At 38.1% G+C, this 65,847-nt stretch overlaps 2 protein-coding genes across 2 annotated transcripts in view; both read right to left on the minus strand.

Moving 5' to 3' along the window:
• The window catches only part of LOC145774595 (uncharacterized), a 3,167-nt gene extending 2,737 nt beyond the window's left edge, over positions 1-430 (minus strand). The window contains exon 1 of the mRNA XM_082585867.1: positions 1-430. This exon is cut by the window's left edge and continues 312 nt beyond it. Within this exon, the coding sequence (XP_082441993.1) occupies positions 1-416 (416 nt within the window). The 5' untranslated portion in view covers positions 417-430.
• A 30,471-nt stretch (positions 431-30,901) lies between these two features.
• Positions 30,902-57,684, minus strand: LOC145774332 (nectin-1-like). The gene is made up of 13 exons (XM_082585557.1): positions 57,601-57,684; positions 52,061-52,203; positions 51,164-51,344; positions 50,930-51,019; positions 50,481-50,541; positions 48,596-48,750; positions 47,938-48,201; positions 44,584-44,749; positions 44,167-44,398; positions 39,612-39,770; positions 38,773-38,871; positions 37,592-37,673; positions 30,902-35,197 (listed from the first exon to the last, which is right to left on the minus strand). Exons 1-13 carry the CDS (start codon positions 57,671-57,673, stop codon positions 35,118-35,120), a joined length of 1,785 nt encoding a protein of 594 aa, XP_082441683.1. The 5' UTR covers positions 57,674-57,684; the 3' UTR covers positions 30,902-35,117.
• Between the last annotated feature and the right edge of the window lie 8,163 nt (positions 57,685-65,847).

Genomic DNA, 65,847 nt, shown 5'->3' on the forward strand with positions numbered 1-65,847 from the left:
ATTTCCATGGCAAACGGCTTGTTTTTGCTAAACAATTCTATACAGCGGTCAAATGATTGTTCCAATTGTCCTCTGACTTTTGGATGCTTAGGATTAATAAAGATTATAAAGTCAGTAGTACCACAGCAGCTACGTGTATTAGCTAAATGGTAGGGCATGAAACTAGGTAAGGCTAGCATTTGCCTTTTCATATCTTCCAATTCTTCTTTGGATTTAACCATTACTTCTTGGGGGAATGTTGAACGGTCAAAAGGAGAAGTTAAAAGCTGATCACCCGCTATCACATTAACATGATTCTCATCAAACGTGATCTTGGCGTTCAAACCGTAGTTAAAATGTTGAGGTAAATTACTTCTGAAATCTGCCTCTAACACAAAGCCAAGTTGAACTGTCTGGCTAAACCACGTATCCACCATTTGTAAAATTAACACTTAAGCTGAAATAAGATAGAAGCAATACGAAAGTAAGTTATTGTTTTTTTTTTATGTAGGTATCGTATGTACCTATGGCCATATGGCCTGTAGGTACCTATGGCCTGCTGAACTGAAGGGGGCAGATTGTATCTTAGCTTGCTTTAGGCCCGGGGCCGTTGAGATGATGTTGGACTAGATACCAACGAGATTCGCAGGCCCAAATCAAGGCATGTCTCAGAAAAACGCACTTTATTCAAAATACGATGTGCTGGTTTCTTCAAGTTTTTAGGGCTCTTGGAAAGGTTAGCTGCGGGCTCTTAAAATCATCCCTCGCCAAAAGTGCCCCATGGATTCCCCATCAACGCTAATGTTTAAGCCTACTGTACGGTTTGCTGCACTTTTAAAACTTTTAGGTTTCTAACTTGGCATTCTGCGGCTTCAGTTTTCACATTTTCTGGTTTATAATTAAGTTCCACAATATAAAATACGAGTGATTGCGTGGTCTACTAGAATAAGCTACTATGCTACAACAATACAAAACTGCTTAAATGTGTTCCAAAAAATAGGCTACATTAGTACATTTTTAATGTAACCTACTTAGTCTACACTCTACAATACCTAATTCTAGATACCGATTCTACAGTTCTTCTCTCAGCTCACTGCTCTGACTCATCGGCCTACTGTATTATTTTGAAAACAATAGAACCAGTGAACCATAGAATGTGTCAACGTAAATCAGGCGAAACCAGAACTTAGCTTTGCAGTCCGAAAGCGACAAAAATATTTATTCAATTTTGAAGAGTGTCAGATGAAACAATAAGCAAACACATTCTTAAAAGGAAAATCCCAAACTACAGGAATTAACACTTTATCTCTTAGCATTAAGAACTTCTGATGTCAGGTAAGAGTGTGGATAAATTGCATGAAGCGGCCAATACAGAAATGCAAGAAGTTGTCAAATGGCTTGTAGCAAATAAGTTATCACTCAATGTAAACAAAACAAAATACATGGTATTTGATACTAACAGTTTACGTGCGAATAAGTGTAAGCAAATCTTAAGTATAAATGATCAACCAATTGAGAGAGTACAAAATATCAGTTTCCTTGGCCTGACTCTGAATGAAAATCTTTCATGGAAACCACACATGCAACATTTGCTGCAAAAGCTTCGAAGAAATCTTGGCATAATTACCAAGATTAGACCCTGTCTTAATTTGTCAAATTTGATCTGCTTATACCATTCTTTAATTGAAAGTAACCTGAGGTATTGCATTACGACTTGGAAATATGGCAACGAAGGCCTTATACAAAAACTTCAAAAAATCTGTGACAAATTTCATCGTATTTTCCGTCCCAACAATGATAGTTGTAGCAAGATCCCGATAACAACTGAGCAATTGTTCAAACTGGAAATTGGTGTTTTCGTGTTTAAATTTCACAACAATTTACTACCAGATTGCTTCACCAACCTTTTTAAATATGTCAAAGAGGTTCATAGCCTGTCTACAAGAAACCATGATAATGATACAATTTTGGTAAAGAGGTCACTTTCTTCAACCACAGACATAGGCTATACAACGGTTGTATATGTCCATGATAATGATTCTCTAAACATTCCATACTTCTCAAAAACGCTTACTCAACATTCAATAGAATTCACAGGTGCGAAAACATGGAACGAATTTCCTTCATCAATTAGAAAGACTGATACAAAGTCACTTTTTATTCACAAACTAAAACAACATTTAAGCAAAACGGAAACGCAATAGAAAGACAACGTAGAAAGGCTTTCTTGCATTCTTGTGAAGATTTTAGTGGAAATCCGAAATTATTTACAAAAGATTAGGCTTACCTAACAATAATATCGATTGCTTGTGCTGTACTTTTATGTTTGTAGATATTAACAGCAAACGCAATACTTTATAACCAACACGACACGTCGCAAAAGGGGATGAGAGCTTCATCAACACCATCAGGACATCATCATCTACCAGCTCATCCATTCCATCACCCACCAGGACAAGAAACAATAACTTAAACTGGATATCAAACCTCAATCGTCTTAGGCTACTGTGTGATATGCAGTCTAATAGAAAGAGCTCAACACCTGCTCTCCTGTGCCACATTGAAATGGGCTTTTGCCTGAGGATGGGTTTCTTTTATGTCCGGTTTTCTTTCTCCATCCTATTATTATTATGACTGCTCATCCACATCAATATTGGAACTGGCAAATTCAATCCACAACACTTTTCATTAGGCTGTCATTCATTACTACATGTGTGCTTCTCTGTTTTTGTTTTATTTTTTGCTATTCGTTTTTTTGGGTTTTGTGGCCGTGCTAACTACTGATATATAGCCTACTACATAATTTTTCATTCAGGCACGTTTTAAACCTTTCAAGGTTTTGCCACCTTTTCCTGTTCGTTAACGTGCTGGTAGGTTTATATCGATTTTTGTAGTTAGTATCTTTTTCGTCCCGGACGCGTTAATGACGAAAAATAAAACGATTGATTGATTGATTGTATCAACTTTAACGAAAGAGTCAGTAGCTGCACAATACAACTATAGGCTACCTTGTATCTGTAAATCTTCATCGCTTTCTTGACTAAAATCACAAGTCCAAAGTGTTTGGGAAAACTTTGTGAAACTAAAACATTAAACAAAAGCAAATGGGTTTGTTTTTCTTAGCAAACACTAATTTGACAAGCAACAAAAATGTCGCATTGGTTCATACAGCCATTCGACCAACTCTATTTTCATTCGACCTACTCTACTTGTTCATAAACAGTTAGCTTCATGGTTCGCCCACGGTACTCAAAACAACAATAAAAAACGCGTAGGACGCTATAATAACAGAGTAGCCTACAGTAGTGTGCTATTGTAGATGTGAAGCTTGGTTGACACTTTCTGTAGCTCAGTAAGTCGGATATGACGTATTGTGGCTGTTTTAAGGTGAAGTTATTGTCATATCGGCAATAACTTGTTTGAACACTGTTTGAAATGGCCTTTGTAAAATAACGGATTCATTATTTCTTTGTTTGCAAAGAAGACAACTCACAAAGTCTATGGAGTTCTTTCAGCCAAACTTAGCTTTTATAACAAAAAATCTTTCACAATGCACAATCTTAAAATAAACAACGATTTCCAAGACAATTAGGCTACCTAAACCCCAATATTTTAACAGCATGTTTGTGTTAATTTCAGGGAAAGAACCCACATCAAACATGTCCAATTGCTCAGTCACGAACGATAGCCTGCGTTTGAAAGAGGAAGTATTTCACTCGCTAGTAAAGCTGTCATTATGGTTGTGGTTCACCAATACAAAGTCTAACGAGCTAAAAAAGGCTTAGGCTAATTTATTTAGATAGTTTTCATTACACTGTGTTACTGATAAACAAACTTTAGGTACGTACCTTTGCAAAGCCTCCGTGTGGTACGCTGTGTTTAGTTAGCTAATATTGTACACGACTTTCCTAACATATTGAATGTACAGTCAATATTACGCCATTCAGCAGTCTCGTTGGCAGGCTACAGTTCACACAAAAGCAAATAAGTAAACTGGCTTTGCGAAGCAGCTGTAAGTAACTCGGGCATAACAACAGTTAGAACTTAGAAGACTGAGCAAGTGAGCATAGGTTGTTTTCTGGTAATTTTCTGCTTCATTTCAGGTTAAACTTGTAGAATTTTAATTTGCAGCAAAATAAATCTACTTTTTACTTAGAAAACAAACACAGCCTGCTGCAGCTGTCATAACTGCTGTTTCAATAAATGTTTGTCACTGTCCAGAGAAGATTTCTACTGTTAATAAACGCTTTTAGTACGTTTACCGATGTTAGGTTAGCCTGTTTAGAATAGACAGCCAAAGACTACCGTCTTTGCAAAATATATCCAGTTAGTATTCAGTGAACCTACTTTGTTCTTCCGTACCGCTGCAGTGCAGGTTCAGTTTATTTAACTATGTTTTGTTGAGCATCAACTTGAAGAGATAATATTCTTTACAAACAATAATAGCCTACTACTACCTGAACGCAATAATCATGGAATATTTAACTTGTGTGTTTTGGTTTCTTCAGGTTAGGTAGCCGTGCTTAACTATATTTATCGATGCATATACCGTAGAATTAGATCTTTTCATGCACGTCTTAAACCATTAAGGTTTTGCCACCTTTTCTTTTTGTTGGCTTGGTTGCTGTAGTTCTTTCTCGCAATATCATTTCTTCTGCATTCTGACAAAGAAAAATAAATTGAATTGAATTGGTTTCCATTTTAATTCAGAAGCCAATGAGCCAATCAAAAAACATTGGACACAAAACCTGAACATTTTATGATTCAATTTTAAATTGAAAACTGTTGACTTGGTATTGGGAATTAACAAAAAGCGTTTAAAATGAAATTAAACATTAATACAGCCACCCAGGAGGAGTTTATTGATATTCCTGGATTTGGAGAATCTGTGGCAGGGAAAATTGTGCAGTACAGAAAACAACATGGACCGTTTCAAACTTTTGACGAACTGAAAGGGATTCCTGGTATAGGAGAAAAGAAGTTGCAGAAAATCAAAAGTGAGTGCACATTGGGAAGCCAGCCTAACAAGTCGAAATATAATGTAAATCTTGTTAGTAGTGCAGAAAAGCCACGTCCGAGAAATGACATTTCTTTTTCGTCCAAAGCACATCAAATGGCTCCATATTCTAGTCCTTTAAATGTTGCTGGCGTAAAATTAAATCTAAATTCGGCCACTGTGGAAGACATTGTCAACATACCTGGATTTGGGGAGTCGGTAGCTCGGAAAATCTTGCAGCACAGAAAACAACATGGACCGTTTCAAAATTTCGGAGATCTGGAAAGCATTCCTGGTATAGGAGAAGCAAAGTTACAGGCAATCAAGAGTAAGTTCACCTTGGGAAGCCAGAAAGTGAAGCCGGAACTCGATGCAAACTCTTTCATGAGCGAAGATAAGTCGCAGATGAGAAATGTGGTGCACAAATCATTGGCTAAGACTAAAAACAATCGGTCAAACGACATTCCATCTTCGTCTAAGACACAAGTGGACACTCTTTTGTCCAATTCTAGATTCAAAGTCGAAGCTTCAGCCTCAAGGAATGTGAAACCTTCAATCCCACAAATACAAAAAGAGTCTGGTACGAATAAGCAACGCCCAAATTTAAATATTGCCACAACCAATGAGCTAAGTGATGTTCCAGGTATTTCTGAAGAGTTAGCCGGGCGAATCGTGTCATTCCGTGAAAAATACGGTGAATTTTTCTATTTTGAAGACTTGAGGTGTGTTCACAGTCTCGGTGAATCAAAGCTAGAAATACTTAAGAAGCATTTTTGTATATCTTCTGTGACGACAGTTAAGTCACGAAGTCAAATCAATGAAATCGTTAGCGAAGAAGTGAAGGCTTTGTTGCCCTACGTAAGAGATATTGTGTATCCAAACCAAATATGTCATGATATGACTACGGATGGCTTCAAAAGAATAGTGATCAGAAACAACTTAATGATTTTGCATGTTAACATAGTAAGTCTGAACAAACGCATTGATGACCTTCGCGATCTAGTATCTTCCATGAACCACTCGCCTGACGTCATTTGCCTTTCGGAAACGAGTAATCCGAAAAACCTCGAAAATGTCCAACTCCATGGATACGCATTTTATTGTAAACATTCCACACAAAAGTCAGGTGGTGTCGGTATATATGTGAAAGAAAAACACACCCATTCAGTAAGACATAATCTGCAATTTGATATCCCAAACTGTGAAAACATTTGGATCGAAGTTAAATCAACTACTCCGCCCATTATAGTGGGGGCTGTGTACAGACATCCTAGGCGCACATTCGGGGAGTTCCCGGGCAGTTTAATAAAAACTGTTCAAAAAATTAAGAAAGAAAACAAATTGTTTTACATCTTGGGTGACATCAACATAAACATGCGCGACAGCCACAAGGAAGTTGGGAATTATTGCGACTTGTTGAAAAAGAATGGGTGCAAGTTAACTATCACCATACCAACAAGGCGCCAAATTACACGCTCAGGTGACAGCAACACACTGATTGATCACATCTACACCAACAACAAAGAAAAAAGAACAGAGTCAGGTGTAGTGTTTGATTGCGAGATATCAGATCATTGTCCGATATACTGTATTCTCAAAACATAAACACGCAGCATTTTGTCAGTTTCACATTGGTTGCTAAGTTACTTAAAGCAGCGAAACTTCACGATGAAATCTGTTAATTCAAGTAAAAGTTGTAAAAGAAATGGCAACAATAAGGCAAAAAGAAGACACATGAAGGAATAAGATTGAGGATCAATTCAAACTACATTGTTAACAATGAGCTTTATTTTATAATCTCATGCATCAAAGTGATATTACAGTGTTGTTGTATTTTACTTCTTTTAAATTGTGTCTTACAGAGGTCTGCATAAAAGTTTCTTTTCCATTGTTTTATAATTACATTGTGTTTAAAAGCTTAATTAATATAAACACTGTGTACAGTGGCGTAGCCAGAAAAAACATTTGGGGGAGACCAAATATTTGATGAATTGAAGAGAACGACAAAGTGTTTGATTTAAGACATTTCCACCTGATGTGCAGTGGCGTATCTTGGTGGGTTAAGCAAGGGCAGCAATAAAGCTGGTGAGGGTTAGAGCGTGCCGAAGGCATGCGTACTCTAGGGGATTCCGGGGGCATGCTCCCCCGGAAATTTTTTGCAAAATTACACTCAAATAATGGATTATAGTGCTTTCTGGAAACACTTTCAGGGTAATATTTGTATGAAATTTATTAGCAGATAAACAGCTATTAACTTATTAAAGGTAGCTGTTACACACAAACGGGCAAAAACTGCGGCTAAAATTAGAGAACACAAAAAACTCAGCTACACAAAAACTACACAAAAACCCAACAGAATAAGCGATTCTGAAATTGCTTCCACAGATTAGTTAAAAGAAGCGTAAATCGAGTAAATTTTGCGCGATTTCATTTATTGGTGTCTTTCTGTGTGTCTAAAACAAGTCCTGGGGGGCGTTAATAGCCAGATATCTTAGAAAACAATATAAATTTATACAAATTATATTATATTTTCAACAAAGGGTTCAACTTCGGAATCCAAACTTTGAACATTTGGGGGGGGGGGGCATGGCCCTTTCGCCCTCCCTGGCTACGCCTATGACTGTGTATCCTTTCTACTGCATTGTAGCCTACAATAAATTATTATCCCTGATTATTATTAATGTAGTCCTGCGTTTTAAACGCTCAGGAGAGATTTTCCCTGAAAATGGCTAATCATTGTTTTAATTTTATGATTTTAATAAAAAATTATTCTTTGTATCATTTATTTTATGCTTCTATATCGTCAAGTCTATTTCTAATTCATATATGCACATTAACATAGATTCTATTGTAGAATTACCACTTTCAAGGTGTTGTCAAACCACTGGTGATATCGCGCTTACACGTCAATTTTATCATTAAGTTTAACGTATTGCAATTATTTTGTCTAACAACTTGCAGTTTATGTTTTGTAAATGACATTGTGATATCAATTTCACGTTTTTATTTCTTTGTTGTATTTGCTTTGTGATTTCTGTTAGACTGTAGTCCTGCGCCTATATAGCCTAACTCATGGATATAAAATTGCAAAGGCATAGGCTTGATCAGAAAAAAAGAAGCAGTAAGTGAATAACAAAATCGTTTTCATTTTAGCCTGCTTAGTTATTTTATATCGTGTATAGTTTACTAAATGCACTTTTTCAGCACTTAGATATAATAATATTTTTATCGCACAAACCAATGTTTGTTGTTCAAATTTTATGCAGCAGATTAGAGCTTATTTTTATATCACGTTATTATCATTTCCTGCATGATTGTTTTTGCATTAAAATTAAATCGTAGTCTGTATATGGATACACATGAACGTGGATGGGGTTGTGTCCCAGGAAAGTAACCTCTGAACACATTTTTGATCCAAAAAACTGCGCAAGTTATAGATGCCTTACATCTTTAAATTTCATCTTTTCTCCAATGATCACGTTAACCTAGTCTATATATTTTACAATTCAACAATAAAGTCATTATGAGCCTACTGATCATTATAATTGTTCATCAATTGTCATCACGATCTTCCTCGATTCTTCCCCTAACTACGTGAATAACATTTTTCTAATTACACAAAAATATTTTGGCAAAACTTTTTTTTGATTTTGTGAGCAAAAATGGGTTTGATTAAAGACAAAACACCAAGCAGAACATGCGTGAACAATCTTGTCAAATCTTTGACTTGTGTGGGCAGTTCTTGTGCCAGTAATGAGAAAAGCATACATGAAGGGCAGGAAATCTAAAACAAAGGAATGCGAAGGGTGTTATTACGTCGGACAGTATGAGGGCTTTAGAAGCTCCAACTGTTTTTACACATGACTACAGGCAGTGGTGGATTTCCAGAAGATTAGCTTCCGGAACGTTAGTTTTTTACTTTCCAAATGCGCTAGGTGCCGTAGAAGAGATTTAGAAATATGCCCTTATAAGACTTTGAAACAACACACTTGATGTATGGTACCGTACGTAAAATGTTGCTAAAGTAAGTCAAGTCAATTTATTTTGTTTTAACAGCGCCATATATTAACAAACAATCAGAGTAAATGTAATTGTCAAAACAATGCATTGTACAACTGTTGGTTAGATTATCATGTATCATGGTCTATAGATGATTTAGCGTTGTTCAATGCAAATATTCGTATTTTAGTGAAACAATAACACAAAAAATACAAGTTATAGCCTACAATTTTTTAAGACATTTATCGTATTCAAAACCATAAGACCTCTGGCGAATTCGGGTCTCAATTGCCGGGTTACGTCCCTGGCGCAACCAGGATCCAAAATACTTCGCTGGTGAAAACTTTCTCAGTGGAGGACCAACCATTCGTATAAAGAGTGAACTTGAAAAAGTGTATAGAGAAGCACGTCAGATGTCAGTATGAGATTTATTTGTGAAAATCTGCGTTCACACTCGCTCGATGAAATTGGAAGGGATCTTAGTGAAGTTATCAAATTGTGAACACTCTGGGATCTTCTTTTCGTAGTTATATATTCACGAAGTCCTCTCACAGCTTCGCGTTTATCTAAGCGCAATCTCTTTGCCACTTCAATGATTTCGTTTTCTCCGTGTGTCATTACTGTGTCCTCTGGCCAAGTAGTTGAATCAAGTAAGTTATTTTGCAGCTGTTAATAAATAACAAGTCTGTTGAATTCAACAAGCGATCTTGGATGGAATTTTCTAAGTGATGATAGATGCGGGGATTGATTAGCGGGCTATTTCTGCAATTGTTTACATGCTATTCCACACCTTTGAACTCTAAGTTTTCTTCAGCATCCTTGGCAATGCGATAATGTCGTCCGGGTTCGTTCCTACGTGTTTCAAATAATTTTGCAAGATTGTTAATTTTCTTATCTGCATCCCAAATAGTACATGCTCTGTTTTGCAGTTCGAGGCTTAGGCTACTTCGGATGTTTCTTGCGAGGATTCGTACGTCAAAGCCAAGTCCAACAAGAAATCCGTGGATGTTATTTTCGACAAGAGTCCTTGATATTTCGCACATTCCCGAGAATCTCTTGTGTCGCTAATAGCTCCCTTTTTGAAATGTTTGACAAGAGCTGGAAAATCATTCCAGACGGCATTAACTGTGCGAAAGCTAGAGGCTACCCAACGTGTGTTCAGTAGGCCTACCCTTCCGATTTTCAACAACTGCACTTCAACAGCCGCTGCACATTCACCCAATTCCCTGTTATTGTTAGGAGAAGCGTGGTAAAGGATATAACGCTTGTCCATAAAAAATCGAAATCGATTCACATTACTGACTGATTTTACAACATCACGAACCGATAGTTCCAATCTATGGTTTGCAAAATACCACACCACAATGCCTGGAAATTCATCACGAAGCAATTTTGCCACGCCATTTTTGCGACCTAACATCACAGCCGCGCTATCACATACAACACCAATCAAACAAAAGATAAAAATGTTGTAGACATGCCATATGATTTTAGGCAGCTCTTCAGGAATTCAAAGATGCCATTCGCAGTAAGACTAGCGAGCTCAACAAGATCTACAAATACATTCATAGGTTGGCTTCTGTCAAGACTGGTACGAAGATATATTATAAGAGTGGATGCGCGATTTAACGTGGTCGACTCATCAAGAATTATGGATATACTTTTATTGAACAGGGCAAAGCATAATAAGAGTATAAAATATTTGAGCTTCCGGAACGCCGTTCCGGACAAATCAACTTTTTGATCCAGCTTCCGGAGCGGCGCTCCGGACCATTCCGGCTGAAATCCAGCCCTGACTACAGGGCTCTACCGTTGATGGCCCGGGTCTACTTATTAAGCAGGACAAGCTTGCCATATTGGCAGTTAACAATCATACTGAAAGCCTGAAAGACCACCGGTAAATTGGCTTCGAAAACGAACGTTTTACATCTAAGACTTCGTTTAAATAACTTACTAGTAACTTTTCAACTGTATTTCCAAATAAATAGTCTATTCTTTAAGTATGCTATAAGGGAGGCCGGAGTTACTCAGAAGAAATTTTAATGAAATTTAAACCACCAAAATTCACCATTGGTTACAAAAACTTTATTTAGTGTGGCATTAGACCACTACATTGTGTAACTTTTCACAAAAGATTGACAAGAAATTTTTATCGTTTTGTCACCAATTTAATTGTTTCAGACATACATCACATGTTTCAACAAACCCCATGAGCGGGGTTTGTTGAAACATACGTCAATTGTATTTGTAGATACCGCCTACAACATTCTAATGTGTCTGTTAATCGATGTCAACAATCAAAAGTATTCAATGTCAATACATCTATTGTGGATTGGAGCTTGACAAGGGATCAGGGAAGACACGCAGCGATTTATTATTATGCAATATTCAAAAGTGTCTGTCAATCAATGTCAACAATTAAAAGTTTTTCATGTTAATCAGTCAATTGTAGATTTTAGCTTGATAAGTTAACAAAGAAAACATACTCTACAGAGATTTATTATATACAGCAATGTCAAAAGTGTTAATCAACTTATTGTGAACAATCAAACATGTTCCAACTAACACCATTTAAAATGTTTCAAATAACCCGATATGCTCTTGAAAGTGGAAACATACTGTCATGTGGCCACTAAACCAGGTAATTAAACTTTCTCTGCTTTTTATAGTGCTATGACACCTACAGTCAATTATAGCCATAAGGACTTTTACTTATTGCTCAAAGTCATTATGTTAGGAGGTATTTTCCAACAAGCTCAAATTTCAGATAGAAGCGTAAAAGTCAGAAAAACCTGTATCATTTTCACACATCAGCTCTGAACCAAATGAAATTAATTTGGCTGATGGACATCATCGTAATCAATCGCTAGGAGGCAGTAAAGCTTTATCAGTATGTTCGGGGAGTTAAACAACAGCAATGTCTCAACTAACCCGGTGTTCCGACAAACCCCGCGTTGTGCATAAGAATGAAAAGTTCAAACAAATGTCTTGCTTAAGTTCAATTACATTTTTTACAAAATTACCACGATTAATGGTTAGCCCTAGAAGAAAAATGCTAAAAAACAGTTCCCTGAAGTCCCCAGCACCAGGAAACCGCCGATGACCACTATTCTTATTTGAAGTGACAATTTTATTGAAATTCTCGACTACTAGCGCAGGCATCGTTTCAGCAAGACGCAAATCAGCTCAACTACCAGGCCGCAATCTTTTCTCGTATCTAGCCAGGCTTATGCCCGATGGTTAAACAGTTAGATTAATGGAGGGGAAAACACGGAAGCCAATCGCCCTGTCTGCTTTCAGGCACATCTTCAAATATCCTGTCAAAGACGCAGCATTGTACTTTCGCCGGTATCGAACCAACGTCCCTTCCAATGTCGCGCACATGCTAGTTCACCACTCGGCCGCGTTTTAATTAAGGAATATTCTAACACTCAATATGAACGCAAAGCCGTTCAAACCGTGTTTGCAATGTGCTTCTAATGAACTATACAAAACTTTGACTTGCGGTGGCATAACCATTTATTTCATTTCTACTTGAAAACGACTGAATAACAATTCAACAGACAACTTACTAATACCGCATTGAAAGTTGAACATTCCATGTTCCAGCTCATACAACATCGCGAACCAAAGTTATCAATGATTTGGTGTAGCAAGTAATTCAGTTGAGGGTGGGCTTCTGTAACTCTCATAAGGGTCATGACTTGGTTTCTCAGCTGGTTTGGTGGAGAGGAGTAGTTTTGGTTGATTTTCATTGCTGATTGTGGGTCTTTGTGTTGAAAAGCAAAGGTGTGTCTCTTGCTGGTGAAGCTATCACTATGGTGATGATTCACAAATACAAAGTCTAGGCCTACTGAGTTACAAACAAAAGCTTAAGTTGTTTAGTTACCATTGTTATGTGTGATTGAATACTGTACTGTGAATGTCACGCCATTCAGCAGGCCTCATCAGTTCCATTTCTAGCTAAACTAGCCACTGGTAGAGAGACTAGACAGGACAGAGAGGTTTAATTTTTGCGAAATAGCCCCTCTAACGGAGCTATGTTACTAGGCTATTCGATACAGTGGTCACAACATCACAATAAAAGCCTACGGCAAAAAGCGTAGGCAAATTCAATACAAAAAAATGGTCATAGATTTGAAAGCAAATTCAATAAAGAAAAAACGGTCATGAATTTAACATTTTCTTTGATTGAATTGAAACTAAAGTTTCAGTCATGAAACCATTATTTTTCAAATTTAAGCAGTTTTGTTTTGTTGTAGTCTATTCTAGTAGACCACGATCTACTCAATCACTCGTATTTTATATTGTGGAACAAAATTATTAAACCAAAAAATGTGAAAACTGAAGTTGCAGAATGCCAAGCAGGAACCTAAAAGATTTAAAAGTGCAGCAGCGTATCGTACAGTAGGCTTAAACATTAGCGTTGATGGGGAGTCCAGGGGATACTTTTGGTCTCGGGCGAAGGATGAATTTAAGAGCCCTTAGCTAACCTTTTCAAGAGGCCTGAAAACCTAAAGAAACCAGCACCTCGTATTTTGAATATCGTGCGTTTTTCTTCGGCGTGTCTTGATTTGGGCCTGCGAATCTCGTTGGTATCGAGTCCAACATCATCTCAACGGCCCCGGGCCTAAAGCAAGTTAAGATACTATCTACCCCGTTCAGTTCAACAGGCCATAGTCCTAAAAAAGACGTAGGCATTTCTCTCTAGAGCAGCGTACTGTTACTCATAATCATGAGAGAAATTAAAGGCTATATTTAAAGTGGCGCCACTTTGCAATCGAAGGCATGCTTCTAAGTATCTTGCCAGAAGCAGCTCCATGCTCTTGAGCGGTGTCGAACCAGGAGCCTTTAGAACGTCGAACCATGGCTCTCACCACTCGGCTTTACAGCCAACAATCCGCCCAGTTAGCTTGGAGGTAGGCTAAAGCTCCTGACTCAAGATCCCCGATCAAGCAGCACTGATTCGGCTCTAGAGCAACGCATTTCAAGACTGCTCTCCATGCAGCGGCACCTGGTGGATGGAATAGCTCACAGACAACAACATTTCAACAACTATGGAAGCTTCATTCTGCCAATCTCGGTAACCAACCCTGCGTCAGCAGTTCAAAGCTACTACCATTATGCGAAACTGCCAGGAATGACCCATCAAAGGCTTTGTCAGTCCCAGGATAAAGATTTAACACCAAACCAAAGATCAACTACACTACCGTACATAAAAAACAATGACTTACTTTGGTATTGCTTCTATCTGATGTCGGCTTAAGTGTTCATTTTACAAATGGTGGATAGGTGGTTTAGTCCGACAGCATGCATAGTCTTATTGTAATGAAGACAGTAGTTCGATTTACGATAGCAGTCAGACCTCATCAGGGAGGCAACAATAGAGCTTGACGACTGGCATTTTCTAACAAAATAAAAAAAAAGTATTTCCGTACTAATGCATCAAATGTTATTTATACTGTTGCACAAGACTTGATGTTCACGTACACTGCATTTTCTGGACAAATTGTGAATGATTCTAAATGCGTTATAGAAGGCAATACGCAAGCAATTAATGTTACGTTGATGATAATTTTCCCACAGCTGGCATGCATAGGCTACATCAGGCCCGTAGTTATACATTTTTGCTTGGGGGGGCTCAAAAGCTGTTGCGAAGTAAAAGGCTATGCACCAGTGGCGGCTCGTGACTTTTGGCCATGGGGGTGCTGTAAATGGTGATGTTAAATATGACGTCATAAAGTGACAGGAACGGACAAGCGCCGAAGGCGCGAGCCTCCTAGGAGGGTCTGAGGGCATGCACCCCCAGAAAATTTTGCACTTTTATATGCTCTAAAATGCCATTCCTGGTGTTTTCAGGACAAAAAATAAAATTTTAAGCAGTTGAAAATGTGGATTTTTAGAACTTTAAAACAAAGAGCACGAGGGATCAGTATCGAGCACGAGGGATCAGAGAGAGAAAGCGGAAAATTAATGAATGTCATCACGGAGGTTGAAGATACTTTATTTCAAGAGCTCTGTGCCCCTGAAAAGAGCGATGTTGGTGCAGTGGACCTCACTAAAAGATTTAGGCTATATATGCTAAACCATCACAGCACGCTTAGAATAGTGATACCTTTCAGAGTAAACGTTTTCAAGGCATGTTTTTGAAATACAACACACCAATACCATCCAGTGTTGCTGTGGAACGCATGTTTTCGCTTGGAAAGGACATTATGCGTCCCAAACTCAGCAGATTGTCAGACAAACATTTTAAAATTCTTATGTTTCTACAAGGAAATAACTAAAAGCTTTGAGTTTGGGGAGGCATTGCCCCCCAAGCCCCCCCCCCCCCCGCAACTACGGGCCTGGGCTACATTGAGGTACAACATGAACGGAAGAGAACATTTTTGACTTCACGGGAGCACTTAGAAATTTTTGATTTTAATTTGTTAGCAGAACAGTAGATTAATTACACTTGTCGGTTTATATCCTTGTCATCACACATTGCCGTGTCAAAAATACACCCAGCTATTTGACGCTATTTACAAATTTGATCTGGCTTCCATGCCTACAATTGGATTCAAATTTAACTTTAGAGAATTGGTTGAAAAATACATAGCAAACGACTTTTTACAGTTAAAAATGACGTTATTACAAAATGCATAATCTTCGCGTACACATAAGATATTCTGCAGACCTTGAATACTTGAAGAAATGCAACAAATATCATATGCAAACCTGAGATCATTGACACGCGTATTTCCTGTATAACAGCCCGCCTACAAACAGAGCATATTAGCACTCCTCGTTGAATTAAGTTCTTGAAGAGGATGTTGTGGTTTATCTATCAAAAGCTTTCAAAGCATGACAGAGAAACAGAGAAAAAAGGACTTCCGTGCTTTCTGTAATAAGACATAGCTTGCTTAAGCACAAAAATACACATATCTGTGCTATGCTTAGGTTTAAAGCCAAATTGATTATCATTTATTGCGAGATAGTCATTGATGTGAAAAAGTACGACATGCTCAAATAGTTCAGATATGACAGTACCAAGAGCAATTGGTCTGTAGTTTACAATGTTTCTTACATTACCAGTTTAACAATGAGAACTAATAGCATTTGGTACATATCCATGAACAAGACACATATTAAAAAATAATGAAAGATCTACACTGATGCTGGAATTTGCATACGCAATGTGCTCAGAAGATTATTTTATCACAACCAGCACAACGATTTAATAGTAATTTATGAAGCAACGACGAAACTGTGTCAGCAGAGATCAGGAATTGGCTGGTATTATGATAGCCATGTACATCACTTAGGTGTGATGCAATAAATTCTTAATTAGTGACTTTCCCAGTAGAGTTTCGTAACTGATTAAAGTGATACATCCACATGTTGGAAATGTTTTACCTCCAATGGCATCTCCAACAGAGGTAGGTAATGAGGACCTTTATGATCCAGACCGCTTAATTTTATCTCACAATCATTTAGTCGTGGAATTCGCATGAAATGCTTTGGCAATGGTATCTGCTTCATGCTGGTTTCTGTTAATTTTGCAGTTTCAGAGCAGATTTAAATATTTCACGAGTAACAACATGGCCTTGTGTATGCTACCGGTTTTAGGTTTACCACTGTCAACCCAGTAAAGGTACCGTACGCAGCTCTAGCATTTTTGTGGAAGCCCCAATAGCTCAGTTGGTTAGCGCGTGACTTATGGAACGAAGAAGCTTCTAGATCAATCGGCGCTGGTACGACTCTCCGGGTGTGCGCTTGAGCAACGCACGTTAAGGACTGCTCTCCATTCAGCGGCATCTAATGGATGGAATAATTCCTGGCAACAAGACTTCAACAATCGGAAACTTCACTCTGTCAATCTCGGTGAGCGGACCTGCGTCAGTGATTCAAAACTTCTACATGTCTACAAGTATGCGAATCTGCCAAGATTAAGCTCTGCAAGAAGCTTTCCCAGTCCGAGGATAAACATTCATTAAATCCTTAAACATTCAAGGAGGCTACGAGTATTATTGAAGCCGTAAGAAAATGGTCCCATTTTCTGATTCGAAGGCATTTTACATTAATTACAGACCAAAAATCAGTAGCTTTCATGTTTGACAGCAAGAAGCGGACCAAAGTCAAAAACAATAAAGTGCTATGTTGGCGCCTCGAACTGGCATCCTTTTCTTATACTATTCGTTACCGTCCCGGCAAAGACAATACAGCACCCGACGCTTTATCGAGAGCATTTTGCGCAACGGTACCTGCTCGAAACATTAAAACGTTTGATGGATATTCATAAAGAATTGTGTTGCCCGGGTTTAACTCGTTTGTTGCATTATGTGCGTTCGAAAAATTTGCCTTACTCGACAACTGATGTTAAAAGAATATGTGAATCATGCAATGTATGCGCTGAAGTTAAGCCACGTTTCTTTAAACCCGTCCAGAGTAATTTAATCAAAGCGACTCAGCCCATGGAGAGGCTAAACTTAGATTTTAAGGGCCCCTTACCATCATGTTCTCGTAATATATATATATTGTGTGTCATTGATGAGTATTCACGATTTCCGTTTTGTTTTCCCTGTGTTGATACGTCGTCTGGCACAGTAATCAAGTGCCTTTCTCAACTGTTTGCAATGTTCGGTACCTGTAGTTTTATTCATACTGATCGAGCCCAAAGTTTCATGTCTAGGGATGTTAAACAATTCTTGTTGGAAAGGGGTGTAGCTGTGAGCCACTCAACACCCTATCACCCGCAAGGCAATTCGCAAGTTGAACGTTACAACGGAGTAATATGGAAGGCGATACAATGTAACCTCAAGTCATTCGGCCTGCCTGTAAGCAAATGGGAAAATGTCCTTCCGAACGCCTTACACGCATTGAGATCGCTACTGTGTACATCAACAAACTCTACCCCGCATGAGCGATTCTTCAACTTCTCTAGACGGTCGTCACACGGGAAGTCCCTTCCTGATTGGTTAAGCACTCCTGGCCCAATCTTACTGAGAAAGTTTAACAGGTCTAGCAAACACGACGATCAAGTCACGAAAGTGTTCTTAACCGAAGCCAACCCATTATACGCTCGGATCAAATACAGCGACGGCCGAGAGTCTAACGTGTCTCTAAGAGACTTAGCCCCACATCCTGCTAATAATACCTCTTACGGGGATATTGTGGATTCTCCTCAATCATCGGAATATATTGTGGATTCTCCTCAATCATCGGACACAGAGGAAAAGTCATTCACACCGAGTGATAGGTTGCCTTGCAGTGGCGCTTCACCGGGAAATAATTTCGATCAAGTCGAAGAAGTTGTTCGCGACCAAGCGATCGACTGCGATCCAGCAATCAATCCGCAATCAACAACGACTGGTGACCTAACCCGATCAAGCCTTTCCAATGAAAATCCAAGAAGATCGTCTAGGTCCACCAAAGGGGTTCCTTCCGTTAGATATGGGGATCCCATTACCTTTTAGAGTGGGTAAATGTTATAATATATTGTTTTACGTTATTTCTACGTACTTTGTTTCTGTACTGGTCCTTGTTCTACTGATTACTTTGTTGGCGTGTTTTGTCCTTCTGGCGGTTCTCTATTTTGTGTTGCTTGTTGTTGTGAGCCTTCATTTTTAGTATGTTTTAAGTTGGGGTGGCCGCATTTTAAGTTGGTTAAAACTTTATCAATAAAGTCATCTTTAGTTTCATGACACAATCAATCAAGGTCTTGACAGAGGAATGTAGGAGGACCTCTACAATACGATCACATAATTTACCAATTTCCATCAAATGAGATTCCTCACAGCAGAGAGAGTTTTGATATAAGAACTAACTTACACATTAGAAATAAGTTAAAAATCATTTATATTATTTTATTTATTTATTTAAAAAACATTTATCTATTTTATGTTCTACATCGTTAGGTCTATTTCAAATTCATATATGCACATTAACATAGATTCTGTTGCAGATTTTTCATTCTTAAAATATCGTTAAACCACTGATGATATCGTACTTAGCCCACACGTTAATTTTGTCATTGTTAACTACGGACAGCGGCCAATGTTTCGATCTTATGGATCTCTTTAGCGCAGTGAAATGAAAGTAGAGAGTTGTCTTGAAGTTTCGAATGAGATGATGGTTTTCAAGAATGACTAATAAGCTCAACGAGCATTGAAATAATTTCGGGCTTTAGCAAACTATTTGCCACTGTCCGCAGTTAACAATGTCTTTTCAGACATTATTTTTAAAGAAATAAAAAAGAATCAAAAGTCGTGTAATTTTCACTTTGTGTGGATCTACATGTACATGAGAGGCTAATGATATTTTTTATTCACTTGTTGATGTATGCATATCAGTTTGTATCCTAAGTGGATGTCTTGTATCACGGGCCAGTCCTACAGAGGTTTCCTGGTACACTCCTTCATTTTCTTTAAATATTATTCAGTCAACTTTTTTTTTCTTGTGTAGAATTGCAGTCTAGGTTCAGTTTATTTCACTGTGTTTTGTTGACCATCAACTTGAAGAAAAGAGTTAATATTCTTTACAAACAATACCCGACAGCAATTATCATGAAACCTTCCGCTTCTATCATACAACATTCCATCTTCGTCTAAGACACAAGTGGACACTTAACTGTCTAATTCTAATTTCAAAATCGAAGCTTCATCAAGGATTGTAAAACTTTCAATTCGAAAAGTGAAAAAGAGTTTATTATGAATGAGTATTCCCCCCTACTACTAAATTTAAATATTGCCACAACTAATGAGCTAAGTAATGTAGGATTGTAGGTACCCTATTTCTAAAAAGATGGCAAAGCGAATCGTGTCATTCCGTGAAAAATACGGTGAATTTTCAAATTTTGAAGACGTGGGGAGTATTTACAGTATCGGTAAAAAGAAACTAAAAATATTTTTCTATATCTCTATATCATTTTTTGAATTGAAGCTAAAGTTTCAGTCATGAAACTATTATTTTTCAAATTTAAGTCGTCTTGTATTTGTATTTGGCATATGTATTAATTATTATTTATTATTGTATTTATTTATATGTATTTGGAATATTTGTATTTTGTTTTGTATTTTGCCTATGTTTCGATCTTACAGATCTCTTTAGCGCAGTGAAATGAAAGTAGAGAGTTGTCGTGAAGTTTCGGATGAGATGATGGTTTTCAAGAATGATTAATAAGCTCAACGAGAATTGCTTTAATTTCGGGATCGGCAAAACATTGGCCACTGTCAGCAGTTACCAATGTCTTGTTAGGCATTCTTTAAAAAAGTACAAAAGTCGTGTAATTTTCACCCTGTGTGGAACTACATGTAGCCTACTTGAGAGGTTGGCTACTAATATTTTTTATTCACTTGTTGATTTATGCATATCAGTTTGTATCCTCAGTGGATCCGTTTTTGTAACATCTGCCAATTCTGCAGATGTTTGCTGGCACACACCTTCATTTTCTTTAAATATTATTCAGTTAACCTTCTCTTTTCTTGTGTAGAACTGCAGTCTAGGTTCAGTTTATTTAACTATGTTTTGTTGACCATCAACCTGAGGAGAAAATGTTCTTTACAAACAATACCCGACAGCAATTATCACGAAACCTTCCGCTTCTATCATACAACATTCCATCTTCGTCTAAGACACAAGTGGACACTTAACTGTCTAATTCTTGTTTCAAAATCATCAAGGGTTGTGAAACTTTCAATTCGAAAAGTGAAAAAAAGTCTAGTATGAATGAGAATTTCCGCGTCCTCCCAAATTTAAATCTTGCCACAATTAATCAGCTAAGTAATGTTCCAGGTATTTCTGAAGAGTTGGCAAAGCGAATCGTGTCATTCCGTACAAATTACGTTGAATTTTTAAATTTTGAAGACTTGAGGTGTGTTTACAGTATCGGTAAAAAAAAACTAGAAATACTAAAGAAGCATTTTTCTATATCTCCTGCACGATCTCCTGTTGTGATCAATCAAATCGTCAACAACAAAGTGAAGGCTTTGTTGCCCTACGTAAGAGATATTGTCTATCCGAATCAACTATGTCATTATGTGAGGAGCGACAACTTTAAAAATTTAGTGATCAAAAACAACTTAATGATTTTGCATGTTAACATAGTAAGTCTGGACCAACGCATTGGTGACCTTCGCGATCTAGTATCTTCCATGAACCATCCGTCTGACGTTATTTGCATTTCGGAAACAAGTAATCCGAAAAACGTCGAAAATGTCCAACTCCATGGATACGCATTTTATTGCAAACATTCCACACAGAAGTCAGGTGGTGTAGGTATATATGTCAAACAAAAACACACTCATTCAGTGAGAGATGATCTGCAATTTGATATCCCAAATTGCGAAAACATTTGGATCGAAATTACATCAACAACTCAACCCATTATAGTGGGGGCTGTGTACAGACATCCTAGGCCAAAAGTTGAGGAGTTCCCGGTCAGTTTGATGAAAACTGTTAAAAGAATTCAAGGTGAAAAGAAATTGTTTTACATCTTGGGTGACATCAACATAAACATGCGCAACAGCAGCAACAAAGTTAGAAACTATTGCGACTTGTTGAAAAAGAATGGATGCAAGTTAGCTATCACCATACCAACAAGGCGTCAAGTTACACGCTCATGGATTAGCAAAACACTGATTGATCACATCTACACCAACAACAAAGAAAAGAGAACAAAGTCAGGTGTAGTGTTTGATTGCAAGATATCAGATCATTATCCGATATTTTGTGTTTTCAAAACATAAACACAAGTGTTAATAAACACTAAGTGTTTAAAAACCTAATTAACATAAACGCTTTGTATCTTTTATACTGCACTGCAACCGACAGTAGTTATTAATGTAGTCCTGCGTTTGAAACGCTTAGTGTAAATTAACCCTGAAAATGGCTAATCATTGTTTTAATTTTATGTTTTTAATAAAAATTATTCTTTGTATCATTTATTTTATGCTTCTATATCGTCAGAATAGCGCTATCGATAGAATAGCGCTGGGAAGAAATGCATTTGTTGGAATGAATAGCATTTGGAAGAGTAAGGATGTAAAATTAGAAACAAAAAAGAAGCTGATCAAAACTATTATATTCCCAATTGCAACTTATGGATGCGAAACATGGACAATGAACAAAACAGACAGAAGAAAGATTGACGCATTTGAATTGTGGAGCTTGAGAAGGCTACTGCGTGTTCCTTGGACAGCCAAAATAAGAAATGAGAAAATTCTCGGACAAATTAAACCGGACACATCCCTAGAAGCTAGAATCGTCATGCAGAGACTTTCATATTTTGGCCACATAATGAGAAGCAAATCAATGGAAAAAGACATCATGCTTGGTTTGGTTAGCGGAGGAAGAGGAAGGGGGCGTCCAACAACAAGATGACTTGACACAATCGTAAATGACAGTGGTATGGGAATGCATGAATTGAAGGAGGCTGCGTGGGATCGAGAGATGTGGAGAAAGATGGCATATAGAGCGACTGAGAGTCGTAAACGACTGAACGGATGAAGAAGAAGATATCGTCAAGTCTATTTCTAATTCGTACATACACGTTAACCTAGAATCCTAGATTCTGTTGTACATTTAGGCTACCACTTTCAAGCCATCGTTAAACCACTGATGATATCGCGCTTACACGTCAATGGTATCATTTAAGTTTAACGTATTGCAATTATTTTGTTTTGCCACTTATATCTTGTAAATGACATTGTGATATCAATTTCATGTCGACGTTCTTATTTTTTGTGCTGTATTTGCTTTGTGATTGCTGTTACACTGTAGTCCTGGGCCTATATAACTTAGCCTAACTCATGGATATAAGATTGAAAAACATAGGCTAGATCAGAAAAAAAAGAAGCAGTAAGTGAATAACAAAATCGTTTTTATTTTAGCCTGCTTAGTTATTTTATATCGTGTATAGTTTAATAAATGCACTTTTTCAGCACTTAGATAGGCTACAATATTTTTATCGCACTAACCAATGATTGTCGTTCAAATTCTATGCAGCAGATGAGAGCTTATTTTTATATCACGTTATCATTATTCCCTGCATGATTGTTTTGCATTAAATTTATATATGGCCCACATACGAATGTAGGAGTCTGTCTCGGAGAGTAGCCTAAATGGACTCAATTTTTAACTGCGGCACTTTTTATTTAAAAAGCTGTAAGTTAACTAATGAATGTCTTAGTATTGTATTTTCAGGCTTCCTCTTATCTCAATTATTATCCCTTTAGCCTAAATATTTTGTAATTCCACAAAAAGAGTTTATTATTATTCTGTTTATTATATTATTCATGATCGTATGTTCAAATTAGTGTAAAAAGTAATTTACGATTATTATCACAGTAGGCTACGCTTGACTTTTTTAACGATCGCGAAAAAAATTTAATTGCATGAAAACATTTTAACAAAATTTATGATTTTGATGTCACGAGTAAGTTTGATTAAATACGAAATACCGAGCCAAAACATGCAAATTTTGTGGAATCTTTTGTGTGTTTTGTGCGATAGCGCACTGCGCAGCTCTTATATCAACAATGAGAAGAGCATGCATGGAAGGGGTATCGCTTTGTTGAACTTTAAGGTCTTCTATAAACTAACTTTTTTATTTATTCAACTAATGAGAATTACAATGCGTTATTTGCTTATTAAAAATTTGTCATTTATGCTAATAGTTATAGTTGATGTAAATAGTTATAAGCATAATCTTAGATTTTAACTTGAAGATTGAGTGGGCGTACAGTAGGACATGAGCATGAAAAACCTCAAACAGATGTCTTTCTTGAGTTCAGCTAAATCTTCTATAAAATTACCACAATGAGTGCAGCTCCGGAAAAAAATGCGCTAAATCAGCATAGCTTTGAAATTTCCACCAGGAAGTAGCTAATGTCTACCATTTCGATTTCAAGCGCAATTTTGATTGAAATGCTCGTTTCACAGCGTAGCCATTTGCAGTAACAATCAGTTGCGGCAATAATCAGCTCAACTAACAAGTCTCAATGTTTTCTAGTATTCAGGCCGGACAAAATAAAGGAGCCAATCTTCATGTCCATCTTCAGGCATGCTGTTGGGCTACATGAGTTTCTTCAGAGCTAGGCTACAGAGTTCTTTCCGAACGTCATATGATGGAAATAAGAAACGAAGGCGTCCAATTGGAATATGGAAATAACAGGTGAAGAATGGGCCAGACAAAGTTGGACAAAAGGAAAATGCGGTGGAGAGTAAGAGCTAACGGGTCGGTCAATGATGATGAACGCGAAGTCTTTCAAAACTACTTGTCACGATCTTCTAACAATCTATACAGTTTATGCAGAGGTGGGCACCCGCTACTTTTAAAGTAGCGCGCTACCCGCTACCGCTACTTGGGCCAAAGTAGCGCGCGCTACCGCTACCAATTTACAAAAGTAGCGCGCTACCCGCTACTCGGGCCAAAGTAGCGCGCGCTACCGCTACTTCTTCCGCTACTTTTGTCTAAAATGACACTAGGAAACACTCAAGTCTCTAGTGACGCAAAAATGACCTTGAAAACGAATGTTATCATTCGTTTACGCTGTCATTTTAACGTCGTTATACTGTAGAAAACACATTTTAAGGGAAATTTATTGTTATGCATCTTTCAAAAACACGAGCATTTCAAAATGAGAGTCACTAAGTCCTGCCCGCTTTCGCTTAAGCACATATTTTCCAACAGAGAAAAGTCTCTCCATTGCAGCACTGGAAGGAATGAGGGTGTTGTATTTAATGAACAGATGTTTAACTCGGTATTCGAAAAGCTCAAGGACTTGTTCTTGTCCGAAAAAAAGGCGTCCACAATTGTTGCTTCCTTCTGCACCGACGTTTCACGTGATGGCGCAAACACTCCAAAAAATACATCCTCGGAGTCATGACTGGTGTTGGTGTCACTCTTCTCGGTATCAACCTGGCTTGATGTCTCCCGCAACAGTCGAGTTAGATCTGTCTTGACTTTTTCTCGTAGTGCGTCAGCATCATCCGTAGAAACGTAGTGCAGAAATTGTAGCCACGACGTCTTGAAGGAGGGATGAAGACATGATGCCATAACGCATTTCATGTTGTTGAAGCACTTGTTGAATCGTTTCTTCACCCCTTCAAAGACTTTCACTTTCAACTCCTCACAGGTCACAAGATCACTGATCTCGGTCAACTTAATTCTTTCCGCAAATTGTGATGGTTGGAAGCAAGACTCCGTAATATGCCTTGGACTTGCCCAGGAGAATGTCTTAAGCCTGGCAGATAGGCTTCATCACACAGAGATATTCGCCGAAGAAGTTGACGTCAGCTAGAAAAGACCGAAACTTTGCAACCAAGCCGATTATATAGCTGCTTGACCACGCCATTATTGCAAAAAAAGAAGCATTTTTTTCAATTTAAATTAAAAAGTAGCGGGTAGCGGGAGTGCAACTGAAAAAAAGTAGCGCCTCTCCCGCTACCGCTACTTTGGAATAAAAATAGCGCCGCTACTGCAGCCGCTACTCCAACTAAAAAGTAGCGCCGCTACCGCTACTTTTACCAAAAAAGTAGCGCCGCTAGTAGCGCCGCTACAAAAGTAGCGCGCTACTGCCCACCTCTGAGTTTATGTGCCTCTATGCATAATGTCAGTGAACACTGAATAACTTCATCTGTTTTATTTCTACTCGAAAACGACAGAATAGCAATTCAACGAGCAGCTTGCCAATACCACACTGAAAGTTGAACAACATACCAACGTTACTGATGAGTGGGACAAGAGCAGTTATATGAGTGAGCTGCGTGCAAATTATGTGCGATTTGCTGGAGAAAGAATATAACGACTAGCTAAGAAATTCCCAGAAATTAAAGCTAACATAAAGGTTTAGCCTTCATTTGAACACGAAAGGTATTGGAGAGCAACAAAAATACGATGCAAGATGAACCGAACTTGAGAGCCAGTAGCCTAATACCTTACTCCAAGCACTTTGCATATAACTGTATGGACAAAATGTTGTAACACAAATATGCACAGCAAAACAACTCTTTCGGAAGGCTCGTAAATATGTCAAAACTAATGTTTTATGCATGGAGATGTATTTTAGAAATTAACATTTTAAAACATTTCAAGGTTGAAAATAAGAAATGTATTTTCATATTACACGCCTATGGCCAGCAAGCACTGATTAGTGGCTTTAGCTCTGATGATGATGAAAAATTGTAAAAAAGCAAGCTTAGCCTGCAAGTCTCAGTTCATTCAACAATCTCAGCTAGCAAGATTTCTACTTACAATGATTTCACGTCTGGAAGTGTGAAAAGTGTTGCCAGCTGGAAATGCGGCCACAAAGTGTCTATCGCGAACTTATCGAAGTGAACAGTAAACACGGTAGAAATAAAACGCTTGTTTGGCTACTAAAGTACATGACAAACTACGCGTTATTTGAACTTTTCAGCTAAAAATCGATTATTTTACGTGTGATTACGTTAAATCAACATTAAAATAACTGACTTTGTTGCTGATTTTTGAAAGAAACCTAAAACAAGCTATCAATTCTACGTGAAAGCAAACGATCAGCATAGACGGGTAAAAATTACCGCTGTTTTTACACGCGCAGCTGTAGTGCATACTACATGCTAACTCAAACAGCAAATGAACCGTTTTTTTATTGATTTAACGTCTGCCGACGTTAAATTAACGTCTGTAAAAAACGATTAATTTGGTGTTAATTGCAGACGTTAAATTAACGTTAATTGCAGACGTTAGATCTGCAGACGTTAAATTAACGTCTGTAAAAAACGGTTGATTTGGTGTTTGGGATGAAAGATGTTTGCCATTTGTAGTCAATGCAGCCAGCAGAACATGACCACAATCCTGTCAAAGATATAGCTATAGTTCCACCAGTGAAATACGTCATTTTTACATTGATTAAAGGTTAAATCAATGCAAAACAACTGATTTCGTTATCTGGAAAGCGAAATGTCCATACAATGCTATGACTTTAACGATCACATGGAAAAACTCAATAAAAACATTCGCATACCTTCAGTGAAAAATCCATTAGCCTTCGATGATAAAATACAGCCATGAAATGGCCACCTAAAAGCTAACACTATCAAGAACGATAGAGATAACCTAAACTTGCTTTTTTCATGACGTGTATCAGTGATGACATCACGCACTCTGAAGTTAACACGTCGCTGACGTCATCTCATGAACCGAGAACGAACAATGACAAAATAATGTTGAAGATAAACAATCATTTGTTTAAAATTATTGATCTCCCAAAACCAAGTAAGGACCCAGACAGCAAAACCAGTCATTTTTACATTGATTCAACGTCTGCAGACGTTGAATCAATGTAAAAATGACGGGTTTTGTTGTCTGAGGATAGATCCTCTGGTTTGACACGATGTAATATTGCTTTTATTGCAAAATCTATACGTTTTGCATAAATTTAAGCAAAACAGACCGATTTTAGTCATTGGGATCTTCCGCACTACAAAGGAAAGATAAAGCTTTAAATAATTTAGATAAAAGGCTTGAAAGAAGCAGCCATGTTGAAAACGTCAGGTAAGAATTTGCATGCGCTCGAAAAACTCGCACCATTAAAAAACTTGATCGAGATTTGAAACATACAGAGGTCATTTCATGAAAGGATCATATATGAACATTGTATAATTATGAATAATGATGAGATACAAATCGTGATCACAGGCGATGCGGTCACACATTATAAAATGATCATAATCTTTATATGGAAACAGTGATAATAATTTATTCAAACTGACACAAGAAACAGTTGAATAATGGTTATCACATTTTTCAAAAATAACGTCTAAAATACGTTGTATCGACGTAAAGACATAGTTCAAAGCAAGCAAACAATTGAATATACATATAAGATAGCAAATTCTGACTCAAAAAGTCCGTATGGTTTAAAAATTACGATTAAAAAAACATAATATGATTAAGATGATCCTCGCGATAGTTACAAATCTTATTTGATAAAAACGCAACGTCGAGCATACCCAGCTTGCACAATCCGTTTTTTTTTTGCATGATTCAATGTCTGCAGACATTGAAACAAATGCATAAAGAATCGATTTTGCAAGCTGGGGTATAAAGCCAAAAACATGGAGCGCACCACATGAAAAGATAGAAAAAGTATTTATAAAACCGATATTTACACAAATTCGACGTCATGCAACATTGTTTCAGCTGCAGAACTGGCTCAGCCAGTCGAAAGAAAAATAGGAAATACCAATGTTGTATAATTTAACTTATTTTACATTGATGCAAAGTTACCCACGGTTGATATATAAAGTTTTGCATTGTTTTGCAATCTAACGATGTTGAATATTCAAAACTGAGAGGTTATGTTTCATTTCAATGAAATCTCGACGCCTTTTTTCCGCCATGCTGCAGCTATCTGCAACACCAACATTTCCGAAGTTGGAAATAATGAATGGAAAAAAGTCGCGAGACCAGTTCAAGTCACGGTCCTTCCCAATATCAGTGTTCCACCAGGAGCATGACTAACTTGAAAGGAATGGGTGAAGCTCAATCGCTTGCGAACTGGGGTGGGCCGTTTCAATAGCAACATGTTCCAATGGGGCCTCGTCGACTCACCATTTTGTGCATGTGGCTCAGATTTTCAAACTGCACACCACATTATCTATCATTGTCCTGTATATCGACCCCAGGACAGATATGTGTACCTCACAAAGCTCGATGAACACACAATCCCTTGGCTGCTGCGCCTAGATATAACAACGTGACCTGCGGCGGCCTCAAGCGCGATTTTGCAGATTTCAATGAAAACAATCAGAAAAATACGGAAACCAAAACATTTTAATTTTTCAGGGCAGCTAGGCTAGTGGGAAACTGACGAACCTCCTCAGACATCAAATCAGTAATTTTTTACATTGATTTAACGTCTGCAGACGTTGCATCAATGTAAAAAAACGACTGATTTGCTGTGTGGATTTAGCAATGCTTGTTGACAGGCGACCATCATCTTTACAAACAATTCAAAGAACAGCAAGCTATTCTACATTTGTGTTTTTTTATAAGAAAATGAAACTAACCATGTAAAAAAGGCATTTTTGCTAGCTGGGTTATCCAGAGCAGCTAATTGGTTAAAAATTAGTACCCCAATGAAAGCAAATGATCTATAACAAAAGTCGCTTTCCTTGAAAATGTATTAAACATCAAGCAATCTAAAGCAGCGGTGGGAGTCACTCTAGTTTGCAACCGGTTGGCCAATTAACCCTTTGGCTAAAAGTAGCCACATCTGGCAACCCTGCGTGCGGTGATTATATTAGCTCAGGGCTTCCCGATTGGGGGTGCTCGCACCCCCTGGGGGTGCGAGTAGCTGTTGCTAGGGGTGCGAGAATCCACCGAGGTAGAAGAGCTACACCGTATATAGAGATGGATTTTGTTTAACTAGGGAGGTGGTGATTATCTCTCAGAGCATTCTATGTTGGCCTATGCCCTATACAGCACAATGCACAACAAGAAAATACCACCCGACAAGTTGCTGATAACAAAAAGGCTGTGATCCGAACGTCACGTGATTGGTGGCGGATAATGCGATAATATTGTGTGAGCAATTTGCTTATTCTTTGCAATTGTTGCTCATTGTTGGCAATTTCTTATCGTACACATTGGGAAAGACCGCGTTTTAAGCGAGAACGAAGTTTTTCACGTTGTAAACTGTGGATTGACTTACGAAAAGGAAAGTGTCAGCTACTAGTCGAACAGATAAAAGATCTTAATTAACGCCATTGGGTTCTCAGTTTGTGTTATTTCTTTATTTATTCGCTTTTGCATTTTGTGTGATTGCGTTGTTGAAGGCTGCCCTTTTTCCTATTCGTTCACCATATAAAGACCGGTGAGCTGCTTTTCTGCGTTGTTTTCGTACGTATTTTGAATTTTCTTCTCAGAACCACTCCGCTTTAAAACAGGGGGTGCGAGATTGGCTTTATCAATCCCATGGGGTGTGGGGTAATAAACGAATCGGGAAGCCCTGTTAGCTTCACAGCTCTGAAATTTCCTTCAAGAAATAGCTAATGTCTACCATTCCGATGTCAAGTGCAATTTTGATTGAAATGCTCGATTCACAGCGTAGCCATTTGCGGCAACAGGACGTAATCAGCTCAACCAACAAGTCTCAATGTTTTCTAGTATTCAGGCCCGATAATTAAATATTTCCGTAAATGGAAAAGCATGGAAGCCAATCTTCGTGTCCACCTTAAAGCATTCTGTTGGGCTAGATGTCCTGTCAAAGACGCAGCCGCGTGTTTTCAACAAGAGTGGAACTGAGTCCCTTGCGAACGTCATGCTAGTTCATTATTCAGCGCGTTGGATAAAGGATATTTTTACGCATGATAAATGAATGATGGTAGATGGGAATAGCAAACGGGACGTCCAAGAAGAATATGGAAAGAACAGGTGAAGAATGAGGCAGACAAAGTTGGACTAAAGGAAAATGCGATAGTTAGAATGAGGTGGAGAATAGGAGTATCGTTTGGCAATCGCTGCAAGGAAAAAAATCGGCCACCACCACTGGTGGAGACCAAACCGAATTTCGATGATGGTTGGTTTTGAATCTTTATCCTCGGACTGACAAAGCCTTGATTGGTTATTCCTGGTAGTTTCGCATACTTGTAGAGGCTCTTGACGCAGGGTCGGTTACCGAGATTGGCAAAGTGAAGTTTCCGATTGTTGAAGTGTTGTTGCCGAGGAATTATTCCATTCACTAGGTGCCGCTGAATGGAGAGCAGTCCTTAACGTGCGTTCCTTAAGTGCACCCCGAGAGCCGAACCACCGCCGCGTGATCTTTAACCGGGCGCGTAACTACTGAACTAACGGGGCGGTCAATGATGATGAACGTGAAGTCTTTCAAAACGACTTGTCACGTTCTTCTGACAACCTATACAGTTTATGTGCCACTATACATAATGTCAGTGACCACTGAATAACTTCATCTGTTTTATTTCTACTCGAAAATGACAGAATAGCAATTCAACGAGCAGCTTGCTAATACCGCATTGAAAGTTGAACAACATACCAACGTTACTGATGAGTGGGACAAGAGCAGTTATATGAGTGAGCTGCGTGCAAATTACGTGCGATTTGCTGGAGAAAGAATATAACGACTAGTTAAGAAATTCCCAGAACTTAAAGCTAACATAAAGGTTGAGCCTTCATTTGTACATGAAAGGTATTGGAGAGCAACAAAAATACGATGCAAGATGAACCGAATTTGAAAGCTAAAAATACCTTACTCCAAGCACTTTGCATATAACTTTATGGACAAAATATTGTAACACAATATGCACAACAAAACAACTCTTTCGGAAGGCTCGTCAACATTTTGAAACATTCCAAGGCTGAAAATACGAAATGTATTTTACATATTACACGCCTATTGCCAGCAAGCACCGATTGGCGTCTTTAGCGCTGATGACGATGAAAAATTGTTAAAGAGCAAGCTTAGCTTGCAGTCTCAGTTCATTCGACAATCTCAGCTAGCAAGATTCCTACTTACAATATTTTAAGGTCTGGAAGTGTGAAAAGTGTTACCAGCTAGAAATGCGGCCACAAAGTGTCTATCGCAGGGGTTCTTAAACTTTTTTTTAACACGGACCCCTTGAAAAAAATTTTTAGTTTGTGTGGACCCCCTTTATGGCCTAGTCCGAGAAACCTTTTGATCAGCATGAATTGGACATAACGCAATAAAATTAAAATGAATTGGTAACAAAATTTATTTCCATTTGAATATTGTTTCACCCTAAAAAGAGGACCTTCTGATGATCCTCTTTTTAGGGTGAAACAGGCTGTCAAGGGTTTACAGAGTAGTAACTATATTTGATTTGAGGCAACAAAATTGATGTTTTATTAAATTTAAGAAATGATAAAATTGCAATTGCCTGTAACTGATAAAATTTTGCAATGTCCAAATAGCGCAAAACCAACAATGTGGAAAGTGACGTAATAAACGTACGTAACAAAAAAAATGCAATGCGGTAACAATTATCTGGAAACGCCAAACTAGAAATCATCAGCGTTGTTTAAACTTAATCTTTTTTTTCTTTTGAAAAATTTATTCCATTTTTGAAATTATACATTAAGATTTCCATTGGGCCTTCATGGACCCCCTAAAACTAGTCCGCGTACCCCTTGGGGGTCCACGGACCCCAGTTTAAGAACCCCTGGTCTATTGCGAACTTATCGAAGTAAACAGTAAACACGGTGGAAATACAACGCTTGTTTGGCTACTAGAGTACATGACAAACTACACGTTATTTGAACTTTTCAACTAAAAAATCGATTATTTTACGTGTGATTACGTTAAATCAACATTAAAATAACTGACTTTGTTGCTGATTTTTGAAAGAAACCTAAAACAAGCTATCAATTCTACGTGAAAGCAAACGATCAGCAAAGACGCGTAAAAATTAACGCTGTTTTCACACGCACAGCTGTAGTGCATACTACATGCTAACTCAAACAGCAAATGAACCGTTTTTTTATTGATTTAACGTCTGCAGACGTTGAATCAATGTAAAAAAAAAAAACGGTTGATTTGCTGTTTGGGGTGAAAAATATTGGCCATTTGTAGTCAATGCAGCCAGCAGAACATGACCACAATCCTTTCAAAGATATCCCTATAGCTCCACCAGTGAAATACGTCATGTTTACATTGATTAAAGGTTAAATCAATGCAAAACGACGGATTTCGTTATCTGGAAAGCGAGATGTCCATACATTGCTATGACTTTAACGATCACATGGAAAAACTCAATAAAAACATTCGCATACCTTCAGTGAAAAGTCCATTAGCCTTCGATGATAATATACAGCCATGAGATGGCCACCTAAAAGCTAACACTATCAAGAACGATACCAATAACCTAAACTTGCTTTTTTCATGACGTGTATCAGTGATGACATCACGCACTCTGAAGTTAACAGGTCGCTGACGTCATCTCACGAACCGAGAACGAACAATGACAAAATAACGTTGAAGATAAACAATCATTTGTTTAAAATTATTATCTCCCAAAACCAAGTACGGATGGAGCCTCTGGTTTGACACAATGCAACAGCTTTATTGCTTTCAAGATAGCAAAATCTATACGTTTTGCATAAATTTAAGCAAAACAGACCGATTTTAGTCATTGGGATCTTCCGCACTGCAAAGGTAAGATGCAGCTTTATATAATTTAGATAATAGCTTGAAAGAAGCAGCCATGTTAAAAACGTCAGGTAAGAATTTGCATGCGCTCGAAAAACTCGCACCATTAAAAGACTTGATCGAGATTTGAAACATACAGAGGTCATTTCATGAAAGGATCATATATGAACATTGTATATGAATAATGATGAGATACAAATCGTGATTACAGGCGATGCAGTTACACATTATAAAATGATCATAATCATTATATGGAAACAGTGATAATAATTTATTCAAACTGGCACAAGAAACAGTTGAATAATGGTTATCACATTTTTCAAAACTAACGTCTAAAATACGTTGTATCGACGTAAAAACATAGTTCAAAGCAAGCACACAATTGAATATACATATAAGATAGCAAATTCTGACTCAAAAAGTCCATATGGTTTAAAAATTACGATTAAAAAACATATGATTAAGATGATCTTCGCGATAGTTACAAGTACAAATCTTATTTGATAAAAACGTAACGCCGAGCATACCCAGCTAGCACAATCCGTTTTTTTTTGCATGATTCAATGTCTGCAGACATTGAAACAAATGTATAAAGAATGGATTTTGCAAGCTGGGGTATAAAGCCAAAAACATGGAGCGCACCACATGAAAAGATAGAAAAAGTATTTATAAAACCGATATTTACACAAATTCGACGCTATGCAACATTGTTTCAGCTGCAGAACTGGCTCAGCCAGTTGAAAGAAAAATAGGAAATGCCAATGTTGTATAATTTAACTTATTTTATATTGATGCAAAGTTACCCACGGTTGATATATAAAGTTTTGCATTGTTTTGCAATCTAACGATGTTGAATATTCAAAACTGAGAGGTTATGTTTCATTTCAATGAAATCTCGATGCCTTTTTTCCGCCATGCTAATTCCAGCATTTCCGAAGTTTGAAATAGTGAATGAAAAGAAGTCGCGAGGCCAGTTCAATTCACGGTCCTTCCCAATATCAGTGTTCCACCAGAAGCATGACTAACTTGAAAGAAATGGGTGAAGCTCAATCGCTTGCGAACTGGGGTGGGCCGTTTCAACAGCAACATGTTCCAATGGGGCCTCGTCAACTCAACATCTTGTGCATGTAGCTCAGATTTTCAGACTGCATACCACATTCTCTACCAATGTCCTGTATACCGACCCAAGGATAGATATTTAGAGTAGACCTAACAACGCTCGATAAACACACAATTCATTGGCTGCTGCGCCTAGATATAACAACGTGACCTGCGGCGGCCTCAAGCGCAAGAAGATTTCAATGAAAACAATCAACAAATTACGAAAACCAAAACATTTTAATTTTTCAGGGCAGCTAGGCTAAGCCAGAAACTGATGAACCTCCACAGACATCAAATCAGTTGTTTTTTACATTGATTCAACGTCTGCAGACGTTGAATCAATGTAAAAAAACGACTGATTTTCAGTGTGGATTTTGCAATGCTCAGGCGACCATGATCTTTACAAACAATTCAAAGAACAGCTAGCTATTCTACATTTGTGTTTTTTTTTTATAAGGAAATGAAACTAACCATGTAAAACAGGCATTTTTACTGGCTGGGTTATCCAGAGCAGCTAATTGGTTAAAAATAAGTACCCCGATGAAAGTAAATGATCTATGACAAAAGCCATTTTCCTTGGAAATGCAATAGAGGTTTATTAAACATCAAGCCATCTAAAGCAGCGGTGGGAGTCAATCTAGTTGGCAACCGGTTGGCCTATTTATCTTTTGGCTAACAGTAGCCAAATCTGGCAACCCTGTGTACGGTGATTATATTAGCTTCACGTGATGAAGTTGGCCAGACACCGATTCTGCAAACTTTGTTGATCTTTAGGAAGCGGTTCGGGCGAACCAGCCGAATCCCACCACTGATTTATGGCGATATCAAACGTGTGGTGTGCTGTCCAGCTGCTGAACCAGCTTACGCCGGTTTGAACTTGTTCCTGACGTCACTCAAACTACGTGGGAGTAGCCATGCCTTATTTGGGCATATTCTACAGGTTCCTCGTGAGGTGGGTTTCTGGCGCCAGAACCTGTAAAAGAAATAACAGTAAGAATAATGACATTGATCATAAGAATAACAAATTATTCCACACAGTGCTGCATTCATCACAAGCATGCGTTGCTTTCGGTGCTTTACAAGGCAGTTCAAGCGTGCTGTATGGAGGAGCAGCCGCCACTGGCTCAATGCTGAGCGATAAAACGGAGATTCAGTGCTAGTTTTAAAAGGTCATATGAAGCAACAAGTCATAGATCCCAGATCTATCGACTCAGATGCGGACAGGCCACCCACCAAGCCACCGAGTAGGCTCATTGTTATATTTAGGGCTACCATACCGTCTTTATTTCTAAGACTTGTCCTTAATTTGAAGAACTATGTCTTATAAAAATATTACTGTCTTTAATTTTTGACTGACTTCTTCTTCAATCGTGTCTGATTGTCGGAACAAAAGCAGGTTATCACCTTATACATCTTATGATAGTTCAGCTTAGTTTGCACCGTTAGAACGCATCATGTTATTTAATCCGGCTAAATGCCTGGGGAACAGCCTCGTTCAATTTTAATACCATTTTGTTGCAAATAATAACTTTTTCCATAATGCTTAAATATCTTTTTGATCTTATTAATTATATCAGTGGCTGACTTGAAGCAACCTCATTTGTTGATGTCAATTTATGGCACAGGCTACATGTGCTATAAAAGAAACAGCCTTCAGGAAAGCGGTTAATGTCTGTAGGAAGTTGAAGTTAACTTAGGCGGCAGCTGCTGTGAGATGCACAGAGTGGTCTCTAGCAAAGAACAGCTGGAACTGTTGTTTTTGTCATCTTTATTATTGAGTGCAAATCCATCCCAGACAGCAAATCAGTCGTTTTTTGATTGATTGAATCAATCAGAAAAAAGCCCTGCTTATATTCAAGGGGAAATATCATGATAAATTCCAACAGTAGCGATACTAGACCAGGGTTTCCCAAACTGTGGTCCGCGGACCACTGGTCGTCCGCGACGACTGCACAGGTGGTCCGTGGCGCTATGACAAGAAATTAAAAAGTCACACATATACGTTGTACAGTAGCCTACGTACCTCAGCTGTCAATTAGACAATTGCCGCAGTTCTTTACAACTTAAATGATTTCGAAAGCTTTTGCTCTCCAGTATCGTAAATCTTACTGGTTGCACCTTCGTTGCAGTTAAAAACTTGTTTACGAAAAATTTTCGTATTCCTCAAAACAAAATAACAGCATTCATAAAGAATTAAACTCAACATATGGAAAACAAGGATAAATGATAATGTTGTGCATATTATGTTTCCTGTTCTGTGTGACTACAGTACATTACCAACAAACCCTTAATTAATACAAAATTGATTTTCTCTGACGTTACACAACATTTGGAATTGCTTTTTGCACATTTCAAGGAGTACTTTTTAAAAGAGACATAGGCTATGAGTATTTTGACTGGATTTTGAACCCTTTTGTTGTTACAAAGGCTGATCTGTCAGGACGCGAAGAAGAAGAATTAGCCGAATTATCATCTAATCGAACTTTAATGCTTAGTTTCAATCAAACAGCTATTGCATCTTCTGGTTGAGTGTTGTGGAGAAATACCCACTGTTATCGCAAAAAGCAACTAAAATTTTATTGGCTTTTGCCACGACCTAGCCTATGTGTGAGACAGCTTTTTCAGCTCTTACCAACATGAAGACAAAGTATAGGTCCAGACTTTCCGTGGACCCTGACTTACGACTACGAGTTTGCCTTTCACAAATAACTCCGAGAATTTTTGACTTATGCAACCCCATCCATTGATGTTTTCAGTTTTTAAATGAACAAAATTCGGTTTCATTCATTTTTACCTTTGTATTGGGGGTCCGTGAATAAGCAGATTCACAAATAGTGATCCGTGGCCCAAAAAAGTTTGGGAAACCCTGTACTAGACGTTACATTATTTACATAGCAAGAAAAAATTCGAGTCACATGGTAGAAGTCTTTTGAAATGGTGCGATGACAACGAATGGTTTTCTGCGAAATAAATCTCAGTGAATTTTTGTTTAAGCTAAATGGAAAGTAAAACCACAACTTGGTCAGTAGGAGGCTTGTCGTTGCTTAAATAAACAGTTGTCTGTAGAAGTGCCAATATACACAAAACAGTTTTGAATGGTTTGTGGTGGATTAATTATTAAACCACGTTGGTGAGCAAACAGGTTTCTTGACATGGGTAGAGAAACCTTTGCTGTCTGTCTGTATGCTAATCCAATGCTTAAGAACGTTAAATTAACACAACATAACAGATCATGCTGCCATGGGTGCCCCAGACAGCAAAATTTGTCACTTTTTCCTTTGATTTAACGCCTGCAGACGTTGAATTAATGTAAAAATGACAATTTTTGCTGCCTGGGTGGTCATTCAAACAAGGCAGCAATACAAACCTTTCCGATAGGCGGAATGATCCACTTCAGTGTAGCTGGGTTCGTAAGGTGGGAGGCTGTCGTTGCGATACGACGGTTGTGTCTGCGAGAGAAGCACATTAGCACAGGAGTTGACTTCACCACAACTACACCACGTTCACATCATAGATCAACTTCTCCTTTTGTTCAATTTGTTATTTGTGGACTTTATGACGTCATTAAGCGTGAAAGCGATTAAATTTTGTGAATTCCCAAATCAATTTTTTTACGTTTTGTGACATTAGTTATGTTAAGAACAGGTTTTACAAAATAACAGACTTGGCTCAATCTCACAACATAACATCGTAACTCTCGTTTCTCAAAATTGTTTAATCAGAATGTTAGATAGTGTGGATATTGGGCGTTGTTCTTAAAGGAGAACCAAGCAAGCGAGGAGCTGATTCAATAGAAACAAACGGCATACCGTTTCACCATGACAGAACAAACAAGTTTTCACAGAAAAAGCCAATAGAATAGACCCACAAATTTTCCGTTTGTTATTGCAGAACGACTAGGCACTATATAACATTGCAAGCTCTGGCAATTGAATAAAAGACCGTATACTAGTCGTCTCGTTGTCTCCCTGTCAGTATGGGAATTTTTGCAGTGTATATACAACTTGCATATGTACTTTGCATATACAACTTGCAAATTCCGTATAGTATGGGAAGTTTGGGAACTTTTGCAGTGTATACTGTATTATACAACTTGCATATTTCGAACATGTACTGTTCGCTGTTCCTGTGTCAGACAAATAAATCATTGATTGGTTGAATTCAAGACGACACCTCCAATATACTGATGTTTTGTTTGTTGTTTTTATACAAAAGCTTAAATTTAGGTCACTTGGCAACATGCAACAAAAACTAAAGGAATTTTGACAGCTCAATTATTTTAGCAGTATATAATTATAACATGAACACGGTTTTACGGCGGGCATAACAACAAGGAAAGAAAAAACTCAAAATACAACTTCGGCTACTTTTGTTAATCATAAGCAAACAAAGTCAAGTAGCAGCACGCCATTTGAAAACATATCAATCAATTTTGATTGACAAAAGACTCTGTAAGCTCACAGCGAAACAACGACGTCTAAATGATGTATAGAGTTATTGAGAAGCCATCATGAAATACAAGCGTTTGTGGGATGTTTGTTAACTTACCGGGTAGCCAACATACTGGGGCTGCTGCACTGGGTAGCCATCGTCGTGGTAACCCTCTTCAGGGTAGTCGTCCACACCAAGGCGTTGATGAGGCATGCCCTGTGATAAACGAAACAAAATTGTCTTGAAGTGAGTTGAAAGTAATGTAAGCCAATGCACTGAAGATAAAGCAACAGATCCACACAGGTACCGCGGCAAAGCAGCTACAAAACAAACACAGCAGACAGTCATGTTAGACTTGAGAGGAACTGTGCAATTGGGTTGGCGTTTAGCAAGCAAGTTTGAAGGAGAAGGGTGTTGGAGAGGAAAAAGGACTTCTCCTTGGAGAAGAATGTGGGAGAGGAAGAAGGACTTCTCCTTGGAGAAGGATGTTGGAGAGGAAGAAGGACTTCTCTTTGGAGAAGGATGTTGGAGAGGAAAAAGGACTTCTCTTTGGAGAAGGATGTTGGAGAGGAAGAAGGACTTCTCCTTGGAGAAGGATGTGGGAGAGGAAGAAGGACTTCTCCTTGGAGAAGGATGTTGGAGAGAAACAAGGAATTATCCTTGTATAGAAGGAGGTATCATGCATGTCTTTGTAAAACTTAGTATTTCTGAAAATTGAATGAGGCTGTTCACCAGGCATTAAATTAAATAATATGAGATGTTCTACTGGTGCAAATTAAGCTAAACTATCACAAGATGTATACAGTCTGATTGACGAAACGTCGGAATAAAAGCAGATTGTCACTGTATACATCTTGTGATAGTTTAGCTTAATTTGCACCAGTAGAACATCTCATATTATTTAACTTAGTATTTCGTTACATTCAGCGGACAAGAAGCCACAGAGCCAGTCTTACCACGTCGTCGTCGTAGTGTTCACCAGGGGGCATATCGTATCGGTCGTTGTTTCTCGGGGGTGGGACGGGGGATTCCCTGTCCCCGTCTGGCCTTTGCATTTGGTTCTCCGTCCTGCTCTTGCGGTAGGCGGGGGATGAGCTGGGCCGCTTCCGACGAGCCTGTTGCCATAGTAACAAAGTTTAAACATTCGTTTTGTTGAAAGAATTTCGGCTCTTTCCAGTGCGATTCAGTTAAGTCTCAACCAATAGTTCTCAGTAGGCTAAAAAAGAAATTTAGCTGCTAGTGCAAAATAGTGTGTGTATGTAAGAAGCCCGTGGGCAATGAAATAGTCAGAAAGCACAACATCAAGCCATTGCAACAGCAATATCAACACAGGAAAGCAATAAACAACTACACCACAAAGCATTTTGTACTTTGGTGAATGGAAATCTCCGATATCAAACTGCGAAGTCTCCTGCATTTTCAGTACATCTTGCCACAAACTCACATACCAACATCAATTCAGAAAGAGTTGCGTTTTTTACAGCACTAGACGTTCAAACGACGTAAAAAGGCCAAATTTTGCGAGCTGGGCAAGCGCAGAAGTGTAGTGTCCACAACGATAAGTCTGTCATGTTATGACAGTTGTTAAGTAGTATCAGTTTCTACGAGATCTGTGAAGCAACAAAGTGATCTACGAATACTTTTTAAACCCGACAAAAACTGTGCAGAGCAAGTTGTAAGTGCGCAATAGCCAAGCTAGAGTATAAACACGCAAGCAACTCAAAATAAAAGACAATACCATAAAAATATACTAACAAAATAACAGCTACGTCGCCAACCCAACCTTCGTTCGAAACATAGAGCAGTAACTCAATCAGCTGTCGCTGTTTACAAGTTTATGGAGCTCCGACATTCCAAACCATTAGACGAGGTAAAGACCGTTGGCAGCTCAGTGACACCAAAACCATAAAGCCATAAAACTACGTGATGGCATCACTGCTTGATGTTTTCTATTTTTATATTGATTCAACGTCTGCAGGGGTGCACTTACTGCACTGGCAAGTCTGGCTGGGTGTGTAGTGCAAAATGGACCCCTTGCATCGGAAGTAGGTGTTAATGGTGACTTACATGTGTAACACACTGTCTTGATAACAGGTTACGTTGTATGTTGTATATTATTCTTCCATGCAGTGTATTTTATGACACATGTTACCTTTGTAATACTTAGATGTTGAAACAACGTAAAAATGTGGGTCAAACCAGTTGAGCTTGAACACGGTCCCATAAGAATTGCTTTATGCATCAGCTCGATTTCCTCAATGCAAGAATGAAAACAACAGTCAACTCAACAGTCTAACACACAAGAAATGGAACAATTTCAATTGTGAGCTCTGATCAACTGGAGACTTCCAATGTATTTCATACGTTGTTTTAACATTGTCAGAAGTTGAAACAGTGCAAAAAAGAAACTCTTGTCAGTTAAGCTGGATAACAGCGCAAATTGGAAAGGTTGCATAAAATCTTGGTCAAAAAACGTTGCGGAAACGTAAAAAATATAAAAATTGATGACTTCTCCCCAGTGGCAGGAGTACAACTGCTTTAGTCTGACGAATGTTGGAATGATTCCACAGCTCTTGTGCTATTGTCTTTTTATATCAACTAAGCCATTTTTAGATCGCTTCAACGTCCATAAACGGTAAAATGATGTCAACACAACAGCTTCACTGACTAAGATACGCGAATCCTGTCTTGCAAGCAAGATGGAAAAGTACATGATGGAATGTGCAGCCAACAAACATACACAAACTGCATGCGAATAGTCTGTACTACACTTCTCATCGTCAACAAGCTTCATCCATTCAAATTTAGCTTAGGGTAAATGATACTTCACTGCTGATAAACAGTTGCTGTGATCAGACAGTACCAGACAACTTTAAATTGAAATCCAAATGCATATCTTTGGTATATGAGCAAAGGTAGATAACTGCTAAAAATTCATCATCATCATCAACCAATTTTGATTATACAGGCCATGAATTAATCCTCATGTCGAGGGTGTGGCCTGTCTGTCTGTCGAAAACGAAGTCTTCCCCTCCACGCCTCGCGATTTGTTGGGTTGGCAGCGTCCATGTTCACTGTTCAGGGCTACAAGGTCACGTTTTACAAGTTCTTCCCAAGAAAGTTTTGGTCTACCTTGACCCCGCTGTGCTGCGATGTTGACACATCTGACCTGTGAGATCCAGCTTGAGCTGCGCTCAACGTGACCAAGCAATCTCAGTCTGTCTAATTGGAGGACTTCACTGATGTCTTTTAATTTGAGCTTTGATAGAAGAGTCTCAAACTGGATGTTGTCTTCAGGCTTGACTGGGCAGGTCCATCTTACCATCTCTCTGTCATTACAATTTAAAGTGCCCATAAATTAGTTGTGAAAATTTTAATCAAAATTACTAAAGTTGGCTTGATGTGGGAAGAGGTGGTCTTGGAAGAGTGGGCAGCATTCCACTTGGAGCAGTGGATGGCAAACGCAAACCGAGATTTTCGTTGGGAAAGCTGAAGTTGTGAAATTTTATTTTAAACATAACGAAGGCACGTCGTCCGGATTGTATTCAGAAAGAAAGTACTTAAACAAAACTTTCTGAAGCTTTTTCAATTATATACCACGCATCAGCAGCACAGACTGAGACAGACAGCATTACTTTCACACAACAGCTAGTCACCTCCACGGAAAGCTGTGGTCAACTTGAGACATCCGATTAACATTAAACTAACGCAATAAGACACATCAGATTGAGTGCCTCAGTCAGAATCAATGTAAAAAAGGATTGATAGAGGAGTGGGAAAATTGAGCAGCGTTGTGTGGTCGCTGTATGAATTGGAGACAGCATGGTAGGTAAGAAAAAATTGGTTCCTTTTACACCGATTGCACGTCTACAAACGTTAAATCGATGTTAAAAGGAGCCATTTTGCTATCTGGAAGAACAAGCATCAAGAAAAATACATGAAACAACATTGTCAAACGTTTCATTTACACAACTGTCCCGTCTACACACAATTAGTAATTAACTGATTTGGCATCGAAATCCGCAAAACAACACCGCCCCAGGCAAGTCCAACTGGCTGGGAACCACTCAAATGATGTGAGAGGCGGCAAAAAAATAACAAAATACTTAAAGCGTCACACCTTGGATAAGAAAGTGAATATCGTCAATTTTACAAACTGTTGCGTTATTTATAAAATTAAATCATCACCAATTACCACATCAGCATATTTCATCTGCGTTTTCCCAACATCCTAGTCAGCAAAATGGTCCTTTTTTACAGTGCAGACGTTAAATCAACGCAAAAAAAAAACAATTTATCTAGAACGGCATACTTCCATTTAAGTGCCATTGAAAATCCGATCGGCGTGAAGTTTTCGAAAGCAATTTTGCTGCAATAATTTAAAAAAAAATGAAGTAAATAGCTGAAAGTTAAAATAATAATTACTCCGTTTAATGTGAAAAACGCCAAGGAAGCTTATAAGTCACAAACAGCGCCATGAAACCCTAAACTTTCGTAACTGGAACAACCTAACCTTAGAAATTTGAGCCCGCGTAGTCGTATCTTCAACACCACCAGCTTTCTAATGACTGATAGAATCTCTAATTAACTTTAAAAGATAATTGCTTCTATATACGCAAGAGAAAGACACTACAAGAGGATTTTCTGGTCTTTTGGCTTACGAGACCTCAACAACAGAGCAACAACCATGCCAAGACGAAGACTGCGTACACACAGTACAGCAGGCGCGGATTTATGGGGGGGGCAGGGGGCCCGGGGCCCCCCCGAAATTTTGTGAAAAATTGTATGTTGTATGCATCAAACGGTTTGATAAGCTTATAAACAGCTGATATTAGTCCCTCGGCATCACAATTGATGAAAATGGTTCTTTTAATGTCTATTTTATAGCATATCGTATATGTCGTACTATCATTGTTCATATCTGTTTAACCTTTTCTTTCTTTTTGATTGATTTTCAAATTTTCTGGCCCCCCTCCCGAAAAAAACTCTTAGATTCGCGCCTGCAGTACAGTGTACAGTTTTGTTCGTAACATAAATAGATCAGAGATGAAATTTAGAAATACAGCAGCCCATTGACATGACACACAAGAGACACAACGATATCCTAACACGTACGGCCGGCCATACATGTAAAGGCAGCAACTTTGCAAACAGTGCTGTGTGATCAGGAAAAGCAACAACAAAAAGAAAGCATCATGCCACACATAGAAGACACTGACCTCGTGAGGGTTGGAATTCCAAGAAGGCTAAATGATTTTTACTTGTTTGTACAGAAAGATATTCTACCCTATCACCAATGTAGTCCAATATTATAGAGATGGTGCAAAAAAAAAACGTTGTGAAAAGTTCTACTAACGGACATTAAGATAATCATGGTTTTAACAAGATAGCGATGATTGAATTTTCAATTTTAAGTGATAAGCCTAAACTTTGCCAATTCTACTAACGACAAAATAATACCTCGATGTGGTAGCAGCCAATCACAAATTGAGGTGGTGCGCAACAACATACCCTGAAATTCATGGACGATCTGCTTGTTATTCCACTTTCGGGGGGCTCTTGAGAGGCGGGGTCCACCAGGGCCGAGGAGGGGTTATTCTCATGATCTACGTCGCCATGGTCATCGCTGTCTGAACTAGATGGACTGTGACCGTCATGCTCCTCAGGTGGGGGGGCCACGGGACTGGGAGGACGCTGTTTGTTTAAACTATCATTCTGGTGTTGTATGCTGGGCCGCGTGTATCTGGAATAGACAATCATACAGTTTCATTTGATGCAAAACAAAATCAAACAAGCAACATGGACACGGTATAATATTTTAAGCTTCTTTTATTTCAAACTATTATTCACTGCAATATCATAATCATAAACACTTTTTTTTATAAAGTTTAAAAAAAAACAAGTTTTAAAAACTTTGGTTAAGCTTACCCATCTGTGTTGTAATTGACAGTACTGGGCTGTTGGAATTTCCCATTCTTCTTATCATTGCGTTTCCTGATGATGAAAAAGTAGACGAGAAACACTATGATTGCCAGGGCAATCAGCCCCCCAATAATCCCTCCCACAATGGGGGCAACACTGGCTTGACTTGCCTCTGAAAAATGAACAAGCAATGAATAATCTTTAGTCTCATTAACCGGTGAGTACAGTACAGGAATATACATAATTGTTTTCACAAGCTGACTTCGAGGGTGCTTAGCTGGCCCTTAAAGCAACATGTTTCCAGATAGCAAATCAGCCGCTTTTTACATTAATTCAACGTCTGTAGACGCTGAATCAATGTAAAAAAAAACATAATTTGCTGTCTGGATTCAAAGCCTTCTTTGTTGCCTTAACAATAGTTCAATGGTAAAGCAAGGAATGTGAACAGAAGATTCATGTCACTGAATCGTGTCACAAATAACAATCTACTGGATATAAAAGAGCCAAACTAGGTGGTGCATTCACTGTGCTTGTGCGGCTGCAATAACAACAGCTCAATCACCAAACCAGTACATTAGCAGTGGCTCAATGTCTTTCTGCGTTGAATCAATGTAACAAAACCTTATTTTCAGACTGGAAAACAGCAGGGCATAAAGATGACAAAGGTGCTCGACACTTGCAGTCTTGCACCCTGCAATACAAACGTACCACGCGAAACAAAACACAACAGAAAGAGAAAGATCTGTCGAGTATGTTTTCTGCTGACGATGGGAGTGTACCACTGCAGAAAACAACCGCACAAAGTCAGAAAAAAAGCATATACGCAGAGATGGACACGCAGCTTTAAGCTGAGTTTCATGAAAAGCAACTAAACACACTTCTCCAAGGGACACCAACATTCAGCATAAAATCGTAACCTTGATTCGGACCTGGTTTTGTTTACTTATTATGTTTAATTGTTCGGTTGCGGCCCCAATGAAGGATCCTTGTACAATTTTTCTCCCTCAATAACATGGAAAAATCAGAACAGAGGTAGAGAGACATGAGCTCCTATTTCTTTAGTTGACTCAGACAGTTTCAAAAACTTTTTACAACTTAGGGTTGTAAAAGCACCCGACATATCGCGAAAAATGCTTCAATTTAAAAGGAAAGCTTTGTCTTCGACAGGCAAGAAATTTGCACAACCAGCCGTCCCCTACCAGGAACCGATATAAACTGGGCTATATATGAGAGGAAGGAACCAAAACAGTTGACAGAAAACGAAAACATGGTGGGTGGAAATTTAGAAATTTCGCGTCCTGAAGCACGACGTCACTTGACAAACACTGGGCAATGGTGATCGTTCAACCGTGAAGCACATCTTCTTTCACAAAGGCGATTACGTCATCACTGGGTAGTGAGAATAGAAAAACTATTGCCATTGAACAATACCTTTTAGAAACAGGTAGATACACAGACCAGACCAACATATTCACATCAATTCAACGTCTGATTATGTTGCATCAACGTAGAAATTACTGGTTTTATGAACCAGGTTGCGCGTCCGATACCAAGCAAACAAAGAACCTGTTCTTTATTTCGCAAGCGTCCTAAATTACTAAGGAATTTTAACTATCTTCAGAACAACTATCAGCTATTGTTAAATTCTTGATAGAAGTGATTGGCCACGACTAAAATTTTAGAATTTTTCGGTCATCAATATCATACACCCCAAGCCAGCAAATCAGCCGTATCACATTGATTCAACGTTTGTAGAGGTTGAATTGATGTAAAAAAATAATTTGCTGCCTGGAAGACATGCAAACATAAAACAACAGCATTAGCTTTCCTGCAAAAACCTCCATTAACATCAAACATAACAGTTCGACATGAGGAAAACGTTAACTGAGGTTGTTTTGTTGATTTTACTGCGATTTGATAGCAAAATATTGGAATGACAGTTGCAGAGATAAAGTCCACTTATCAAAACACAAGGCATCAAAAAATCAATATATTGACTAAAATGCTAAGGTATTGTTCATGTCTATCAATAACACGATTCAAAATGTATTAAACAACAAAATAAATGTTCGAACGTTTTACCAACTGGGTGGGCAAATTGCATTGTTTGAAAGGACTTCTAATCCACTCTGTTTAAATATCCGGCTTGGCGAGCGAGCCAGTCTTTGTTACAGTAATTCAACATCTGTCGCAGAGGTTGAATCAATGCAAAAAAAGGACTGATTTTGGTGACGTCACCATCACTGGGACAAAAATTGATGTTCAAAACAGGCAGGCTCAATTCACAACGACATGTGCAAAGCAAGTTATATGGTCTGCTTTTAATTCAGCGAAACTAAGTAGATGAAACACGGCAGCCTACAGGATTATGCCACTTCACCAACCAAAAACAGCAACACTTCAACAACAACGAGTTGGGATTTTATTGTTGCTGGTCGCTGGAATGAGAATGAATTGACCAATGTCGAAAAACTACTGCTCAGTCGACAAACTACTTTTTTGCAATGATTCAACGCCTGCAGACGTTAAAGTTACCCAGCAAAAAAACACTGATTTGCTGACAGGGTAAGGTGAAGCCTACACGATTGAAAAGACGCTCTGTCAGTATTCAGCAAACACATTCTCGCGATGGATATTCCCTAACAGTAACAAAGCATCCACAATTCCACATCACATCGGTGCTACACAAACAGTTCCTGAACGTCTCAGAAACTGCATGTTTATGACGCTAAACCAAACTCTCATATTTAATTGTGTATGTCAATGAGAAAGAAAAAAAAGAAACAAAGAAAACAGGGCGAATCATGATCTGACAAAACAGAATCAAAAAATTAAAAATCGTAAAGAGAACAGAGAAATGGAAAAGCCCCTGCAGACGACTGGTCAACCCCGATGCTTCGAGATAAAGACCAGGCTTCTTGGAAGCAAAGTGGAGAGAGCTTGCGAAAATCAAGGAGTTGAAACTCGAAATCTCCATCAACATACGACTAGTAGGTTCGCACAGATAATAGCAACGCAAAACAACACAGTTAGATTTACACACCAGTTGTGACAACAAAGAAATCAAATATACTAGCAATGTAGACTACAAAAATTAACAGCTTCATAAATTTAAGACCAGGGTTTAGGAAATACTTAGATCGCAATTTTCAAGTTAATAGTACGTAATTGATCAAAGCCTTTTCACAAGTACAGTTTTTCCACGTTTACCTGTACAATCTTGCTAAACACGTTGTTTGCTATGCTTTGCAAACTTCAATTACCCTTTTTTCTCAAAAGGATTCTTTTTTTGCAGTGAGCAGTTCCTAAATATAAACGTTCAATTTGCATTAAAACTTCATAAAACAAACGACATCTCACCTGGTACATGATTGATAGCAACGTAAGTGGTTATATTTTTTGACAGCGGTTCTCCCACACCGTTACTGACAACGCACATGTAAGTGTCATTGCCATGTAGAGGGTCACTGGGATCAACTAAGTCCACAGTTGGTCCATTCATGACCTTCATTGGGGCTCCTCCAGGCATCCGCCACATGTAAGTGACAGGAGGGTTGCCATCAGCATTGCAGGTCAGCCGGTTGTTCTTTTTGTCGACTTTTATTTCAAGGGAGTCCGGTTTGTCTGCAAACATGTAACATTGATAAAAAAGTCTACAAAAGTTGTTGAACAAAAGCTTTTGTTATCATTTCAAGGCCTGACTTCGTTCATTATGACTATTTGCAGCGACTAGAGGCAGTTTTCAGCTTCGCCAAAGATATAAAAATGAATATTCTTGAATAAATCAATGCAATCAGGAAATGACCTCCACTTTGCATACCGTAACCTTTAAGTTTGAAAAACAAAATGTATAATACTTAAAAGTACAGCATAAGTATCACATTAGTGCAAAGGCCAAATGTTTCAACTACAATCGAGAGCAAAAATTAAATAGAAAGCTACACAAAAAGCATGATGATCAATTACTGTATGTTTTTATAGTCTTTTGCATGTAAGAAATCAAAGCTCAAGAACTCACAAGTCACATTCAAATTTATATTTGTGATGTTATCAGAAGTAAATGCAGGATGTTTTACGACACATGAGAAACGCTGGTTGTTGTAGTACTTGATTGGCTCTATGTGCAGAATTGATGTAACTGTAAACAGTTGTGAGGAATTGTCATCGTCCTCCCTAGAAATAAGACAATCTCAGGTTGAAAACAGGCATTTTTCACATTTTCTTACTTGTAGATACTTTCTATAAATAGCATAGGCGCCTAACCCGTGGGGGCGTGGGGGCCAGGCCCCCACGCATATTTATGCATGGGAGCAACTTTTTATGCTGCATTGATACATAAAACAATAGATGAACTAGCGATCGGCAGCAGGAAAACATTTTTAAATGCAAACCGCAACAGCTTTGCGCTAAATAATACTAGAACGAGTAGCGAGGCTACAATCCCACCCCAGACAAAAAAATATGTCATCTTTACATTGATTTAACGTCTGCAGACGTTGAATCAATGTAAAAATGACTGATTTTGCTGCCTGAGACATAGCAACAATCTACCATTTTGCGTCGATTCAATGTCATCAGATGTTGAATGCACCCAAAAACAACATAATTTGCTACGTTGACGCAGCGTGCGTTTAGCTTAATGCGCTTGCAAACAGACTCGATGTCGCTTTCGAAAGTCGAAACCTCTGCAGAGAATTGTCGCGGCAGTGAATCGCTTGCTGTGAAAATGAACTTGAAGTCTCGGCCCGAGGTAACCACACTAACCAACGCAACAAGGGCTGGTACAAACCGCATTGCGCACACGCGGCATAATCAACGCAACAATGGACTCGCGCAAACTGCACGGCGCACACACGACCGTTGCCATAGAAACCCGATCAAAGGCGGGGAATATGCGCATCTTTTGTTTCATCTGCAACACGAAAACGGGCGTTTTACAACGAATTGAAACTTGAAAGCTGGTCAGCGATAAGTTGCAATATTGTAGTGAAAAGGGAGCAATGTCAAGTCGTAAACTTAATCAAACGTCTCTCCGTAACTATTTTTCAAGGGCTGTTTACGGATGTCAGCAACTTTTAAATTTATTCAAGGTGACGTGCTGTTGCATTGATGTAAACATGAATGATTTTGCTTTCAACAGGTATATTTTCAAGCATATGACCAAGTTAGTATTTTCATTCCATTTACAGACAATACCTTTTAGTAAACCTTTTCGTCTCTTGTTTTATGCTAATAAATCTAGTTCGTTGCTAAACTTTATGTTGTGCTTAGCTTAAAGAATCGCAGTCCATCAACCGCTAGCCAACGCAGACGCATAGCATGTGTTTTGGTCGAGTTTTGTTTATAATAATTAACGGTAGGTCGTACGTAGCGATAACTCCGAGTGTGGCAATAAAAGCAATCCTAGTGTGACGACATAATTACGTCATCCATCTGCGTGACATTTCGCTGAATTTACGTTGCTGCTGATGAAACACGCTTTCGCCCCCACGGCCAAAAAAATAGTTAGGCGCCTATGATAAATAGTATATTAAGAGTATATACTTCCAGAAAGTCTCCCATTCTAAAAACCGATCCATGGCAAAAAAACAAGACTAGCAGAAACTTTCATACCATGGATTTGATCCTTCACAAAGCACAGTCCGAATAAACTGTCACAGTTTGCTGAAAATCTTATGGAGACTTTTAATTGACGTTATTTTGCATCCATTTGATGTGAAATAAATATTTTTTATACAGTATAACAAAAATAAAGTAAAGTCAGGTGGTTTCTGGTTATTAAGAAATCACTTGCCTTGTTGAAACATGTTTATTGTTTAGGAATTCCAGCACATATAAGCTATGTTTCAAATACTGATACTTTCATGTAACGCTTTGAAAAAGATTACTTTGTAGCTACTTACACTGTTTCAGAAAATTTTAGATTTCTATCAGTTGTCCAATGGACTTCTGCTGGTGGCTTTCCTGTTGAAAATTTTAGACTTTCAATAGTTTAAGGAAAAAATATATCAAACCTTTCACATAGAACCAAGAACAACACAACATTCTGTTTAGTGCAGTAATGTTGTAACGAGGTTTAACACTTTCACTGCCACGCTTTTTTTGATGCATTTGTTTAGAATTTAGCTTGAGCAAGGCTTTGATTTTGAACTGCTGTATTTTGAGAACGGTAACTGCTAGAAAAAAAAATGAAAAGATGAAAGTTGTTGCATTTTCAACAGTCTTTTACAGTATATTTACAAATTTTGTGTATTTTCTTTTGAAAATGCCTTAAATGACTCAAATTTCTGACAAACTACAAAACACCACAATAAGCAATCAGTAAGAAAAAAAATACAACTTTCATTCAAACCTCCATCAGCAACACATTCGGCAGCATCAGTCAATGTAGAGCCAGCAACTAAAGGACTGTTCAATGCTTTCACCTTAACCTCTGGAGGAACTGGAAAAACAAAATCAATAACGATGAGTTTTATGATGTCGGTGGTAAAAGTAAGAACGTACAATCTCAAAATAGACTCATAATGCTGTCTGAAACATTATGTAAATCTTATAATCATATGGTAAATTTAGTAAAAAAACTAACCATAAACAGTTATCGTAGTTGCTTTTTCCAGTCCAGAAGGAATCCCATATGCACGAGGATGACAAGTGTAGGTCCCTTCATCAGGCAAACCAATAAATGTAATTTTTAAATTGCCATCGTTCAAAAACTGAAGGCGACTTTTGTAAGAATCTTCGATCAAGGTGACATCACTTGGATTAAGCTGTAAATGGAAATACATATATTATCATAACCGAAAATATTTTAAGTAGCCTATCACACATGATTGATAAATTCTAAGATGTTTGTGTGCCACTTGTGTGTAAAAACTACCACGTATTGCTTACACTAATAATTGTACATTAAATTGAAGAATAAAAGTAAACAGGTTATCCATCTATGATTATATACTCTGAGACATTTTACAAACAAAAGAATGTATGTTACTGTTGGGTTTTCGAAAGTTAAAATAAAGTTAACCTTACTGATGTCAAAACAGTAGCAAATTTTATTATAAACTTTAATGTTCAAGCATTTCAAATTTTTACAAGAGAGTGTGGCTTTCACAAGACTTTGAATAGAGAAACCTGAAAGATCCTAATCACCAATGTCTGTATCTGATCAGGTACGGTTTATACATAATAATCAATCACTGTAAAAGATGAAAATCCCAAGCTTTTTTAAGCAAAACTACTTAAATTATGAAAATCACATATCTTTAACCTATTATAGGACATTGTGAAGAAGGGAGTGTTCCACCGGCTATCACCACAATAGGTCTAATATGTTTGAAGTGGTGGCAGTACCATACAATATTGTCAGTGCAACAAAAAATCTCCAGCATCAAAAATTTCAACCCACATCATTTCTACAAATCCCATCAATATGTATCTCACAAACTTGAGGTGAAATGTAACAAAAACAACACATACATAATACCTTGTATGATCCAATTTGTATTGTTTCATCTCCAGGAACAGATGAGAGAAACATTAAGTCAATGTATAAATCTTTATATTGGTTTACCAAAGTCGGCATAAAGCATTCCATAGTTGCTGTAGTCCCGATAATGACATTTTTTACTGAAAATTATTAAACTATTAATTAAAGTTTGCACATAGTGAAAAACAAAATAATTTAAAGACAATACACACTCATCTACTACACAGACCTGAAGCTATGATAGTTTCAAAGAGTAACGTTGGTTCGTATGACGTTATAAGTCCAAGCAGTTTTAATTTTACCAATCCACGAGGACGATGTTGCATTGGTGCGCTGTGAGGTATGCTGAAGCTTGGTTACTGAGTACTCCCATATGAAAAGGTCATTGGTCAAATTTGGGACGTTGCATTTTGGGCAGTTTGATTGAGTTATCATCCCCCATCGATAAAAGTTGTCATTTGTTTTAGTTTGTTTTGTTCTTCTGCAGTTTGCAGTGGACCATAATTTTCTGGTAGCCGTGTTAAAGCGTGGAATAGCTTTTGTTGGGTCTGTGATTAATCTCCACCGTTGAAAATAGTTTTATCACATGTATTAGGCTATTTAAGGGTTTTAGTTTTGCTATTTTTTTAATGCTGCCACCTTCATACATTTATTAAAGCATGCGCGACTTTCATTTCACACTTGGCGCTATGATTGCACGAAAAGATGCAGAGCCTATGTGACAACACGTACGAGTGCATAATTGAGGTCATCGTTTTGCTTGAGTAAACAGGGAAACATAACCTCAGAGGCTATATACTATACAGGGCCATCACTAATTAACGTTATAATTGCATTTAACAAATGGTAGACAATTTTTGAGTAATAAACATATAATATTATTGTCAAATAAATAAATATTTAGGAAAAACAAGTTTTACTCATTTACTTCCGCCATTTGCGTCGATAACAAGTCGGAGACGCTTCGAAAAGGACCTGTAAGAGTCACGAATAACTCTTTGAGGTATTTAGGTAGATTCTTTTTTCAGATTAGTCTTCAGCGCTTCCAAACTTTGGTGGTGTTTAGTTGAAACCTTGCTCTCCAGGTAAGACCAGATGTTAAAGTCTAGAGGGTTCAGGTCCGAGGATGAAGGAGGCCATTCTTCCTTGGAAATGAAGAATGGCACATTGGCTGAAAGCCAGGTTTGCATTCTCTTAGCTTCATGTAAAGGGGCAGAATCTTGTCGGAATGACCAATGACGTTTTTTGAAGCAGTTTCTTTGCCCGAATGCCCAAGGCATTAATGAACCCTCAAGAATATCATTTCGGTAGTTTTCTGGGTTCAATTTCATTCCTTGGTCCACAAAAATCAATAGACTCCTTCCTGATTCTTTGACTGCGGCCCATACCATCACTGATGCCGCCCCTTATCTCTGAGTGACTACCCTGGTTCCATGTCACCATCTTTTGACCAAACATGATCATTCTGACTGTTAAAATAATGCTGGACATAGGGATGCACAATACAGAATACCTGGCTATTCTAGAATATTCTAGAATACTTAATTTCGAATCTAGAATTTCGAATCTATTCTGAAATTACGCGGCAATTTTTTCCAAATAATATTGAACAAAAAGCAAAAATATTTGTACATACATTATTTTGAATTGTATTAGTATCACATGTCAAACAGAGTACAACATTTGATAAATCAAGCATCATAGTACGATGCATCATCAAGCATCATCATACGGTCACACGGAAACACACTGCGTGCCTGCAGTTCTGATAACTGCGCAAACCCTATGAAGGAAGAAAAAAGTCGCTTAGAACAAACAGTTTATGAAGAGAAAAGTCGGCGCGCAAGACAGAAAATATCAACTTTACATTTGTTTAACGTCGCACACTGTTCATTTAACAGATTTATTTTCGAATCCTGATATCCGAAAAGAAACTGCAAATGCGATTCGATTACATTGAGATTTGAATCTCTAAGATTCGATATTCTGTATTGTGCATCCCTAGCTGGACATCAAATTTCTTCTCATCACTGAACACAAGGTTTGGCAGCGTGCCTCTTTCAATGTGTGAGAGCAAAATTCTGGCTCTGGAGAGACGTTTCTTAATGGTATTGGCATTTAGCAACTGTTTCTTCGTGTGTTTGAATGGGCTCATCTTCAAATCATTCTTGAGAACTGTGAACATGGTTCCATAGGCCACGTTCGCGGGAGCAAGTCTTTTAGGCGCTGACAGTTAGGCGCTGGTCTAATAGGCGCGCACACTGTGGCGTCTAGATATTTAGGTGCGGAGCACTGTGGCGCCCGGTCATTTAGGTGCTATTCCTAGTAAAGTCTGTAGATTGTATCAGCTTGGCAGCTTGCCAGAAAATTATATCATGGCTTCAGTGAGTGAAGCTGCTAAAACCGGCAATGCCTTTCACACAAAATGTTACATTGAACAGAAAAATATATTCTTGTTTTATTGATTTATTATTGTTTTATTTGTTGTTAGTCCAGGTTTGCGTTAGTGAAAGCTTTATCAATAAATTATTGAAGCTTCCGAACATTATTGAGTTCATTTTTAGTTAACTCTTTCGCGACCACGGACGTATACACACGCACTGGCGCCGACTTACGGGGTGGCCACGCCACCCCGTAACCACTGTGGCGGGGTGGCAGCCACCCCGTTTAGGTTACATTGCTTACTGCAAATAAATGTAATTTGAACGAACGTTTAAATCTTTTTTGATCATTGGTTTTCGCTTTAAGTCAACGTAAAGAAGAGGTGAACCAATACAGTATTGCGAAGAAAATGATTGTTTTTGTCACAAGCATGATACTCGCGTAACAAGCAAGCTACGTGAAGATTACGCAACACGTGGCTACAAGTTTTTTCCCTGTTGTTGTTGTTGCGATCGTTTTATTTGTTACTTGGCATAAGTCATTGTTACATTTGTTAGGTTTACAATGGGATTTATTAATCAATAAAATACGATCTTTCCATTGTCTCCCTCAAAAATCTTTTTTGAAAATTTTTAACCTACTTGCGATCTACCATGACGCAACAGCGATTGAACCACGTCCTAATTTTAATTGTTTATCAAGCTGAAGCTTCACGGTTACAACTTGACCAGTTGATTAACAGTTGGATTGACAGAGCTGCTGTTCGCAAAAATACTTTGCCAAATGTTAAGTGTCAGAGCAGCAACGTAACAATAAAATTCACGACATACCTCCTGTGCTTTGTTTTAAAGTTGCTTTGTAAATTATCGAGCTACAAATCAGGTGTGAAAAGACAATTGCATCTACGAAACACGCTTAGTAAAAATCAAACAAAAACATGCAGTTTGAAAGTGTTTAGGTTGCCATATTGTGCTATTCGCCACCCCGTGCAAAAATAAAAGTCGGCGCCTATGTACACACGTCTTGGGATTTTTGCCATGATGACCAAGGAAGTATCCCTACGTCCAAGGTTAAAAGGTAGCCTATTTCAAGCAAAAAAATAATGTAAATGATGGCAGATCCATAGTCTTTGCCTGTCCTTTTTTGGCTAATTAAAAAAAATATTTTGGCGGTGCAGTTATCAGATGAGGACTTCTTAAAGATGGGGACACAGTGGATTTTTTTTCTTTCACTCATTGGAATTGGCAGTCAAAACTGGCTAGGCAGCCTCTTACTTTGGAATTTCTCGATCAAAAAGACTGTAGGCTAAATTACGTAAACTTTTTGCGTAAAATTTTCCAAATTTCTCCATAATCATTCTGCTGTACCTCCTAAAGCATTGCGCGCAGAAACGAAGTAAATTTTTTCTTATGTGCAGAATTGTTTTGGCATTCGATTAAAATACATATGTTTTCATATTATTGTATCATGCTTGGGTAGTAAAAATTATAATGAAGTACACTTTTCTGCCAATTTTTAATTTTTTTAGAAATTAGAAAAAATACCGTTTGGAGTTGCTAGTTGTACATAGAATGTTTTAAATTTTATTGCAAAGCTTTGCATCTTCGGATAGCTGAAGATGTATGCTTTCATTTGATGTCAAGATTGTGCGTTTACGTCGATCACATGACATGTTTTTACCGCGTAAATACAACAGTTTTGTGTGAAAAATGTCTAGTAATTTAGATTAAATATAAATTACTTCTGTTCGGGATGGATTGGCCATGTGACGAGAACGCGTAAGACGCTCTACTACTGTTCACATGAATACATTTCTACAGGGCATATAGGCTACACCTTGGCTACAAGTTGCAAGCATAATGGTGAGACTTCGCTCGTTATTAAACCTAGTCCGGGTTTTGACGGAAAACTAAGTTACTTTTCACTCAAGCCTACCGCCCGCTTGAGTACAGCCTGCGGTACATTTTTTAGCTGATGTTTAGTTATTATTTGATCCATGGCCACCTGGAGATGCGGCCTGATTTGTCACATTTTGCAGATTTTGATTAAAGCTACTGCTAGTGCTTGACTGACATTTTTTTAGATGTTTTTACTTTTTGCGGTTTCCTAATGACATAAAACTTTTTTGTTGCTTTGTGGAAGCAGTAGCAAATGAGAAAAAGTAAGTTGAAAAACGCAAAATCAGACTGTTATTGAAAATTAACAGTCTGACTAAAATCTTCGAAATCAAATTTTCTTTGTTTTTCAACATGTGAGGATGTTAAAATCTATTGTGTCATCTGGGGAAAAGAATAAAGAAAGCATAAAAATCTAACTTTTAGAACAATTCATTTAAACGTTCGCTCAAAGTTAGAAAAACCTGGAAATTTCTGCAAAATGTGACAAATCAGGCCGTATCTTTAGGTGGCCATGTTTGACCTAACTAAAAGTGAACTCATACATGTTCGGAAACTTGAATAATTTATTGATAAAGCTTTCGCCGGCGCAAACCTGGACTAACAACAAATAAATGCTGAACACGCGCATTAAAAAAACAACATATTTTTCTGTTCAATATAACATTTTATGTGAAAATCATTGCCGGTTTAAGCAGCTTCACTCACGGAAGCCATAACATATTTTTCTGTTCAATATAACATTTTGTGTGAAAAGCATTTCCGGTTCAAGCAGCTTCACCCATATATTTTTCTGTGTAATATAACATTTTGTGTGAAAAAGCATTGCCAGTTTAAGCAACTTCACTCACTGAAGCCATGACCAACAACGCACACGCATTAACAAAACAATATATTTTCCTGTTCAATATAATATTTTGTGTGAAAAGCATTGCCCTACGCCCCTACCTGCCAAGCTGATACAATGTACAGACTTTACTAGGAATAGCACCTAAATGAACGGGCGCCACAGTGCTCCGCACCTAAATATCCACACGCCAGAGTGTGCGCGCCTATTAGACCAGCGCCTAACTGTCAGCGCCTAAAAGACGTGGACCCACGTTCGCCTCCTTTGCCAGTTTTTGAATTGGATCTCTTGTAACGTTAATTATTGCCGACCCTGTATTATTCACAATATAAGATAAATATAGCCTCTGCCTAAATTATTTCATTGTTCTTTAACTTTTGATACCGTACTGCCAAACTTAAAAACAACTGTACCTTGTGTTGAAATGCTTTGTGAAGACACAAGGGAAGAGGCAAAAAAAATTATCAAAAGACAAATAATCTTCATAATTGATGCAACAATCTGTCAAAAGCACAAACAGTAAATAAGTACACTACATTATACATACCGCATAGTACCGGTAAACTACATATAAATTGTAGATGCAATGCAATAGCTAGATGGGAACAGTGAAAGCAGAGATGTACCGATATCACTATGTTGGCCGATGCCGATATCACTTTTTTAGGCCGATACTTTACTCATTTAGTGTTACAAAAAGAAGCAATTTTGCTATTTAGAAGTAATTATATATACCAAATGCAGCTTTTTTATTAGTTTTATGCAAATAAGGTAAAGCTTAAAGCACAAGATCAAAAGTAAAACCACAAGATTTTGTGCTAAAACACAAGCCGTGGCATCACCACGACTGACAGTGACACAGTCAATGTTGCCACTCTCTTGTCATGGAAAAGTACTAGATTTGACTAAAAAAAACATTAGATTCACAAAAAAAACACTAGTATCATAAACACACGATCATTTACATGCATAATGTACAAAAATGACAGCCAATGGCGTTAGTGAGTGTTAAAAGTCCTTAAAATTTCAAAATAGAACTGAATTTCCTTGAAAGTGAGAGCCCTGACCTGAATAGCCGTAGGAGAGTAAAACATTTTGGGGGGACGAACAAATTTTGCCCAAATTTGGCCTTTGCAAAAATATTGTCAAAAACGCTATATTACTCACGATGTCTGAGGCCTAGTGAAGTACTGAGGTCCACACTCATCAAATGTAAGCCAACCATAATGTACCGGTAGGCTTTGCTACCTACTTTCACTGGCGCCGACTTACGGGGTTACGGGGTGGCCACGCCACCCCGTAACGGCTGTGGCGGGGTGGCAGCCACCCCGTTTAGGTTACATTACTTACTGCAAATAAATGTAATTTGAACGGACGTTTAAATCTTTTTTTGATCATTGGTTTTCGCTTCAAGTCAACGTAAAGCAAGAGATGAACCAATACATTATTGCGAAGAAAATGATTGTTTTTGTCACAAGCATGATACTCGCGTAACATCAAGCAAGCTACGTGAAGATTATGCAACACGTGGCTGCGAGTTTTTTCCTTGTTGTTGCAATCGTTTTATTTGTTACTTGTCATAAGTCATTGTTGCATTTGTTAGGTTTACAATGGGATTTATTAATCAATAAAATATGATTTATTAATCAATAAAATACAATCTTTCCATTGCCTCCCTCAAAAATCTTTTTTGAAAAGTTTTAAACTGCTCATAATATCGCTATAAATTATGACAGCTATAAAATACTTGGAAATAAAATTATCTCGATGATTGATAGCTCCACCCCTAAATGAATACCTATTTTCAAATTTCATTAAAAAATGCAATTTTCGAAACTTTCTGAGTTTTATTTAAAAAGTGCACTTAGTACTACTAGTAGGCTATAGTAGCAGTTTTAACGTTCTGCAAATTTATACGTTTACATGATTCTATTCGAGGTAAGCTACACCACCTGCCAATTCCCAATAATAAAAGCAACCTCTTTTAATTACTCAAGATTTTGCATTTTGAATTATTTTCCGATTTCAACTGGAGTGTACTGTCATCTACTTCATGCTTTAATTTCTACTTTGTTATCTACTTCATGCAGTAATATTGCGTGTCAATGCGTGACAAACTGTAAGGCGGGAATTTAGTGGTCTGACATAGGAGTTGCTTGTTACATCACAGAAAAAATTACGAAAAGTAGTCCAGTAAAAGTTTTCGCCGACATTCCAGTTTTATTCAGCTTAAAGATGCCACCGAAAAAGCGTTCAAAATTGTAGCTCTCCATTGAGTCATTTTTTGTTGCGTCTAGTCAGGATTTCAGCCAGCATGAAAGTGACCAAACGCCTGAACGAAATGAAAGTGTGTCACTGCCAAAAGGTGTTAGCACGATCAGGGAGGTGTAGGAACCGAGCACGAGCAGGATAATCGCTGTTGAAGGGAGAAGCTATCAAAAATCGTAGGAGAGCGAATTCCCGTGGCTAGAATACGATAGATGCAAAGATAGAGCATTCTGTCAGTTCTGTCCAAATGTTAAGTGTCAGAGCAGCAACGTAACAATAAAATTCACGACATACCTCCGTGCTTTGTTTTAAAGTTGGTTTGTAAATTATCGAGCTACAAATAAGGTGTGAAAAGACAATTGCATCTACGAAACACGCTTAGTAAAAATCAAACAAAAACATGCAGTTTGAAAGTGTTTAGGTTGGCATATTGTGCTATCCGCCACCCCATGCAAAAATAAAAGTCGGCGCCTATGCCTACTTTAGTCTACTTTGAACTCTTTACACAGTTATTTGTACGTATTTTTTAAATTATTTATGCTAAATACCGGTATCTCAAAAATTGGTCATCATTGGGTGTAACCAGACAAAAAACTCACTGTCCACTGTGAAAAGCACTACAAATATATTAATGCAGCCAAAAAAAATAGGTGGGGCTACCTTGAACATTGTCCAAACTTATGTACACCAACATAGCACTAAATCGCTAAAAAAACACTAGATAGCAAAAAAAAAAACACTAAATCTAGTGGAAAAACACTAGGAGTGGCACCACTGGATAGAGATGCAGCGAACCCAAAATTTTTATCCGCACACCGCACCGCAACTGAATCATCTATCCGCACACCGCAATTTATCTGGAACTTTGACACTGCACTGCACCGCAAATTACAAAATTTTCAAAAAATATTTTAACGCGTTATTTTTTAGATAGTCAATTGTGGCAAAAATCACTCATTGCATAAACCTAACTGGTAACCTACCAGTACAGTTGTGCACTAATTGACTAGGCTAACCATATCATACGGTACTCTCTTATCAGCAATGCATCAAAGTTCTAAGACATCATGCTTTTTCAAATAGAATGTTCCTGGAGCCAGTATCAGGACTTTTGAACACTTTTTGTAAGCAATAATGCAATTTTAATGTCAGTAGCTGTATGAACTACACACACAAGGGTAAAACTTACAGCCTGAACTCACTGGGCTAACTGTTATAGTAACTAATGCGGTAGTTGCGCTAGGCCTATAGCCTGGTAACTGGGAGCTGAGCTTATCAGCTAGGCTATTAACCAAAAACACTCGTACAGCTTCCCGTTCCCTCACAACCCTGTCAACTGCAAGCCATTTGCATAGCTTTCCAGCTTAGTTAGGGTTTCCGAAGGAAAAAAAAACTGATCCGTGTTTCCAATTTAATCTCAGTTTATCCTCTGGAGATCCTTCTCTTGTATCATGGGCCAATCCTATATATAGATGTTTGCTGGTACACCCCTTCATTTTCTTTGAATTTCCAATTTAAATTTGAAGTTTTATAACTGATTTTCTTGAAAAGTTAAAAGTTTACGTTTATGAAAGTCAGTGTTGTACGTTGACGACGTCAACTTTTTGTTGACGCTGAGGCTAGCGCCGTCAATTTATTTTTCAGTTGACGGAAGTGATAGCGCCGTCAAGTATTTTGCCGATTTAAGCGTCAAGCGCTAAGCGTCATTTTTTTCATGGAAAATCTCGTTACACAATAAGAGTTTCACAATGTATTCTGGCCAACGCGACTCATCCGAATTACCGGGTTTTGCGTTGGTTGGAATGGCTCCCTGGAATACACGCGGAAGAAATTCGCCAAATGGTGATCACCCATGTATTGAGAACGAGGGATCAGAAACAGAAAGCGAAAAATCCAGGAATTGCATCGCGGACGTTGAAGATACTTTATTTCAAGAGCTCTATGCCCCTGAAAAGAGCGATATTGGTGCAGTGGACCTCGTTAAAAGATTTATAGGCTACATGCTAAACTATCACAGCACGCTTGGAACAGTGATACCTTTCGGAGTAGCCTAAACGTTTTCAACTTGTTTTTGAAATACAACACACCAATACCAACCAGCGCTGCTATGGAAATAACTATGTTTTCACTTGGAAAGGACAATATGCGTCCCAAACGCAGCAGATTGTCAGACAAACGTTTTGAAATGCTTGTTTTTCTGCAAGGAAATAGGCTAACTAATAAACAGGGCCCGCAAAAGTCAATAAAGTCAAAATTTTTTAAGGACCTTGTTTATCCACAAATCAAAGAATAAAGTTGTTTTCAGCACCTAAGGGACTGTTTCTAAGAAGTTTATAGGTCAAAATAAAGTCAAAATTGATAATAAAATTGAAATTTGTCAAATTATGGCTTTTAACAAACTTAATTCTGTGTTTCTAGAGAGTAATTTTTGTCAAAATCCTCGTGGAAGCATTGCAAATCAGGAACTGCGACACAATTAAACCATATTAACCCATAAAAGCAGGAAATATCTCACAATGACCACGGATCAGCAGTAACTTTTATCGCAAATTGTCCATTGTTTATTCATTGTTACGTATTTAAATAATTTTTATAAAACACTCCCTCTTCACAAATATGGTCTTTTCGAAGATAAACAGTTTTGATTTTAGGAATAGCCTACTGACATTTGTTTGTTTTTGTTTTTCATATATCTGTAATTCTGTAATACAAAAATGCCTAAGCAACCTAAATCGTCTTCTGTCTTCAGCAAAAGTTAGATTTGTGGAGATTTTCCTATCGCTATAAAACACAACGCCTACTTTTTATAATCCATAAAACACCTTGACTTTTCGACAAAATATTACGTTTGGGTCTGAAATCGACAAAATATTATGTTTTGGTAAGTGGTATCAATTCAAGAAAGAACTGTAGGCCTACCCTCTATAAATAAGCAATTTCGTTAGGTTAAAATAAAGTAAAAATTTGATAAAAATAAAGTCAAAAAATTTTTGTTAAGTCAAATTAAAATGGCCCTACTAATAAGCTAAGCAGCTAATTACAATACAGTCTCAAAACATAATATGCCCACCTGCTCTTTATTTATAGCTATTGTTAGCCTAAACTTGGTTGAGATATTTCCGTTTTATAAGACGCTGGCAAAAAATAGCGCTAGAAATTAGCGCTGACGCTGACGCCGTCAATTTCTTTAAGAGCTTACGCAGTACTTTACGCCGTCAAGTTTTTAGGCAATTCGCGCTGACGCTGACGCCGTCAATATATTTCAATGACGCGTACAACACTGATGAAAGTATAATTTCGTGAAAGCTTACGCGGCAAGCGGCGCGGCTTTGTCATTTTAGCCTTCCACGCGGCGCGGTACGCGGCAAAAAAATCAAAAGCGGCCGCGTACGCAGCGCGGCTTGCATCACCACCACTGGACACACTGCAGTGTTGCCAGATTTTTTTTTAAAAAAGAGCCCAAAAATGCGCCAAAGCAACTTAAAAGTAGCCCAATTTGCCGTCGCGACGTCGACGGTTGAGCAACGAAGGCGCAGGCTTTCTAGGGGGTTTTTGGGCATGCCCCCAAGAGTCATGGACAAAGCAACATCTTTGTCCATCATGCTGATTGTGTAGATACAAAATACATACATTAATACAACATACAATAAGTACAATGTTCAATATTGAATCAAGCATTGTTCAACAGAAAAAAACTTAGACGAGCCAATGCTATACAAACTTCATACAAATTCCTATTTTCAAATTCAAGATACAAATGGTTCCATAGTAGATGCTAATGCATGGCATAAGCCCGTCAACTCAGATGAACTACCAAGAACCAACACCCAACAAAATTCTATCATCAACTGCTGAAGCTTCATTTTCATATATAGAGCTGTCATGCTTCCGCATTGATGACCGGGGATCAAACAGCATTTTTCCAATTGTTGCAGCAAAGTTCTGATCCTCACAATCGCTGACAAAAGTTGAAGTCCGATACGATTTCGCAGTTTGGTTTTGATTGCAGAAACTCTCGAAAAGGCTCGCTCAACTACCGTAATGCATTGCTGATTGGTATAGGCTACATTGTTAGTGCCAATTGAGCAACTTTTCTAAATTTATACTCCCCTGCAGCATTTCTAAACTCGTACACCTTGGTACAAAAAATACAAGAATCTATCATTGTTTTTCAATCATACAAGGAAGACCAGTTTACATTCAGTAAGTTTCTCCACTGACATTCAATTTTTCCCACTTTAATTTATAGCTTAGACAGCAATAAAAGCTTCAAAAATTATGGTACGGTACCGTACTAAACCAAGATCATAACTACCCTATAATTTCCGATATTCGATACAAGTGCAATTTCGCTTTCGCCACTCGCCAGTCAGTCCTTCCATTCTCCCGGATGAAAATGAATACAGCATTGCTGTAACAACAGTCAAAGCTGCTAATGGTCAGCAGTAAAATCAATCCTCATGCCGAATCAAAAAAATAACGTCATTTTTTCCGTAATAAACCGAAACTTTACCCACATTTTCAAAGGCTGGTCGGATTCTACCAATTATTCAGTACTGCCAACTCAAAATTCACTGTCAAACAACTTAAAATTCTGCCAAATTTAGGCGCCGTCTCGCGCCAAATCAGAGACTAAAAGTAGCCCAAAAAAGCGCAAGTCGCAAACCAACATTTTTTGGCGCCAAGCCCAACTAAAAGTAGCCCAATTGCAGATAAATCGCCCAATCTGACAACACACACGACACAGTGACAAATTAGTCTAAAAGTAAATCCAAAAAATCCCCTAAATTCAAAATTAGTTGTGGTCAAGTTTGGCGCTTAATGTAAATAAATTCCAAAATACGCCACAAAACCAACCAACTTTAGAAATTTATGGAAGAGCAAGGGGAACTTCAAATGGGCAACATTAGGTGCCCAAGGGGGCATTATTACATCATTATGAGTGACAATGGGCGAATTTGGAAGTCCTTGGCACTTGAAGATTCAAGGATCTAATCCCAACTCATCGTTGTGTCATCATCGGCAGCCGTGGCCGAGTGGTTAGCGCGTTGGGCTCGCAGTCGAGAGCCTGCGTATTCGACTCCAGCCACCCGCACTTGCTGTTGTTTCTCTGGGCAAGAAACTTAACGATAATTGCCTCTACCTAGTGATCGATTTCGAGTAATGGGTAGTACCAAATTTAAATCATACGTAGAGTAGACAACCGGAAACAGACATTGCCGTCGGCTGCAGCGTGGGTCAGGTGTATGTCGGAAGGCGTACACCGATGCATAGCGTTCAAGTCCGCTTTCCCGCAATGCAGGATAAAGATAAACAAACAAACAAACAATAGTAGGTTTTAATCAGGGATATCTAGAGAAGGGAATATGAAGGCTTTTATTACGTCTGACAATAGAAGGGCTTCTATTTATCTTAAATAATCTCTGTTTATGGTAAAATAACAGTTGGCACCTATAGTAATTTAATAAACTTTGTTATGACAACCTGCATTGCACTATTACCACCAGGTATGGATATTCAATGAATGCTCATAATTACTTGTTAATTCAACTACCCGTATACTTGCTTTATACCTAGCCAACTGCAAAGGTTTTGTCAAAAAAACAGCTAACTGGTAACCTTTCAACTGTCTTTTCAAACAAGTATTCTTTAAATATGTTCTACATAACACTTGATAACTGTCTTGTGTAGCTGAGTGTATCAGCTGCACTACAACACGTTCTGCAATTTTAAAAAGAACCGCATGTTTAACGAGGTACCAACAGGGCCTCCGAGAGAAATCATGACTGGTCGGGAAACAATACTAAAAGTGGGCCCTAAAAAACATTTTTCAGCAAAAATACAAGTGACGAATTTGTATCATGCCTTGCATCATGTGTCTTAAGCCAAACTTAGCTACTTTCCTCATCGTGAAATTGAATTCCTTTAAAGTTTCGATTAACAGCGTAGGAATATTTATATGAAAAAACTTCTTTCAATCTGAAAATCAACAAAAATCACTCGACTACACTTGCAGCAAAATTGCCATTGTTGCTCAATATTTTCTCTTGAAAGAATTGCAGTGAAGTTATACTGTATGATGTTCACATGCACACCTCATACATGGTGCCTTTGGCTATGACCGTTGGGAGGATAATTTAGGTCCCGTACCAAAACGATTCTCTGGCCCCAAGTAAAGACACTTCCAAGAAAAATGCACCATATTTAAAGAATGCAGTAGTTTGTGCAAACTCTCTGGTGCTTGGGCAGTGTGGGCGTGTTTGGTGATGAATTCTTGTCTGTTTGTTGTGTGGAATCCTGGAAGAGCCGCTTTTGGGTCGGTGATAACGTCTCCTCCTTTAACAAGTCTGCGTCACTGCATCTGTGTTGGCTTCAGTCATGTTGTGAATCGA

The sequence above is a fragment of the Aplidium turbinatum genome, chromosome 7 (genome assembly GCF_918807975.1).
Source record: "Aplidium turbinatum chromosome 7, kaAplTurb1.1, whole genome shotgun sequence".
Lineage (NCBI taxonomy): Eukaryota > Metazoa > Chordata > Ascidiacea > Aplousobranchia > Polyclinidae > Aplidium > Aplidium turbinatum.

Excerpts from the sequence above, each read along its gene's own strand:
- LOC145774332 (XM_082585557.1), bottom strand. The coding sequence starts at position 57,673 with ATGAAGATTATTTGTCTTTTGATAATTTTTTTTGCCTCTTCCCTTGTG. Across the intron at positions 51,345-52,060 it reads TACAAATTGGATCATACAAG|CTTAATCCAAGTGATGTCAC; the intron begins GTATTATGTATG and ends TTCCATTTACAG. Across the intron at positions 44,399-44,583 it reads GTCAATTACAACACAGATGG|ATACACGCGGCCCAGCATAC; the intron begins GTAAGCTTAACC and ends TGTCTATTCCAG.